A 72,089-nucleotide genomic window follows, 5' to 3' on the forward strand; every position below is an offset into this window, starting at 1 on the left:
ACACTACCTTGGTTTGGGGATTTGAGCTGTATATTTTATCACCTATTGGATATTAATATTATATTACTATATTAAATGGATAATATTGAGGTTTTAGGCCATGTCATTGAGGACTGCTCTCATGACATAATGGCATATATTTCAGTTTCAGACTTGTACCCTTTTGAACATTAATGCTAATGGATAACCTATTTTCTATCAACTTTCTGTCTGTCCGCTGTGCAGATGGGATGACATCTGTGCTCAGGCTGTGGCTGACTACACTGCAGAATGGGCCTGAGAGCCCATGTCTGTGTTCATGTTGGATGCAGCCAAGAATGGTATCAGGCCTATGGAGGCCTCTATGTGTTGCCTTTGAGAGGGCATTACAGACCTGCTTTCTGATCATGAGGGGAGGGGGCAGGTGCTGTACATGCACATGTGTACCTATTTAGGGACATGGGGGTGATGTTTACACTTCACTTGTCTGCAGCCAGTTGCCTTATCCATGGCATATGGGTATGTGGTGTTATTGACCACCACTACAGAGCAGATATGTGTGTTGCCTCTGGAATTGCAGACACACGTCTGGGAGGCCTAGTGATTGGCCTTGGTGGATGTCTCCAGTTTGCAATCAAAGACAACCTTATGGTATATCACCTGTGACCTTATTTGCTTGTGTAGAACAGGGTGACATGGCTTCCAATGAGGCACCTTTTCCTTCTTGGCCTGTCCTGCAATTATTTCCACCTATGATGGTAGTTGTGTATTGCTGCTGTCTACCACAGGCATTCAGCCTACCTTGATAGGGTTGATGTTATCCTGTTGGGTATTGCTGAGGCCATAAAGCTATGTAGGTGCCCACATAGTATTGTGGTGTGGGCCTGGATACTGCTGCTAGTTCCAACATATGAGACGCCCTTCATGTGGCATTTGCCCATTTTCCTTGCCTGTGTAGGGGACATTACGGAGGTGTGGGAGCTACAGATTCACAGACAGTAGGTGGAAATACCTCACGGAACAAAAGTTGAGACAGCCCAACAACATGGGGGACAAAGCTCCAGACTTGGGTACAGATTGTATGTCATTAGTGCATGGAGGGTTGCTAGATTGACAGTATTCATCTGGACATTCATTTACTGGGTGACTTGACATCTGACAGTGGTATGCCTCTGACATACCTCTCAACTGGCATGTTGTCCACAGACTGGCCAGATGTTTGCTTGTTATGTTTGGTCTGTTCCTAGAACAACATCTGTTTTTGTGGGGTTGGTAGGATAATGTGAGGATTGTAGTCAGTAACTGTTGACATCCATGGTGTTCCAGACATCATATCCTTCAGGGATGTTGTTACAACAACACATGTAACACCAGCTATTGTTTCAGTTTGTAACACCATTATGTGTGATATGTCCCTCTTTCCAGCTCCCTGTCCAACAGGTACATCATGCACTGTCCAGATGTCCTGCACTACAAAGTGCAGAGGTATGGTATATCATTAATTATCAACTGCACTCCAGTTATCATGCCAATGACCTGGCAGATTCCTGGCTATTGTATGCAGCAGTGGCCAGAACTATGGTTCCACACCCTGGTAATTCTGTGGAAATCTGTACATATGACAGTTATGTATGCCTGGCCATTGTGAACAGACTGCCAAGATTGTGTAGCAGTGTTGTGTGTAGATGTTTGTTGGGCTGGGTAGGGAGAGTAGCAGATGTGAGTGCCATACATCCTTTACCTATCTGACTCTGCATGCTGCTACAGCTGCTGGCAGTCTATCAGGTCTGCATGCTTGTATTGGCTGACTGTGAAATGTCCTGTAACACCTCAGGATTCCCAGTGCACAGTGAATTGGGCCAGTATATGTCGGTGTAGTGTGTGTGACTGGCAATCAGGATATGTTTGTTCAGACAGTCATTCTACTCTAGAGTTCATTTGGGGTACTGGTATGTTGCTGTGACTGTGGTGCAAATGTTTTTGGGTGGACATTTTTTTCACCACTCTCTGCTTTTCACTACAGTTCCATCCCTGTAGTGCATGGTGTATTTGATTATGCATGGGTAATTGCCCAGAGATGATGTGGGGGAGTGTCATGTTGGTCTTACTGCACTTCATAAGGTGATGGGTGACGTGTTTGGATGCTATCAGGGGATTTTCATTCTGTTACATTACTGCGGTTATACCTCTACACTGTCCAGAGGCTTAGACACTGTCCAGATGTGTGCCTCATATGTTTGGTCTGTTCCCCAGACAGTTGCTGTCCTTGGCTAATCAGTAGGATACTCTGGGGAATGCAGTCAGTAAATGCTAACATCCATTGGTGTTATTGACTTCATATCCCTCAGAAAAGATATGTTATAACAAAGCCAGTAACACCAGCAACTGTTTACATTTATAACAGCAATATGTCCACTATACCCCTGTGCTTTGGCCTCTGTCCCCAATTATGTCAGACTTCGCCCAGATGTCATACACTAAGAGGTTCAGAGGTATGTAGTATTATTATTTATTGCATTCATTCCTGCTACCATCCCAATGATGTCATAGAGCCCCAGACATGTAACAGGGAAGTGCCCATAGATATGATTTCTGTGCCTGTACATTCTGTGGGAAACTGTACATTTGGGAGGTCTGTGTATAAATGCCCATTGTTAAAAGACTGTCAGGATTGTGTAGCAGTGCAGTGTGTACATGTTATTTGGGCTGTGTAGGAAGGGGGTATATGTGAGTGTCATGGGCCCTTTCTATCTCACTGTGCATGCTGATCCGGTTTCTGGTTCCCTATTGCCTGTATATGGTTGTACATGCAGACTGTGACATGTCCTGTAACACCTCAAGATTCCCACTACACTGGGACTTGGGGCAGTATATGTAGAAGTAATATGTGAGCGGCAAACAGGATAGTGTTGCTCACACAGTCATTATACTTTAGTGTTTGGTTTGCTTGCTAGTATGTCGCTGTGACTGTGGTGCAATTGGTTGGGGGTATGCACTTTCACACCAGTGTCTTTTTTCCACTAGTGTTACATCCCTGTAGTGCCTGTTATATTTGCTAATGCATGTGTACAGTCTCAGAGCTAGACTTGGGTAGTGTTATGTCAGTCTGATTGTAGTTTGGGCATTGCTTGGTAGCTCAGTGTAGTTTTCCTAATGTTGTGTTATGTCCACATATTCGTAGGATGTCCAGTTGTCTGGCTGATATCTTTGAGCTGGTCCCCATAACTGTTGTGTATTCCTGACACATCATTGGGATGATGTGGGGATTGAGGTCACTAACTAATGAGAAGCAATTGAGTCCTGGAATTGTGATATTTCAGTTGATATATGTTAGGACATACAGTGTTACTACATCAACTTTCTCAGCTTATCTACTCACATATTTTGGATATGTCCCTATTTTCATGCCTTTGTCCCCCCACTTTATCAGATTCATTGCACTAAAGGGTTCTGAGCATACCTCTCCACTGCTAGGATTTTCACAGAATGTCCGGATGTTTGGCCCATACTTTTGTTCAGTTCCACAATTTATTTGTATTTGTCTGGTAAATCACAGTGATGATCCAAGGATTTATGTCAGTAAATAATGACATAACATTTCAGTTTCCATCCTCATATCCTTCAGTAATTGTCTGCTGAAATGCACCCTGTTGCTGTAGCAAATGTCTTCATTTGTAACAGCAATATTTGAAATATGTCCATATATGTGGCCCATCCTCCCCTTTTACAGCCCTTGTACAGATTTCTTACACTAACAGGTTAACAGATATGGTTCTGAGGTATAATTGCACTGCATGTTATATACATACACACACACACACATATATATTTTTTCCCTTCATTTATATTTTTATATATGTATATATTATGACTCTACTTTTTCATATAATTGTTTCATCAGATACAGACACAGACACATATATATATATATATATATATATATATATATATATATATATATATATATATATATATATTCACTACTGAATCCCGAAATTACACAATCCCGAAGCCCAAAATACCGAAACTATAAGCCCGAAACCCCACATTACTGAAATATTAAAACCGCAAAATTCAAAATCGCGAAAGTACTACATACATACAGCACACACACAAACATACACACAGCCTCCCCCCATAACCAAACAAACCACCCTACACTAAAGATAAGCAGGGGGGCTTCACCACCCTGCACCCCCCATGTGGGTGGCTGTGTCCCCCACACCCCCCCTACTTTAATATTCTAACTCCGAGATCGCACAAACATACACACAAGGCAAACTCACACCCACACATTACAGCCACACACACACACACACACACACACACACACACACACACACACACACACCACAGTCACAACACACACTTACACACACTAAAACCCCTCACAAACACACTTACACACACATACTTACCTGAACCGCAACACCAGAAGCGCTAACTCAAAATCCCTTAACATCGGGATTTTGAATTTCTCGCTTCCGGTCTTTCGGTAATGTGGGGTTTCGGCTACATGGTCTCAAGCTTTTGAAATTTGAGATTTCAAAAGTTGGAGATTTAGTAGTATTCCCATATATATATATATATATATATATATATATATATATATATATATATATATATATATATATATAGATATGTGTGTGTGTGTATGTCTATATACAACCCATGAATAATTCCACAAAGCTTTCTCCCTAATGTTGTATGCCTCTATTGCATGATATGTTTGAAAAAGCAACATTAATTTCTACAGCTCAAATGGTGTAGTGATACATCCCTTTGACAATAGTATTCAGAGTCATGGGTTCAACACTTGGGACTGCTGTTTTTTTTTTTCATTAATGTTAAATGACCACAATACATGATATGTTTCTTAAAGCATTATAAACTCTCACAGCTCAGATGGTGTTGTGGCCTTTTGCTGTGATTGTAGAGGACAGCATCCCGGGTTCGAGACTTTGGAGAGTTGACTATTTTATTGCTAGGCAGAACAAGGTCTGATGGATACAGTGTGATTATGGCATGTTTAAGCATATTATACTTATAATTTTATGTTATAAAATAATATTTATCTACACGTTATAATTTTACATTTACCTTCCATGACATCCCCATATGTGCTTTCATTAAATTATATTCTTGTGTGACTATACTGTATGGGGGTTTCACATCTTTTCTACACTGACAACTCCGAAAAAGAAACAAAGCCAAAATCAAACTAGTAAAAAAAAACAAAAAAGGCAGACACTGGATTTTCAAGTATAAAAGGTTAGCACTTTCATCAAGTTTTATTCCACTCAACTTCTTCAGACAAAAGTGAAGCAAGACAAATTAGTTTAAATACCACACCTAAAAATGTCACATGGCATACTCATCCATTAATTCTTAAAAACATACACATATATTTAGCATTAAACAAAATACCACTTATATCTTTAAAAACTTATTAACACTTAAAGCATACATCCTAAATACACATTCACTAAACTACCTAAGTAGAAATTCATAAATCATTTATACATTGAAGCATGAAAAATGTTAATGGAAAGAAAGCACCACAAGATAAGAAATAAGGGGGAGATGAAGGAAGCGGGGGGTGGAGAATGGTGTAAGTGCAAAGTAACAAATAGTCATCTTTGTAAACTTTTCATCTTTAACACACTGGCTATAGAGCACACATCATTCAAACCTGGTTTTATGTATGCCCTAGTTTTTATTTGCCAATATAATTTCCGCACCTCCAATTCTACACTTAAGGGACCTCCCAATGTCATATTCAATTTGATCAATAGGTCTAAATAAAAAGGAATGCCCTGTCTTATCCCTCACATGATTAGCCAGGGCATTTTCAATCTTCCCCTTTTGGATGTTGTAAAGGTGTTCATATACCCTCTCTCTCAATTTACGCTTGGTTTTACCTATATAATAACCACTGCAAGACTGGCACTGGGCTACATAAACTACCCTAGTAGAGTTACAATTCAGTCTTGCCCTGTTGGAATAGTCACCACCCATTATTTTATATTTGTTGCCCGTGCACATATACTTGCAATATGCACAAGCTTAACACTTATACATTCCGGGCATCCTAGCTGAAATAACTGGCTTAATTTCAAGTAGGCCCTTGAAGTTTTTAGCTCTCCTAAAAACTATCTGTGGGCCATACCCTAACTTTGCCAACCTCTCATCTGTGTTTATTATTTCCCATTTCTTCCTTACCACATGTATGATAAGCCAGGAATTTGGGCAAAAGGTGGTAATAAATGACTGAGGGTAATTACCTACTTTGTTAGCCTTTTCATCAACATTTTGACCTTGTCCACTATTCTGGTTATTATCCCCATCCAAAAAATTAAGAATTGCTTTGAAATGTCCTGTGGCCCTCTTACTGATAACCTCATTGGCCAATTCGCAAAGCAAGCCATTAGGGTACCCACTCTTTTGAAACATCTCCACTAATAAATCACACTCAGCAAAAAAATTAGTTTCAAAAGTGCACATACCTGCAGCCCTGACCATTTGGCCCTTTATCACAGCTCTTTTTTGGTATTTCAGATGTGCACTAGTATACTGTTGTAGTGAGTTGGAGTATGTATCCTTACGATGGATTTTTGCTTTATAACATGCTTTAACCTTATCCTTACTCAGTTACACATCCAAAAATGGTACCACCTCATTATTAAATGCATACGTGAAAGAAAGAAAATAGGTAGAATCAATACAATATTTCACAAATTCATCAAGCACAACCTGATTTCCTTCAAATATTATAAATATGTTGCCCAGGTATCTAGTATAGTAAAATATCTGCCCCCTACATGGGTTAATATCACTATGGATAAATGTGTCCTCCCAATACACCATTACGTGATTAGCTAAACTGGCTCCAACTGGTGAACCCATAGCGATGCCACTAGTTTGTAAGTAATGGACCCCATTGAATAAAAAGTAATTATTAGATAAAATAATGCCCAATAGTTCCTGTATTAAGGCTATGTCAGACCGCAGTGCTCCTCTCTTAGACAACAACAGGCTGACCCATTCGATTCCCACTTCATGAGGAATAACCATGTATAGATCCTTCACATCCACAGTAGCAAAGTAGAAATCTGCTTGGTAGTCGAGCCTGTTGATGCTTTCAAGAAAAGTCCAGGAATCCTTACAAACATATGGTTTCTTTTCGACATATTTCTTCAGTATCCCATCTGTAAATTTGGCTAAAGGGTATGTTACAGAATTCTGCCCATCCACAATAGGACGCAATGGGGAGTTATCCAGATCTTTATGGATTTTGGGTGTCCCGAATATTACCGGGATTTTTGGGGCTGACATAGTAAAATAGTTACAAGTCGCTAGGTCAATACAATTTTCGATGAATAAATCATTGACGTATATTTTAATATGTCTATAGGCCTGATTAACTTTGTTCAAAGACACCTGTTTATAGGTGTCTGTAGCCAACATTGTATTCATCCTGTCGTTATAATCAAATACAACAAAAAAGACCAAAGCTCCCCCCTTATCTGCTTTCATCACTCGAACACCCCCATTTCTTACCATCTTCTAACAAGTCCCACTCATCCTGGGTTATGTTAGATTTCACAGCGGTCCTACCAAATAGCCCTAAATTCCTCAAATCCAGTTTGCATATTTTTTTCAAATATTTCTATAACTGGATGCAGGGGGGGATTAAATGTGCTTGGTACCTTAAATTCACCTGGAATATTAAAAGGACCATTAAAAAGTAAGCTAAGATTTAGCTGATGAGTGTATATTTTTAAATCAATAATGGTCCAACATACATCCATTTTCTGTGTTGGCACAAATGTGAGGCCTCTAGCTAGTAAGTCGGCTAATTTAGGTTTCACAGAGATGCCAGAATAATTAAATATTTTAAAGTCACCTTCTGTGTTCGTGACTAAGGTATAAACAGTTTGGTCATCTCCAAAGTCCACATTACTTTCATCAACAGTACCTTGTTTCTCGGTTGATAGATCCAAACACGGTTCGTTTGGGCTCAATCTCATCTCTTGCTTCCCTGACATTTGTTGTTGTTCGGTCTCCTCGTGTTCCTGCCGTTGTTCCGTTGGGGTAACGGGTTGCTGTGGTATGGATCCTCTTGAAAATTTTCTTACCATCGGCTCCCTTCATCACTGTTCCTTTTAGGGCCCTCCTTAGATTTATTCCTAAGCCGTTCACTCCTTCTTGGTCCCGATTTGCCCTTGGTTGAAGCCATTACCCTCATAATCCACTCGTTGGTACTCTCCCTCTTGTCGAATCCCTTCTGAAGCTGCTCGGTTCGTGGCCTCATTATGTAATAAGAAACCGCACTCATCTATGCCATGCAAGTTCCACTGTTGTGGAGGGGGAGGTTCCGGATATGCTGTCTCCTTCTGGAATTCTTCAAAATCATGATCGAGTTTTTCAATTTTGAAAGTCTCAAACTTTTCCACCTGTTTATCTATACTGGTAAACATCTTATTATAATCGTACTGATATCGATGAAAGTCAATGTGCTGTTTGATCAATTCATCTAAATCATTGATCTCTCCCATAAGGGTGTCTACTGTAAGTGACCTTTTTAGGTGTGGTATTGAAACTTATTTGTCTTCCTTCACTTTTGTCTGAAGAAGTTGAGTGGAATAAAACTTGATGAAAGCGCTAACCTTTTATACTTGAAAATACAGTGTCTGCCTTTTTTGTATGTTTTTTACTAGTTTGTTTTTGGCTTTGTTTGTTTTTTGGAGTTGGTTTTTGAAGCATGGCAGCTAGTATAAGTTCAAGTAATCCCTTATTTTCACAAGTGGCTTTAGAAGAAGAAAATGGTGTAGAAATTGAAGGACTGGAGAATAGCCGAATGGCTTTAGCCATGTCTAACCTAAGTAGAAAAGTTGAAGCACTTACAGTGGAAAGCAGCAAAATACATAAGGGAAACTGATTTCTCTTGATAATCCCGGGACTTGTGGCCAGGAGAATGTTATTTCTCAGCCAGTGATGCATTTCAGCTTCCAGGAATGACCCAGGACTGATTCAAGCAATAGCGGTCTGACTGATGTTTCTTCTGGTACTTTAACAGCTCATATTGAACAAGCACCAGTGGGAGGAATTTTAAATGTGGTTCTGAATACAGTTCCTTTAAATGAATGGCTACAGATGAACCAATAACTATGCAATGAACATAGGTTCATAGGTTGGTACTAGGCTATTGGCCCTAGTGCCTATACAAGCCTAGCCATAACAATTCCCTGGCTATTTCTTCCCACACTATTTACTTCCCTGGACCCCTGTCTAGCAGGGTGACTGACGTGATCCCCGGGGTGAATTTCCTTTCTCCCATCCAATCATCAAGGTTCCTTTTGAAGACGGCCAAAGAGGCTCTCTGCTTGACATGTATGGGCAGTCTATTCCAGAGTCTGAGGAGTCTCTGGGTCAGGAACCTATTCCTCCAGCATGTTTTGTTTATTGTGATGACAAGATTTAGATCCCTGGAGCATGTGGCTCTGAGAGATTGGGATTTCTTTAAGTGTAGCATGTCCAACAGCTCTGGGTTTGACATGGCCTTATATGTTAAGCAGAGATGATATGCGACTGAGTATAGCTGGAGTTTTTTAAGGCGGTCAGCATAGGGCATCTGCTTTAGGCCTGTGATTCTTTTAGTGAGGTATTTCTGCGGCCTTTCCAGTTGTTGCAGATGTCTTGAGAGGTACATACCAAATGGGGTGTTGTATTCTATAATGGGTCTAATGAGGGATGAGTACAGTGGGACAATGACCTCCTTTTTTCTGGATGAAAAGCCCTTAGTGATGAGGTGTGTCACATAGAAGGATTTCCTGACTGTTGTGGTGATGTGGTTATTTAAGGTGAGACCACTGTCCACCTGTGTCCCTAAGTCTCTTATTACACTTTCAGTGTTTAGTGTACTGCCACATATGTGATAATTCATGGGTACATGTTTTTTCCCAAAGGGGATAACTATACATTTCTTGGCATTGAGCTTGAGCCTATGGCTCTGGCACCAAGCATATGTTTCCGTAAGGCCCCTTTGTAGAGTATCCACATCATTTGGTGATTCAATAATGGCTCCCAGTTTGCAGTCATCTGTGAACTTTGTTAGCCAGAGTCCATTAGTGTTGGCCTGTACTTCAGAGAAGTAGATGCCAAACAAGAGAGGTCCCAGGACTGAACCCTGAGGTACTCCACTTGTCACTTGTCTGGAGTTGGATTTGGAATCAGCTACTTTTACAGTGTGGGTTCTGTCAGTAAGCCACTTGGCAACCCATCGAGTGAAGTAGGGATTAATGCCCAGCTTAGTAAGTTTATCTATGATTCCAGAGTGGGGAATGGTGTCAAAGGCCTTGGCGAGGTCCAGATAGGCTGTGTGGACTGCCTTACCCTTGTCCACAGCTCTGGAGACTGATTAAAAGAAGTCAATAAGGTTCAGGAGACAAGATCGGCCCTTCATGAACCCAAACTGGGTGGGGTCCAGTGTTTTAAGGTTGCCAATGTCTTTGTTTATAAGTTCCATGATAATACGTTCCATGATCTTGCAGATCAGGCTCGTCAGACTGATGAGGCAGTAGTTCCCGGGATCCAAGGCAGATCCCCCCTTGTGGAGTGGGATAACTGTAGCTGTGCGCCACTCAGTGGGCATGAAGCCTGAGGTGAGGGTATGATTAAACATGACACGTAGGTGAGGTGCCAGTTAATTTTGTAGCTCATGTAGTACACAGCCCGGGATATCATCTGGTCCCATGGATGCTGCATTCTTAGCTTTGGAGAGTGCGTTATTTGCCTGTGTGGCCGTTATTACCGGAATTTGGCAATCTTCCAGTATTGAGATGGGCCATTTAGGGGGTGAGAGGAGGGTGAAGTTGGCACTGAATCGATCTGCCAGGATATTGGCAATATCCTTAGGATCAGTATATTTAATGCCATTCTGTAGTAGCTCAGAGCAGATCTGAGCATTGCCATTTAGATTCTTGACATAGTTATAGAATGCCTTGTGGTTGTCTTTGGAATCTTTGGCAATTTTATTTTCGTAACTAGCTTTGGAGGATTTTATGAGGGATCTCAGCTTTTTACTGAGGCTGGTAAGGGAGTTTTTTGCATCCTGGGATTTTTCTCTTTTCTGCAAGTTTTTTCCTTTTGTTGTAAAGTTTGTTTATGACAGGGGACCACCAGATTGGCTTCCTTTTTTTGGATGAGAGCATCTTGGTTCTATTTGGGATGGCACGATTCATGCATGAGTGGATGTGCCTTAGTGTAGGACTCAGCAGTCAAACTTTCAGTTCCCGTCTGCATGGGTGTCATGAAGTTTGTAACTTCTGACTTGAGTAGCATGAAGTTGACCTTGGAGAATTTTTTTATGGAGGTTTCCTTACTGGGGGGAGGGGGTGGGATGTTGATGTTAAGGGTGATTAGTTTATGGTCTGACCTGACCAACGAGGGGGTGACCATAGGTGTGGAGCATCGATTTCCCATGTAGGTAATGACCAGGTCTAGGATATTGGAGCACCTGGTGGGACTATGGATTAGTTGATCCAGGGCATTGGAATTTATGAATTCCAAGAACCTTTGGGTAAAGGTGTTGGTGCATGAGTAGTTTTCCCAGTTAATGGCAGGGTAGTTGAAATCACGCAGTAATAAGGTGTTTGGTTGTATATTAATATTTTCCAGTATGTTTAGAAAGGTGTAGTGAGAATCTTGGGGCATGGTGGGGGATCTGTAACAAGCTACAATTTGGATTGCAGTCTTAACTAGTGTTAGTTGCACCTGGAGAATTTCAGACACATTGTGTTGGACAACTAACCTGGTGGTGTGAATATCCTTGGTGAATATGGACATTCCTCCATCTTTAGTGTTTCGATCCTGGTTTGGTAGCAGAAAAGTGTGGTAAGAGTTCTAGCCTGGTATTGCAGGGGTGCTCTCTGGAGCCTTTACCAGGTTTCAGTTACTGCACAGATATCGATGTTCTCCATTTTTAGGAGTGCCTCGAGAGAGAGTGCATTTTGAGGTTTAGACTTCTAGCATTGAATAGCATTACCTTCAGATTTTGCATGCTTGTACCTGTTACGGTGGTGGTTTTGTCCTTTGAACTTTGCCTAAAAAAGGCACTATAGGGGTGGCAAGAGCCTTAGCCAGTAACCTGAATCCCAGGGGTGACAGGTGCAGACCATCTCTCTGGCAAAGCATCGTGGTCTGTCAATCATGTCGTCCCAGGCAGACAGATACTTTATCCCCTTTGAATGACACCAGAAGCTTAGCCAATTGTTGAAGTCAATCATTTTGTCCTTATATTGTGGTATCATTCTGGGCGAAGGCAGAATGCTACTCAGGGCTAGGGTCATACCTGCCTATGCCACATGATCCGAGAGCTCTTCCATGTATCTTTTCATGTAGTCCAGGGAGGTACATCTCAAGTCATTCACTCCAACACGGACAATGACAGAGTCATATTTGTACTCGTTGTGGAGAGACTTGAGTGCATGAGTTATGTGGTGGATCCTGACACCCGATAGACAGCTCACTGTAATTTTCTCCTTGTTCAGCCTGGTGAGTGGGACATCAGTGTGCCTGATTATAGAGTCACCTATGACTAAAGTGTTCGGTACATTGTCTTGCCTTAGGGGCTGTTGCTGGGTGGCACACTGGTGTTATCATCATGGAATGAACTCTAGTATGCAACCAAACTGTAATACCACACTGGTGGAAAGTCTAAAGACTTTGGACTTTAAATCTCTTAAATTGAAGAAACTCCAACTGGAGATTCTGTATCTACGAGAATGCCTGAAGAGGTGGCAGGTCCCAAAGGGACTGAGGTCTTGGCATTATCCTATGGGGTTGATTCCAAATTCAGCGTTCCACATAGATTTAATTAAACTTTTTGATAAACAGGGGCTGGAGCAGCTTGCGGTACTAATCAAACATTACCAATTTACGGTAGACACCCTTATGGGAGAGATCGATGAATTGATCAAACAGCACATTGACTTTCATCAATATCAGTATGATTATAATAGGGTGTTTACCAGTATTGATAAACAGATGGAAAAGCTTAGGACTTTCAAAATTAAAAAACTCGATCGTGATTTTGAAGAATACCAGAAGGGGACAGCATATCCAGAACCTCCCCCTTCACAACAGTGGAACTTGCATGGCGTAGATGAGTGCGGTTTCTTATTACATAATGAGGCCATGAACCGAGCAGCTTCAGAAGGGATTCGACAAGAGGGAGAGTACCAACGAGTGGATTATGAGGGTAATGGCTTCAACCAAGGACAAGAGGGACCAAGAAGGAGCGAACAGCTCTGGAATAAATCTAAGGAAGGCCCTAAAAGGAACAGTGATGAAGGGAGCCGACGGCAAGAAAATTTTCAAGAGGATGGAACAACAGCAGGAATGCAAGGAGACTGAACAACAACAAATGCCAGGGACGCAAGAGATGAGGTTGAGCCCAAACAAGCTGTGTTTGGATCTATCAACTGAGAAACAAGGTACTGTTGATGAAAGTAATGTGGACTTTGGGGTCGACTAAACTGTTTATACCTTAGTCACGAACACAGAAGGTGACTTTAAAATATTTAATTATTCTAGTTTTTCTGTGAAACCTGAATTAGCCGACTTGCTAGCTAGAGGCCTCACATTTGTGCCAATACAGAAAATGAATGTATGTAGGACCATTATTGATTTAAAAATGTACACTCATAAGCTAAATCTTAGCTTACTTTTTGATGGTCCTTTTAATATACCAGGTGAATTTAGGGTACCAAGCACATTTAATCCCACCCTGCATCCAGTTATAGAAGTATTTGAAAAAATATGCAAACTGGATTTGAGGAATTTAGGGCTATTTGGTAGGACCTCTGTGAAATCTAACATAACCCAGGATGAGTGGGACTTGTTAGAAGAGATAAGAAATGGAGAAATGGGGGTGTTTGAGTGATGAAAGCGGATAAGGGGGGAGCTTTGGTCTTTTTCGATGTATTTGATTATAACGACAGGATGAATACGATGTTGGCTACAGACACCTATAAGCAGGTGTCTTTAAACGAAGTTAATCAGGCCTATAGACATATTAAAATATACGTCAATGATTTATTTGAGAATCGTATTGACCTAGCGACTTGTATCTATTTTACTATGTCAGCCCCAAAACTCCCGGTAATATTCGGGACACCCAAAATCCATAAAGATCTGGATAACCCCCCATTGCGTCCTACTGTGGATGGGTGGAATTCTGTAACATACCCTTTAGCCAAATTTACAAATGGGATACTGAAGAAATATGTCGAAAAGGATCCATATGTTTGTAAGGATTTCTGGACTTTCCTTGAAAGCATCAACAGGCTTGACTACCAAGCAGACTTCCACTTCGCTACCGTGGATGTGAAGGATCTATACACAGTTATTCCTCAGAAAGTGGGAATCGAATGGGTCAGCCTGTTGTTGTCTAAGAGAGGAGCATTGTGGTCTGAAATAGCCTTAATACAGGAACTATTGGACATTATTTTATCTAATAATTACTTTTTATTCAGTGGGGTCCATTGCTTACAAACTAGTGGCGTCATTATGGGTTCACCAGTCAGAGCCAGTTTAGCTAATCTGGTAATGGCGTATTGGGAGGACATATTTATCCATAGTGATGTTAACCCGTGTAGGGGGTAGATATTTTACTATACCATATTATTATAATATTTGAAGGAAATCAGGTTGCATTTGTTGAATTTGTGAAATATTGCAATGATTCTACCTCTTTTCTTTCTTTCACGTATGCATTTGGTGGTACCATTTTTGGATGTGGAACTGAGTAAGGATAAGGTTAAAGCATGTTATAAAGCAAAAATCCATCATAAGGATACATACTCCAACTCACTACTACACTATACTAGTGCACATCTGAAACACCAAAAAAAGAGCTGTGATAAAGGGCCAAATGGTCAGGGCTGCATGTATGTGCACTTTTGAAACTGATTTTTTAGCTGAGTGTGATTTATTAGTGCAGATGTTTCAAAATAGGGGGTACTCTAATGGCTTGCTTTGTGAATTGGCCGATGAGATTATCAATAAGAGGGCCACTGGGCATTTCAAAGCAATTCTTAGTTTTTTGGATGGTGGTGGTAACCAGAATAGTGGAAAAGGTCAAAATGTTGAAGAAAAGAGTAACGAAGTAGGTAATTACCCTCACTCATTTATTACCATCTTTTGCCCAAATTCCTGGCTTATCAAACATGTGCTAAGGAAGAATTGGGAAATAATAAAGACAATGAGAGGTTGGAAAAGTTAGGCTCTCGCCCACAGATAGTTTTTAGGAAAGCTAAAAACTTCAAGGGCCTACTTCAAATTAAGCCAGTTATTTCAGCTAGGATGCCCAGAATGTACAAGTGTGAAGCTTGTGCATATTGCAAGTATATGTGCACAGGCAACAAGTATAAAATAATGGGTGTTGACTATTCCAACAGGGCAAGACTGAATTGTAAGTCTACTAGGGTAGTTTATGTAGCCCAGTGCCAGTCTTGCAGTGGTTATTATATAGGTAAAACCGAGCGTAAATTGAGAGAGAGGGTATATGAACACCTTTACAACATCCAAAAGGGGAAGATTGAAAATGCCCTGGCTAATCATGTGAGGGATAACCCAGGGCATTCCTTTTTGTTTAGAGCTATTGATCAAATTGAAAATTACATTAGGGGGGTCCCTTAAGTGTAGAATTGGAGGTGCGGGAATTATATTGGTAAATAAGAACTAGGGCATACATAAAACCAGGTTTGAATGGTGTGTGCTCTATAGCCAGTGTGTTAAAGATGAAAAGTTTACAAAGATGACTATTTATTATTTTGCACTTACACCATTCTCCAACCCCCCCCCCTTCATCTCCCTCATTTCTTATCTTGTGGTGCTTTGTTTCCATTGACATTTTTCATGCTTCAACGTATAAATGTTTTATGAATTTCTACTTAGGTAGCTTAGTGAGTGTGTATTTAGGATGTATGGTTTAAGTGTTAGTAAGTTTTTAAAGATATAAGTGGCATTTTATTTAATGCTAAATAAATGTGTATGTTTTTAAGAATTAATGGATGAGTATGGCATGTGACCTTTTTAGGTGTGGTATTTAATCTAATTTGTCTTGCTTCACTTTTGTCTGAAGAAGTTGAATAGAATAAAACTTGACGAAAGCGGTAATCTTTTATACTTGAAAATCCATTGTCTGCCTTTTTTGTTTGTTTTTCACACTGACATCTCACTTTTGGAACTGCAAAACTACCCTGGTTGTCAAAAAAAGTTGCAACATAATTTAAGTTTATGAAAATAATTTTAACACTACTTTCACATAGGAAAGTAAGTTGCCTGTTCTGGTATTCAAATCATGAATGTCTGCATGTAAGCCACAACTTTAACCACTACACTATCTCAACTTGGAAATTTTTCCTGTATATTTGCATTTAGCTCCTACGGGATGTTTAAGCTATGCTAAGTGAACAGCCATAACATACACGCCCACTTAGCTACACTTAAACATTCCTTAGGCTAGTAAAAAAAAGCATATATTATTATTATATTACTATGTCATATTGGTGTGTATTGTGGTGTTCTGGCAACTACTTGGGACTGCAATTGTGAAATACTGGCATTCGTTTGGCTTTCAGACTTCTATCCTTCAGTGACTGCTGCTAATACAATATCAACTTTCTAAGTGTATGAGGGCAATTTTTCATGCGTGTCCCTAATGTAGTATTTATTTCCCCCCATCATTTGTGCCTTTGTTGACATGCACTGCTGTGAGCGACTACCGGCATACATTTGCTTTCAGACTTCTACCCTTATGTAATTCATGCTAATGCATGACCTGTTCTCTATCAACTTTCTATGTTTGTGGGGCTATATTTCTGCTTTTTCACTTTTGGGGGATTTATCCCCCATTATGTGTGCATTTGCACACAATTCCTGCTTTAGCAGGTTGCAAAAGTGTCATACAGCACTTTAGCAATGCAGGGGTGTGTCACAGAACCTGTCACACACCCCCTGCATTGCTTTCTTCTTGCTGATTTTTATTTCAGTGGCCGCGGACACTGAAATGATCATTTTTTTCATTTCATTTCAGCTCTAATATTATGACAGTTTGGCTTAGAAAGTGCCATACGACACTTTCTGAGTGCAGAGGGCATGTTTAGTGTCCGTGCACTACTTGGACACGGCCCCTGCACTCGTTCACAGTTCATGTCCGTATAGGAAGTACAACAGCGCACCTTCATGAATATTCAAGGAGTGCTGCTGTTCTAAACAGATACAAACCATTCTATGCAAGAATAGTTTTATTCTTGCACAGAGTTTGTTGAATCTGGGGGACGGTATTTGTTCAGATTAATATGATTTTTGCTTTTGAATGAAAAAATTAATTTCCAGTTCTTTGGTGCTAAACCAGGTCATGATTGCTTAGAGCTTTATGCAGATTTTATTCAGTGGCATTAGGAAGTGACATAGTGCCACAGATAACTAGTCTTCATTCAGTATAGCATTCAGATTATGTTGGTGAGTAGTAAGCATACAGATATAAAGGGAAAAATAATGCTGACCTTAAGGGAACTCATGGCAAAGCAATGGAGTGGAGGACAAAGCCAATGTAATTAGTGTTTTGCAAAATTTTTCAAAAGATAATGGCCCACAACAAAGTAAAGTGACAAAAGTTATACATAGATAGTGCAGTAACAATTAGGAGAGAGGCATTACAAAACTATCCTTACTGGGTATCACAAACCACAGAAGAACATTGCTGTTATACTTTTTGAAAACTCTATATACACTGGTTATAGTCAGATCATTGTCAAATGGGGCCCTAGGCAAGGTAATAAAATGGGGCACCTCAGACATAACAATATCCCATTAATTGTCTGTCTTTCCCCATTACCATAAAACACTAGTCAAACTTGTCAGTGTGAATACTATTGTCTTCTTTACTTTTACAATTATTACAAAGTTTTGGATTTAATTTAAAACTATTTCACATTTTATAGAAAAACACCGACAGCCATTTGTTAAACAGAACAAAACAACTCTCACATTGAAACCTGACAGCATAAGCAATAACAATTCTCTTCTATTGAAACTCACATGTATTGAGAGTACATTGGAAAACCATTAAACTGCAAGAGATGTTCTAGGATTCATAGTCAAAATAGTACAAACTGAAGCACTATGTAAGGGGTGCAGGAATTTAAAGAAAAAAGTGTACCACATTTGCTTACAAACTGGGACAGCCCACTGTCTGCAACTGTTCCTTTTCAAGGGCAAACCATGAGCATTGTCTGGTGAAGCGACTGGGTTAGAGTCACACAGTAGACAAACAACAACTGAGAGAATCAAACCCTGCACTAAAAGAAGCAGCTCATAGCCTTATTTATTATTTTATTTTACATTTGTTGACCGGGCTAGTCTAACTGGATATATGTCCATTTTCAGTAGAGGCCCGGGGAGAAAAGCTCCAAGCATGAAAAGTGACAAAGTTAACAATATATAAAAAGACATGTAAAATCACAATACAGAGGCCGCATTGGTCAAAAGAAAAAAATTATAATAATAAAATTATAAACTTTAAAAATTATACTAAACACAATAGTAGGTATGAGCAAGACCCAATAAAGAGAGAAAAGCCCTTATATTTTATCCTCTTACTATGAATAAAAGAGTAGTAACTAGATTTGGAGGAATAAGTTAGAGGAGTAGGGAAAGGGGTAAGAGCAGGAAAGGGAAGAAGATATTAGTCTGGGTTAGCACATGGACAAAGCCAATGAGTTTTAAGATGTTCTTTCAGATGTTTTTTAAATAGAGAAGTAGAAGCAAGGGTTGATATATCAGAAGGAAGATGATTCCCGTTTTTACCTGCTGTGTTCGAGAAAAGTGAGTCACCAGCTTTGCTGCTGGATTTAATCGAGGAGACTAGGAGCTTATTAGCAGAGCGTAGTGTAGCTAGATTTTTATATGGTGTAATCAGATTAGTGAGGATAGGGGTGTTGTTGGGGTGGTATAGGATCTTTTGAGTGATAAGTAATTGTTGACAGAGTATAAGGTTCTGCAGTTCTAGCCATTCAAGTTGTTTGAGGTTGAGGCAGTGGTGAGTTTAAAGGGGGAGCATGTAATGAATCTAGCTATGCTATTATAACAGGTGGAAAGTTTGGAGAGGTTGTTTTCAGATAGGTTAGTATATATAGCAGAGGCATTGAAAAGGGTAGAAATGAGGTGGGTCTGGGCAATAGTTTTCCTGGCAGTAGGGGTAAGGAAGGGTTTAATTCTATAGAGGGTACCAAATTTCTTGTTAACTGATTTTATGGTGGAGTTGATGTGGTCATCGCAGTTGAGACGATTATCAATTGTTACACCTAGTAGGCGGGTTGTAGTATCTGGGGTTATATTGGTAGCATTGTTAGAGGTTATAGAGAAGAATGGATTAGGTGATTTAAGAGTTGGAGTAAATAGCAGTAGTTTTGTTTTTTTTTGGGGGGGGGGGTTTAGGAGGAGGTAGTGTTGCATAAACCAGTTTTCAACATTATGAAAAACAGTTTGGGTGAGGGACTGGAGAGAGGCTATATTCTTAGCTGTACAGATTAAGGTGGAATCATCTGCATATTGAATGCAGGTGGCTTGAGGTATGTTCATGTGTAGATCATTGATAAATAAGGAAAAAAGAAGGGGACCTAAGATAGAGCCTTGGGGTACCCTAATATTTACTGGAAGTAATGTAGACAGATTGTTATCCCAAAGTACTGCTTGCTATTTTCCAGATATGACCTAAACCATTGTAATGCTTGTGGATCGAGAGAAAGGGCCTTTAGTTTGTCTAGAAGTAAGTTATGGTTAACCATATCAAAGGCTTTTGACAGGTCAATAAATAGTGCAGAGGAAAAAGAGTTATTGTTACGATTTTTATTTATAGAGTCGGTGAAGGATAGTAGGGCAGTTGTTGTGCTATGGAATGGTCTGAAGCCATGTTGGCAGTTTGCTAGGAGGTTATATTGTAGTAGATTGTTTAGTAATTGTTTGTGAATACATTTTTCCATTATCTTAGCTAATGGGGAGAGTAAGGCAATAGGTCAAAAGTTAGAAAGCTCAATAGAAGATCCACCTTTATGTAGAGGGATGATGTGGGATATTTTCCATATGGTAGGGATTTTGCCTTCTGAGATAGTTCTGTTAATAAGGATAGAGATGGGATAGTATATGCGTTTTGCGGCAATTTGTAGGTATTCAGATGGGAGACGATCAGCAGAAGGGGTGCAAGGTTTCAGTTTTTGAAGCAGCTTACAGATGAGAGATGTAGGTACAGGTTTTATTTGAAAGGTAGGAGATGAAATCTTAGAGGTATTTAGTGGTGAAGCAGTAAAAGGTGGTAAAGAATTGGCTAGGGTTTGAATGGCTTCTGTAAAGTAGTTATCAAAGGCTTCAGGGATCTGTTTGGAGTTATTATGATTGAAACCTGCTGGGGCCAGAGTAGTAGAGTGACCTGGCTGAAGAAGTTTGTTTATCCCTAACCAGAATTTTTGTGGTGTTTGTTGGCTAGTTTGTTGGAGATGAAGGTAGAAGTCTTTTTTGTCCCTAAAAATATCTTTCTTGGTGGCATTTCTTAACTGTTTAAAGTGGAGGTGATCTGTTGGACATTTGGTGGCTCTCCATTTAGCCCAGATTTTATTTCTGAGGAGCATCTTTTGCCTAGTTTGTTTTGTGAGCCATGGGGCAGATTTGGTTCTTATTCTAGTAGAGCAATAAGGTGCATGGTAATCTAGGATTTGAAGAAAGTTAGTGTTAAAGTAGGTCACAGCCTCATGAAGTTCAAGATTGGTCAGTGGTGACCAGTCACATGCTTGCAGTTCATTTAGGAAGCTGTCTGGATTAAAGAATTTTTTTGAGCGGGAGGTTTTGAGATTAAGGTTATTTGGGATATGGATTTATTCATCTGTTCTAAGTGGCAGAGAATGTCACTGTGATAGCACAACATAGTGCATTGCACACTTAAGCACCCACAAAAAGCAAACTATATTAAAATTTATTCAGAGTTAAAATATTAATATTAAACGTGGATTTCATGCTTTCTGGCTTATTCACAGCCAAATAATAAACACTTGTCAACAGTCATCAAAACCAGTAAACCAAGGATCATGCCCAAAGAACACAGCTCATATGATAATGCTTGTGTCTACTACTAATCTCTTTCTTCCTGTACACCATAAATACTTTTAGATGATGCAGGAAGTAAGTGCCAATACACCCCCATGATCATCAACTACAGCTCCTTATATCACTGTGTACGTAAGATCAAATACATAAATAATGACTTACAAATGTATCTCAGCTCACTGTTGCGACAACCACAAAATAATCAAAATCAGGAACAGATTTTAAACATTTCTTTCATGCACTTACAAAAGTTGCTAGTATAATGGATTTTAAATTAGCAAAGATTTTTTGAAGGATATGAAGTCTAAAATTAATGTTTGTCATTATTTAGTGACTGCAATCCACAACACTTTGCCAGACAAATACAGATTTTATGAGGAATAGATCACAAATATGAAGCAAAAATCAGAGACAGTTGTTAGATTCATACAGTACCCAATTCAACCTCCTCTGTCCCCTCAACTTCTTAGTTCAAGAATCAGATTCAAAGTAAGGAACAGAGTTTAAATATTTCACTTACTTACTTAGATAGTTGTGAGAATTAAAGGCTTTACATTAGCAAGCATTTTCTGAAGAATTTATGTCTGAAACATCGTTTCATAACTGCAATCCACAACAGTTTGCCAGAAAGCTATATCAAAATACATCTCAATTTCTTTGTTCAAGAACTCTGGATAAAGTTAAAAATAATGGTGGGGGTGTCAAAGGCCCAAAAGGGACACATTTTATTTTATTTATTTATTTATTATTATTTTTATCTATTTGTTAACTGGGTAAATCAACTGGAAAATGTCACATTTTTAGGAATGACCTGAGAGTACTTTCTGGTTAAGTGGCTTAATGAAAGTCACAACATAGGCAAATGGAGGTGAAAGAAATCAAACCCTGCATGTTTGACTAAAAGAAGCACTATAATTCATCTAAAATTGTAAAAGATAAATAGGTGTAACACAAATGTATTTTTTGAGCAGAAAGTACAGTTGTGTAAAATCTTGCCATAGAAGTAGATGTCGTTCTCCTTACTGTTGCAGTATTATTCACTTAAGGGATATCCTGCCAAGGATAGCCCAGCATCTGGCCAGTATAACAAAGCCTTCAGCTCTTATATGTGCTGTACAACACACGTACCCTCCATGCACAAGATATAGGGCAGAATGGTGATGTAGGGATGTAAACACTCAGAACTGAAAAAGGCCAAGGAGGAACAGAATACCCTCAGTGACAAGGAGGGACATGTGCATCCAGAAAGAAAAATAAGGAAGAAGGTCCTCTTGGCCAGGAGGGAAATAGAACCCAGGACAAGAGGCAGGACAGAGGGGGAAGGAGGGAGAGAGCAAATACTATAACAATGAAGAGAAGGACATCTACTGTTATGGCAAGATTTTACACAACAGTACCATGTCCTTCCATATCACTATTGCAGTACACTTCACCCAAGATAGTATATAAAAGCTCAAGAAGAAGCCTGGGAGGAGGAAGCCACAGAGGAACCCTCCATGAACCTATGCAGAATAGCTCTGACAAAGCCTGCTCTAGCTCTGGAAATAACATCTAACTTGTAATCTTTAATGAAAGTATAAACAGAGTACCGAAAAGCAGCCTCAAGGATGGAAATAGTATCCAGATTCCAGACCCTTAAAAAAGGCACCAGAGGAGGCAACTGGCCTAGTAGAAAGTACCTTTACAGATGAAGAAAGACATTTGCCATGAAAAGAATAACACAAAGAAATGGCCTTAGAAATCCAGGAGGAGATCGTTTGCTGAGAAACAGCCAAACCCAAAGTCCTAAGATGAAAAGAAACAAAAAGGTGATCAAATAACTTTAGTTTTGTAACAAACAAATGCACCAAGAACCCAGCGTCAGTGCCAATATTAGGGCTAAAATCCACGAAGTACACAAGCACAAAGTCTGTAGCTTCTTCCAACCAAAATACGATTTATTATGATAAAATCCAAAAGGTAGCACAATCTGGTGGTCCCCTGCCATAAACAAACTCTACAACAGAAGGAGAAAACTGATGTGGAATAAGGTGAAGTCCCAAGACTGGAAAAAACTCCCTTATCAGCCTCAATAAAAAAGTTTAGATCCCTCATCAAATCCTCTAAAACTAGCTATGAAAACAGAATTGCAGCAGATAGTAAAGACAACCACAAGGCCTTCTATAGTTATGTAAAGTATCTCACAGAAATACCCAGATTTGCTCTGAGCTACTACACAATGGTACCTCCTTTATGGAGCCAACAGATATTGCCAATATACTGGCTGACAGATTCAGTGCCAACTTTACCCCTCCCCCCCAAAGCACCAGTCACAATACCAGTAGATTGCCAGGCACCCAGTATTACTGCTGCACAGGTTAAAACAGCACTCTCCAAGGCCAAGAATACAGCTTCTGTGGGACCCAACAATATCCCTGGCTATGTTCTACATGAACTACAGAGTGAAGTGGCACTTCACCTGTGTGGCTTGTTCAATCACAGCCTCACCTCAGGCTTTGTCCCTACCAAATGGCGCACTGCTACAGACATCCCTCTCCACAAAGGAGGAGTGACTACAGATCCCAGGAACTATCACCTCATTAGCCTAATGAGTCTGATATGCAAAGCTATGGAACGCATCACCATGGACCTAATAAACAAGGATATAGGGAATCTCCAAACTCTGGATCCCACACAGTTTGGTTTTGTAAAGGTAGATCATGCCTGCTCAACTTGATCAACTCCATTGAGTCAGTCACCAGGGCTGTGGATAAAGGCAAGGTGGTTCATACAGCCTACCTTGATCTGACCAAGGCATTTGATACCATTCCCCACTCAGGAATCATAGAAAAACTCACTAAGCTAGGCATCAACCCCTATATCACTAGGTGGGTTGCAAACTGGCTCACAGGTAGAACCCACAGTGTGTAAGTACCTGACTCTAAGTCAGACTGCTGACCAGTCATGAGTGGAGTCCCACAGTGTTCAGTCATGGGTCCTCTCCTGTTTGGTATCTACTTCTCTGAAGTCTAGGCCAACACAAAGGGACTCTGGCTGACAAAGTTCACAGACAATTGCAAGTTGGGAGCTATTATTAACTCCACAAGTGATGTTGAAATCCTACAGAAAGGCCTCACTGAGATCAACGACTGGTGTCAGAACCATGGCCTTAAGCTCAATGCCAAAAAATGTGTCAGCATCCCCTTTGAGAAAAACCTGGTTCCCATGAATTATCACATCGATGGTAGTCCACTGACTATAGAAGGTGTTATAAGAGATCTGGGAACACATATTGACACCAGCCTCTCTTTTGACCACCACATTGCCACTGTGGTCAGAAAGTCCTTCTATGTGGCACATCTCATTACTAAGGATTTTGCATCCAGGAAGAAAGAGGTCATTGTCTCCCTCTGCTCTTCCTTCATTAGGCCAATCATTGAGTACAATGCCCCATTTGGGATGTACCTCACTAAACACCTGCAACAACTGGAGAGGCAACAAAAGTACCTCACAAAGAAGATCCTAGGGCTTAAACATTGTCCTGTATGGACAGACTCAAAAATCCAACAATTCTCTGTCTCATTTTGCCTGCTTAGAGGTGATCTCTGCTTGACTTACAAATCCATGTCTGATCCAGCTCTGTTAGAAATACTACATCTAAAGAAATCCCAATTCCTCAGCACCACATGCTCCAGAGACCTCAACCTCATTACCACCATCAACAGAACATGCTGGAGGAACAAGTTCATAACCCAGAGACTGCCCATTCTATGGAATAGACTTCCCATACATGTCAAGCAGAGCACCTCACTGGCCCTCTTCAAGAGAAATCTTGATAAGTGGATGGTAAATAGAAAATTCACCCCAGGGATCACTCCAGTCGCTTTACTCAACAGAGGCACTGGAAACTAAGGTCGGGTGGCATGATGCCAGGGTACTCCTATGGGCTAGGTTTGTAAAGGCTCCATGGCCATTAGCATAGTACACACCTATGAACCTATAATATCTGAGCTGCTGTCTTATGGAAATCCAAGGCATGAAGAACTTTCTCACTGGCAGACTACAGAGAAGGAAAAAAGGAAGAAATATGAACAGACTGATTAAGGGACAACTCACTGACCACCCTGGGAATAAAAGTAGGATTAGTATGAAGAGACACCCTGTCTCTGTGAAAAACTAAAAGAAGAGAAATAGCCATGAGAGCCTAAAGGGCAGTCACTCTCTTGGCTGAAGTAACAGGCAAAAGTCTTCCAAGTAAAATGTTGCAAAGAAGACAGAAAATCCTTTCCATTTGGATATATAAGATTTTCTGGTAGTGGGTTTCCTGGCCTCCTGCAGAACCTGGAGCACATTCTCAGAAGAGGTGCCTAATCATCCACAGTGTCAGCTGAAGAGCGGACAGGTAAGGATGAACAAGACATCACTTGTCTTGTGTGAGAAGATTGATCTGGTGAGGTAAATGTGCTGATTGCCTCTGGCCAAGTGAGAAAGAAGGGGGATCCAATGCTATTTTTGCCAAAGGGAATGACCAGCAAGACTTTTGGAGAGTCCTGCCTGATTGTGCGCAGAACTTGTGGCAACAGAGGAAGGGGGAAGTGTACAGAAGCAACGCTCTCCAAGGAAAAGACAAGGTATCCACTTTCCAAGTCAGAGGACTTGGGACTCAGGAACAGAATAGAGAAAGTTGTCTGTTCAGAGGGGTGGCAAAAAGATCTACCTAAGGAATACCCCACAGATGGATGATGCCAAGGAACACATCTCTGTGAAGCATCCATTTGTGAGCTTATGTTCTGGATCTGTTCAAGCATCTACTACGAGGGAATGTGCTGTGAGGGAATGCAAACTGCCTGAAGAGTCACTTGAAACTGGACGGCTACATCCCAGACCTGAAGAGCTAGTCTGCAAATAAGATAGGACCTTATGCCCTCTTGCTTGTTGACATACTATATCACTGTGGTTATTGTCTGTGAAAATCTTGAGGGGCCTAGGATGAAAGACTGAATGAAAAACTTGCATTGCCAGGAACACAGCCCTCATCTCTTTTATGTTGATATGGTCTAACCTCTAATGAGAAGGCCAGAAACTCTGGACCTTTAGAGGGGATACATAAGTGTCTAAGGCATCCATGAAAAGCTCCTGAGTGGGAACTGCATCTTGAAAATGAAGCCCTGGATTGACAGAAAGTTGATGAATCCACCACTGAAGTTTGAGCCTGAGGCAGGGAAGAAAAGGAACAGAGAACTCCAAGGGGTGGCAATGCTGAAGCCACATTGATTTGAGGTACCACTAAAATTTCCTCATATGGAGCCTGGAGAGAAGAAGCATGGGAATAGTGGAAGTCATAAATCCAAGGACCCTAAGAAATTTCCTAGCAGTGACAGAGGAAAAAGAGATTGAAAAAAGCCTACCAGAGACAGAGCCTTGGGGGTAGAAGGAGCTGCCAGCATGGGAATGATCTGAAGGCTGCATCCGAGGAAAATATGATCCTAGGAAGGTCTCACAACTGATTACCTGAGGTGCATGGTGAACCCCAGACTGTGTAAAGGACAAGTGGTAAAACTGAACTGGAGAGCTCATAGCAGACTGCAGGAAGAAGGAGCTTGACTAGATAGATTGCCCAGATAGGGAAAAATCTACATACCTTGAATCCTGCAAAAAGCAATGACATAATTGAGGCATTTGGTGAATATCCTTGGAGCAGTAGAGAGGCCAAAGGGCAAATCAGAGAACTGAAAATGCAAGGAAGAGACAGAGTATGTAAATAATTCCTGAAGCAAGGATGAATGGGGATGTGAAGGTATGTGACATCTAGAGACACCAGAAAGGCCTGAGGAAGCAGAAGAGGAAATAATGTCTGAAAGAATAACATCCAAAAAGATGGGATCTTGAGAAAGGTGTTGAGCAGAGAAAGATCCAGAATTGGTCTCCACAAACCTTCCTTTTGGGGAACCAAAAACATTCTGGAGTAAAACCCCTTCCCCTGAGCGGGAAGAATGGGCTGAATGATGTCCAGATCCAAAAAGAAATTGTAGAACCTCAGGGAAATGAGGAAGCTGTTCCCAAATGGGCTGAATGATGCCCAGATCCAAAAAGAGATTGTAGAACATCAGGGAAATGATGAAGTTGTTCCCAAGGACATTAAGAAATGTCTAGAAAGTGGGAAGGGAGTTCCAAACCATGAAATATCCCTGACAGATAATGGATAGAACCAAATAATCTGAGGTGATCCAATGCTAATTCGGAAGAGACGCAGAGAGGTCGAGAGACAAGGGGACCTGGCCAGGGATAGGGGAAGGCTAAATGTCAAAGAGAACCAGGCATGTCCTGAAAAGAAGTTTTCTGAGAAGGAGGGGTCTAAGCAGACTTTGTAGAAGGAACACGCCTAGAACCCTTCTTACCCATAAGGGTTTTAATTTTACCTATGAACAAAGGCAGACTGGGAAGGATAATTCCTCTGAAACTTAGGAATATGGGAAACAAAAATATGTTTCAGCTCCTGTAAGACCTTGCCCTTATCCTAGAGGGACTTGAATAAGTCAGCAGCAACAGGAGTCCCAAAAAGACTTCTGTTATCCAGAGCAGCATCCAAAAGTTTGGCATTGATGTGATCAGGTAAAGCCTGATGATGCAGCCAAGAATAACACCTCATGACTGAACCAAAACAGCAGCCCTGGAAAAGGCATCAGCAGCATCATAGCTACATTTAATTAAATGGTAGGCAACTTGAGAAGTAGAGCTTAACTGAGAAAGAGCAGAAGCCTTCCCCTCAGGGCCGAGGTGGTCAGAAATCACCTTATAAATCTGGGAGAAGAGGTCCAAAACATAGCTGGTCATATGGATCTGGTAGTTAATGGCCCTAAAGGACAATGAGTGAGCAGTGTAAACTTTCTTTCTCAACCTTTCCATGACTCTACTATCCTTATCAGAAGGTAGCAGCTTGGTAGAGGGCAACCACTTGGAGGGCATGTCAGAAGAAACTGACACCACTGAAGGGTTAACAGAAGGACATTTATAAAGGAATTTGCAATCCTTAGGCATCTTTTAGAACCTTGTTGATAGGAATTTCCTCCCTCACTAAGATCTGAAGAATTTCTCTCAGTTCCTCGAATATTATCAGCTGAGGTTCCCTCTCAATGTCATGTACAGATGTTTGAAAAGCCTCTGAAGACATGTAAGAATTCATATCCATGCTGGCCTGTAATGGGGTCACAGAAGAGGAATCCAAAGCAAGCACCAGACAGTCTTTAGGGCTTTCTCTAGCCTCTAGAAAGACATCTAGGGGAGGCTGTACAGCAGCCAGATCAGGCCTGACTTTTTTGGCCTTTTTCTTGGCAGACAGCTGACCCTCAGGATGGAAGAATTCTGCCATTGCACCCTGAGTGTTGCTGGTTCTCAAGATAAATAGATAAAGAGGAGAGGCGACTATGGATGGGATAAGGCACAAATGCCTGGCAGATAAAACACTGTGTATGATCGTGGAAAGCGCCCAAGCAGAAAAGACACTGGTCACAACTGTATTTATTGAGAATCTGCCTCCCACACTATCATTTTCCCTTTATGGATGACATGAACACAATACCAAACAAGAATAAAAAGGAAGAGAAGAAACTCCATTGGGGACCTTATCTGAAACCATGGCTTAGCAAGTAGCATAGCAAAGGGTGTTCAGACCGAGGGACAATAATGGCATTCAGTTTGGCTGCAAAGCAGTTCTGAGTGTTTGTGTCTGTACATCATCTTCATGTCCTACATCTTACACGGAAGCATATGTGTGACATACGGTGCCTATAACAGCCGAAGACTTTGTTATACTGGATGGATGTTGGGCTATCCTTGGCAGGAGTTCCCTTAGGTGAAGAATATTGCAACAATGATATGGAAGAACATCTATGAATTTCTAATAACTAGCATTACTAACTGTAATCCTCAGCAATTTGCCAGTAAATAAAAAAGTTTTACATGGGACAACAAAAAAATCAGAGTCAGAGGATTGGCAGACAACTCTAATTACCTAAACATTCACAGAAAAAGAGATTTTCCATTAACATGGATTTCCTGAACAATAAGGGAATGCTGATAGTTGGCATTATTAACTGAATGTAAAGTACTCAACTATTTAGCAGAAAAATAAAACAGTCAATAAATAAACAGAAAAAATGAATGAGGGATGGCAAAAATATGAGGAAAAATCAGAAACTTTGCAAAACCAGATTCAGAGGAGAGGCAGACAAGTCTAATTCAGTTAAAAGTTGACAGAACAGCAGGTTTTGCATTCATATGCATTTTCTAAACAAGTACTGCAAGCTGTTAATGAATGACATTGTCTATGTTAAAATGGTTCACCAGATAAAGCTTTGTAATGGGGATGATCACATGCAAAAACACACACACGCGCACACACACACACACACACACACACACACACACACACACACACACACACACACACACACACACACACACACACACACAAAAACAGTACACTGCAGAGTAGTTACTTACCAGATCCATGTCCATGTGCACTGGATATGGCAATATCTACAGTACAGTGCAGTATCTGCAATTCCAAAACACCGCACTTGTACAAGAATGAGCAGCTAGCCTAGTAATTAAATATGAACCTAATGGTGGTTTGTCTGTTTTGACCATGACAGCTTCAGGGTGTCTCTCTCTTTCATTGGCTCTACATTTGAGCTGACATTTATGGGTCCTATGCAGCTGTGTATGTTGTCTTGTGCGGAATTTGGCCCTGCACAGCTGTTTTCTTTCCTGTAGATGGAAGTCAATATTTAGATCAGGGTTAGGTAACATGTCATCTATCTTTGCATGTTGTTGAATGTGACACTTACCACAATCCATGAAGTGTGATTTGAACACTATCTCAGAGAATTCTCCTTACTCTAAGATACAGTGAACATACTAGGGATGTGGGGGAGGAGTACAAAGATGAAAAGCTTGCCCAAAAAACACTTAGAATTCCTAAAGTATGTTTTGATTTTTGCTGTTTAATTGAGAAAAGCACAATTTTGTGGTCCTACTTTTTGAGTATCAATCTGCAGTGTTTCACATTTCTGTCTTGTAGTCAGTAAATGATTTAGTTTCTAAGCAGTAGTGCAGCTAGGACGGAAAGAAAGGGGCAACTTCCCCAGGTTCAAAGTATTGGGGAGGCACAAACGGTCAAACCTGATCTCTCTCTAATGCAATACCAGTTTTAAAACCGGTGATGCATTTGTGGTGAAACCTGAGCTCTGTAGAGCTCCATGTGTGGTCTAAACTGTAGCAACTGCTTCCTACAATGCAGCTAGCAGTTTGCTACAGTTTAAAAGTAAACAAAAAATATTTTTTAAATTAAAATCTGAGTCTTATAATGCTCTGTACATGCAGGATATAAACTGTAGCAACTGTTTACTACATTTCTAGCATACAGTTTGCTACAGTTTAAAAGAAAAAAAATATTATTTTTAAATAAATATGTTGGAGGAGGATTAGGAGCAGGGCACAGAAATGAGCTGAAGGTCTGGAGTGCTGCTTCATAATACTGGCCCAGGACACTGAACCAGCTATACTTCTGGTTCTAATAAGTGTATAAAAGTTGTCGTGTACTGTGTTGCTTTAATATATTTTGTCTGCCTGAAATTTTGTAAAACACTTGTGTTTTTCCCCTGGGCTGAGTCTGAAATGGGTCTATCTGGATCACTACTCTCCCCCAATTAACAAATCTAAATAAATAAATATATAAATAAAGCATCCGACAAAGATCTTAAATCTGCATTGGCATTATTCAGACTGCAAGGAAGTTAGAAATGGTGCAAAATTCTTTAGGCAATATCACTGTCATCCCATGACTAGTAGCTAAAAGGCATTATCTTGTTAATTGATAGTTCAAGGTTAGTCTGTTCATGAAGATATGTCATCTTGTATGTTTTTGCATATTAAATGTTGAAAAATACAATAAAATTAAAACTCTTAAAAAAAAAAAGAAATGATGCAAAGTTTTCTATAAATAGTCTGACTATTCTAATCCAGGCTGTTCAGCTGGGCAGTAGACGTCAGAGGAAAAAAAGTTCTACAGTCAATACAAGAAGATTACATACTGACAACAGATGTGAACATTATTAAGACAGTATGCATTTGACATGCAAATTCATCTATGTATGGTACACCTAATTAGCAAATAGATAGCTGTTGATGGGAATACATAGCATAAAACATCTGTATATACATAATCTACTGCAAACATAAATACACAGGCTGAAAATATATGAACACAGGTAAAACTCATTTACACTAAAAGTGACTTACATACACAGTGTGAAAAAGTCACGAGGGATAAAATCTAATATATGCTGTTTGTGGTGTGGAAACAAGGAATTTGGGTTGAAAGTTAGGAAATGACATTGTTACAGCCTCACAGATGACCTTGGATAGAATATGTAATGTGGCACCACTTATTAAATTCAGGCTAGTAGAGGAAGGATAAATGAAGTCCAGCACTGAATACTTAGGAGCACCACTTGTTGTAAGGATGCTTTGTAACTGAAACATGATACAAATGCAACTTTTTTTTCTTGAATTCAAATAGGTGCTTAATAATCCTTATTTCACCTGAAAGTTTGTTACTGATGCCACCTGTGGTTAAGATGATGTCTACAAACTGGTTATGACTTCTAGTTTGTGCTACAAACAGGGTTTTGAAGAGGGACGATTTATTATCAGTGTTGAAAACTAGAAAACGGTGAGGATATTCAGTTACAAGGCTAGAGGCAGTCGTGTAAAATGGTGTGAGAAACAGACAAGTCTGTGGGTGAAGGAAACCCAGTTTTAACTCCTCCTACAGATCACATTGGTCTGGTCAAGGGGGACCAAGGACAGTAAATTTACTATGTATCTTCTACATTTGCTCTAGCTTAGTTGTGCTGGAGGAGAAGTTAGTAAAGATAAACATTTCCATAGTATACGTAGCCCAACAGCAGGGTGGTATTACGTTTATTAAGGTCTGTTTCATTTGTTTTGTTCAGTGCTTGATTCCCTAATGCTAAGATTATCGAACACAGTGTTCCCCCTTACCTGACCACCACAAAATTAAAGCAAATGCATCCTATTTTAAAGTTATTTAGCATCCCTTAATGTACAGGCTCTGCCACCACATCAGCATTCTTTAAGTATATTACCTCTGAAGTCATGTAAATACAGACAAAAAAAAAAAAAAATATATATATATATATATATATATATATATATATATATATATATATGTGTTTCACTTTTCTCCAAGCCTGTGTGACCTTAGGCCTAGTATACTCCAATCTTAGTGATGTGGGGGTAGAGCTTCCATATTAGATTGTAGAGGTCACAACCTGCCTTCAAAATATTCTTTCTTTCCAACTGAAATATAAAATATACTATGGCAGTTTGTTGGCAAATGGTAACCTTGTCCATGGTGAGATGGACAAAGTATACAGCACTTCACTTCTTTAAAGCAGTGCCATCTGCTTTTCTGCTAGGTCTATGTATTTTCTAACTCTTTAGAGGCAACCTAATAAATAATTACACCTTTTAAGTGCGTTTTCAATGTGCAGATCAAAGGTTAGAGAGTTCCTGGAAAGGCCATTGCAATGATTATTAGTGCAGAGCAGAACTGAGTTTGTCTTCAGAACTGAGTTTGTCTTTTTAGCATTTATAATTAGTCATATCACTATACTTGAATTACCCTGTAATCTAAAGCCAACATTCTTTCTGAAAGCCAAACAGTAAATAGCCAAGAAAAGAAAAACTAGGCAAGTAAACATGTAAGAAAATTTCAAGCATTAAAATGTCAAAAATAAAATAACTGCAGTGAAGGACTAATTTACTTAACTAGTCCAGTTGTCAGTGATTATGATTTGACTTATTTAACAGTACTCAACTAGTTAATCAGCATAGTCACTAGTGGCAAAGGTTTTTACTCACAGCAGAGTTGACAGCTCACTTTTGATCTCCAATCACCAACTCTGTGTAATTTGTATGCTCTTCCCATGTTTGTGTGGGTTTTCTCTAGGCACTCTGGATTCTTCCAACAACATGCTGGATCATAGGCTTCTACTTCTGTTCAACTTCTCTTATGTATTGCACTTACATTCACTTACTTTCGTGGCCCAGACTGAGGCTAGAAAAGGTTTGGAAAAGACTAGTTTGCTTATCAGGTTAACAAATAAGTATAGAAATCATATAGAGCCAAAGTGGTTTCCAGCTATAACTTGAGAATCTAAGGGAAGGAAAAAAATAGAAGTCTGAGAGGAATTATAGCAAAGTTGTATATGCAAATCAAACTGGCAAGTAACAGCAAACTGTGTTAAATAAAGTTCATGGTGCACAACAAACAAGGTGACAATTTTGTCTATATGAATTCAGTCATGGGCATAATTTTAGACTTACAAAATAGAAGACAGCATGCAAGAAAGGGGTGTATGTTGTGTGTCAGCACAACCATCATTTTAGAAAACCTGCAATTTCATGTCATGTAGCCTTATTTAGTTCTCATTATTGCATCTTCTGTGCATTACAGAACAGCAAATGATTTAGAGTTTCTGCAATTTCGTCTGCTCTAAGGCTGCTACATTAAAAAAAAAATGTTAACTGTATGGTATATTTAATGCAAGCGCTATTCTGCCTAGTTACTAAAAATGTATTTGTCCTTTCATACTTCATTAGGCTGAACAAACAAACTATTAATTAAAGTCAGAAACCCTACAATTTCATGATCCCAAAAATGGAACATGTAAAGAACATACTTGTCATAACATGTTTATACACCATGCCTGTGGATCAGGGATGAAGCAATTTTAGAACTAGAAAATGTTTGTTTATTTTTAACTAGGAAAGAACCATTTGATATATGCTCTTCTTTTTATGTCTTACCTAGATGTTTTGGTGTTGTTTCATGGCTTTAAAGTCACACAGCTTATAGGCAGCATTTATGCATAAAGTAGCAACATAATTGTCCCTTACTGTGTATTATGGTCAAATCAGAATTTTACAAATCACAGAATAAGGGATCCACCATTGTTTAGTAACAGAAGTTAACTAAGATTTAAATGTGCGCATGTCATTTCTGATCTGAAGGTTAAAACCAAAGAAAACAAATACATAAGTGGTAAAAGTGGTATATGACCTTATATCCATTTATTATTTTTTCATTAACGTGGTATGAGCCTCTAGCCATAACAGTCTGATTTTAAGTTTCACATAAGGCTTTGGTCAGGTTTAATGACTTATTAAAGCAAGTAGCGCATGGAGTACTGTGATCCTATTCATAAATCAGTGAAAAGTCAGGCTCGTTAAACATTTGATATCAGAATGGTGCTTAACAATTAAGCACACTGTATGTATAAATATATATATATATATATATATATATATATATATATATATATATATATATATATATATATGTGTGTGTGTGTGTGTGTGTGTATAATATATATACACACACACACACACACACACACACATATATATATATATATATATATATATATATACACACACACACACACACACACACACATATATATATATATATATATATATATATATATATATATATATATATATATATATATATATATATATTGTTGTGTCTTTCGGCTTTTCCTGGTTAGGGGTCGCCACAGCGGAACTCCAGTCCGCTAATGATTGGCAGTTGATTTTTACGTGCTGAGTTGCCAGCCCTGACTCACAACCTTCAACGAAGGTACGCCCATTCATGCATGTCTCCATGCAGATGACGCTCTAGCTGAGAGTCGAACCGGTCAGCGTCTTACTGTGAGGCAACAACACTACCGCAGCGCCACCACTGCGGATATATATATATATATATATATATATATATATATATATATATATATATATATATATATATATATTGTTAAGTACTTCTGTCACACTTAACAGTACTCAGCAGTCACAGCAAAAAAGAGGTGGGACGCTATTAGACCCAGTTAGACCAGCTTAAGCACTTCATTTAGACTTTTTTTTTAAATCCAAACGAAGTGTCAAACAGCTTCCTGATGCTCTTTTTGGGTAGCCAATGTCTGTGTGATACAGTTTAGTGTGTTACGGCTTTCAAAGCTGCAAAACACTTAACAACTAGTACACAATGTTTTCTTTCATAGTTTTGTAATATATTTTTAATATAATGATGAAGTAAAAAACTACATGCACTACATAGAATTATGATTTGGTCTTTCTGTTCATAAGCTGGGAAGTTAGATGTTTTTCCCATGGATCTAATGATTCATCTCTTGAGGATTATTCTCAAGGTGAATTTTTGACATCTTTATTTGAACATATAACATGTGAGACCCAATCACAATCCTCTCAATGGTATGCAGTTAAATAACAGTCCCCAGGATTCATGAAGCTTGCACCATGCGCCAGAGTAGCATCGACGATCTAGCGCCAAATATGGCCGCTAAGCGATTCAGGTAAGAGCTGTTTCCACGTGCACCACCAGCATATGCCAGAGCTGTGCAGCTCCCGGTGCATGTATGCTAATTACCCCATGTGCAGCAGTATAGCATGCAAATGAAGGTATATAGTGATTCATGAAGTGGTGCAGGCATAGCGTAAGCATGTAAAAATGTAAATAAAAAAAAAAAAAAAACGGTTTACATTTTGTCAAACATAAAATTGGAGCCATGTAAGCGGACCAAACTTATGTATTATAATGTTAATATATGCCAATGGCTAAATATATAGCCAATGGCATAAAACAACATGCACAAAATATAAAAAATAACATTTAATGTCATGGCCACACCAACGCAAAGTAAAACCGCAGTGCATCGGTGCGCAAATGGGATCACAAGGAAAATATATTTAGATGTCATAAAACTGTACTGTAATGCAATTCATGATATCCCCATAATAGTCAGTGGCATGCATGCTACACCACAACCATGGTGCAAGGGTTGCTAAGGGTCTGTGACAGTGTTCTGTGTGATAACTAGGAATTAGCAGTCAATGCCATGCAAATGAGTCAAGTAACACTGAATCGCAAATGCCCCGCCGGCATAAAGATGTACCACACGGCATAGTGTTACAACACCGAGGAGTGGCCTGGAGGTAAACATGACATCAAGAGAGGGGCGCGCCACCATAGCTGTAAGCACATTGGATCATTGCTAATCCGTGTTGCATGTTGCTAAGCAAAGCCACAGGACAGGGGTGTGGAAGTAGCCATAGCTTTGCTTAGCTGAGAGCACACAAGGTAACTGAAAGTTCATGTGAACGTGGATGAAAACGCACACGAAACCCGGTAAACAGTTGTGTGCGGCACGCACCACAGCTGAAAAAGGATGGATTCAGGAAGACAATAAGGAAATGCTGCAGCATGGTAATTGGAGTACAAATGAGTAATTAACACCTAGAAACTCACAGTGGGCCATAGACAACAGCTAACAAGGCTGCTAGCAGCTACCTGCAGAACAGGAAAGGGGTGGTGCCGTACAGCAAAGAAAAGAGAACTGTCACAGCAGAACAAAGCAAACTTGCAGTAGATCAGCTACATAACACATTTCCCAACACAATCTTGGGTTGTGGAAGCACAAAACAAGAAAGGCGGCAGCTGGATGCATGCCTGACAATGGGAGGGGAATCGGGTTGAAAATAGAAGTAAAGGGCAATAGATGAATCACGGCAGACAAGCGAAAGTCAACACCAAAGGCCCGACAATAGCAGTACCTGCTGTAAAACCAATAATTAAGATACCCTGCAGCTGGAATAGCACAAACACACCCAATTACACCAGCATCATCCATTGCCCAATAGTATAAGGTGTGAAAGCCCCACACACACACTTGTGTATTCCCAGACACTCTGCACCATTGGTGTATATAGATGAGGAACTTTTAATATGTATATGTTAGGGGCCGCCATAGCTTTGATTCACCAGCATGTGTTGGAGACCGATGGTGGTGTGGAGGATGATGCTGACAACCATCTCAGGCACCGGAGGAGGAGAAGAGTGTTCAGACCCAGGGTAACCTACCAGGGGCTACATGATCTGGAGATAGTAGAGCTGTGCCAGCCATGCCTCAGAGCCAGAAGTAACAGAGGGGAACCCATCTCAGTGGACACGAAGGTATGTGTAAGCTTGAGAATACTAGCCACAGGTACCTTCCAAAGGCCAACTGGGGATATCATGGGGATCCCACAGGCATCAGCACCCAAGGTACTCCACCAGTTCCTGGATGCCATGTTACCACATGCCAATGAGCGCATATACTTTCCTCGAATGCAGGAGGAGTTGGCCAGCAATATGCCTCTCTTCTACCATGTGGCAGACTACCCGGAGGTACTGGGTGCAATAGACTGCACGCACATACACATCAAGTCACCACCCGGTGAGCAGGTTAGGCAGTACATAAACCACAAGGTATTCCCCTCCATCAACTGCCAGGTCATGTGCAATGCCCAGGGCATTATCATGGATGTGTGTGCTGGCAGCCCTGGAAGCTATCACAACTCCCACATCTGGCATGCCTCACAGCTGTATCAGGTATTTGCCAGGGGGGACGTCCCACATGGTCACCTGGTGGGGGATGCTGGCTATGCACTGGAACTGTGGATGATGACTCCCATCAGAAATGCACACACAGCCATGCAAGAACACCATAATGAGGCACACGCAGAAACCAGAATCATCACAGAGCACGTGTTTGGGATGCTGAAATCACAGTTCCGTTGCTTGGACATATCTGGCGGAGCCTTGCAGTACTCTCCAGGAATGTGTGCCCACATCTTCATAGTATGTGCCATGCTACACAATATGATCCTGTGGAAACAGCTGCAGCAGGACAGAATGGTGAAGGCCCTCACAGCCCACTACCATTGCCAAGGGACCCACAGGCACAGGGGGACTCAGACCACAAACACCCTGTGCTAGCCCCAGTAGGCAGACGGAGACGTGCCCAGTATGCCCATGCCTTGGCAAAGAGGGAACATATAGCACACACACACTGACAATGTAGGCACTCATGGACTGAGACCCTTCTCCACCTGCACACACAGCAAACATGGATGACACACACACACACACGACCACCTGTAAATTGTCATGTATAGGTGGTCTACTGTGTCCATCCTACATAGGTAGCCCTCAACTATTGTACACACAACCGCCATTGGCACAAGGTAAGTCAATACCTGAACAGTATATTAAGCTATCAGCATGTGTCCATACTGTATGTACAGGTTCATAGATACAAAGGTAAGCACATGGCCAGCCGCTGAGGCCACTCATAAGCATAGGCAAAACGTGTCTGCTTTCACCACTCCATCAATTAACTAACTGTCCCTCTGTGGAGCAGAGCCACTTGCGGGATCCCTGGGGTGTAGTTACTGTTCACCACCCACTCTGCAAGGATTTCCTGGAGTGCCAGTGAGGGGTTTTGTATAATGTAATCAGGGATGTAGTTCCAAATAATGGGGAGTATCCCTGATGGGAATCTTCACAGATGTGTACATGTTACATAGTATACCTTAAACACAGCTTACATATATAGGTAGTTCTCTACAGAATAATAAACATGTGGAACACAAAACCGCTGAAATGTGCATTAATCACCCTTGTACTATCACTGCCAGGATTAGAACATGCAACCATGTACACATTCATCACAATAACATCCCACTAAGCTACTGAGATGTACCAATGGCAGTCGTGTATACTGACAGGATAAAACAAAAAAGGTAGGAATGTGATGAAATAGGACAAACCGGCATGTACCCAATGAAAGGTGTATGTTTTATATATATATATATATATATATATATATATATATATATATATATATATATATAGATATATATATATATATATATATATATATATATATATATATATATATATATATATATATATATATATATATATATATATATATATATATATATATATATATATATATAGATATAGATATAGATATATATATATATATATATATATATATATAGATATATATATATATATATATATATATATATATACACATCATCATATATAGAGAGAGAGGGAGAGAGAGAGAGAGAGAGAGAGAGATGTGTCGATAAATGGGGATATACGTATATATGTAGATATATAGATAGGTTAACAACATCTACATAACCATGGAGGTAAATATAAATGGGATACCTGCCACATACCGACTGCTTTACATACTGACGTGCGTAATCCCGAGGCTTAAGGTCCGAAAGAACACAGTACCGAAACATCAGATGCGCGAGGTGTGATCTCACGATGTTAATGGACAGTTAGTCAGTGCTTCTGGTGTTGCGGTTCGGGTAGGTTCATAGGTTCATAGGTTCATACTAGGCTATCTGCCCTAGGGCATTTATAAGCCTAGCCAGAATGTGTTTGGCTTTCGCCACCCATTTTAAATTTATTTTGCTATGCCCTTTTTCGAGGTTAGTATACTGTGCCTCTGACTAACAGTGACACAGAAGTGATACCCGGGGTAAACCTACGATCTCCCATCCACTCATCAAGATTCCTCTTGAAGTGAGTCAATGAGGGACTCTGCCTAACCTGGACTGGGATTTTATTCCAGAGTGAAGGGAGCCTCTGGGTTATGAATCTGTCCCTCCAGCATGTCCTATTTATTTCAGCTGAGGTTCAAGTCTCGGTAGCGTAGCTCGATGGGATTTGGATTTTCTGAGGTGCAGCATGTCCATTAATTCGGGTTGGACATGGCTTTATACATCAGGCACAGATCACCTCTGAACAGGCGGTATGCCACTGAGTAGAGCTGGAGTTTCTTTAACCGGCAGCATATGGCATCTGTTTGAGCCCTTTGATCCTCTTGGTGAGGTACTTTTGGGGTCTTTCCAGTTGCTGCAGGTGTCTGGTAAGGTACATCCCAAAGGCATTGTACTCAATTATGGGCCTGATGAGGGATGAGTAAAGAGGCACGATGACCTCCCTGATCTAGATGTGAATCCCTTCATGATTAGGTGGGCTATATAAAATGTTTTTCTAACCACTTTGGCCATGTGGTTGTCAAATGAGAGATTGCTATCAACTTGGGTCCCCAGGTCCCTAATTACTTCTTCTGTACTTAATGGATTACCACCTATGTGGTAATTTGTGGGCACTGTTTTTGCCAAAGGGATGACTATACACTTTTGGCATTTAGCTTGAGGCCATGGCTCTGGCACCAGTTGTCTGTTTCTATGAGGCCCTTTTGGAGGATGCTTGTGTCGGCTGGAGAGTCGATTATGGCGCCCAGTTTGCAGTCATCTGCGAACTTGGTCAGCCACAGTCCTTCCGTGTTGGCCTGTACCTCCGAGAAATATATACCGAACAAGAGAGGTCTCAGGACTGAGCCTTGTGGGACACCACTTGTAACTGGTTTGGAGTCTGACATGGCTCCAGCAATTCTAACCATGTGGGTTCTGTCCTTGAGCCAGTTTGCAATCCAGTACCTCCTCATCTTCCAACTGTATCCATAGTGATATTACCCATCTGCCTAATAAAACATACCACCCCACTCATCATAACCCCCTCAAACTTAACCCAAGATTCACCAAATCCAAACATGAACTTAAATTATTATTTAAACTCATTAGACTATTAGACTATATAAGAAAAAATACTACCATAGATGGGGATATCCATCCAAATCCAGGCCCAACACCCCCCACAACTATAAACAACCAACCACTTTCCTCACCTAATTCCCTTCAGATATACCACTTAAACATAAGAAGCTTAAATAAGAAGGTCCATGATATGCATGCCCTCATAGCAATGTATCTCCCTGATATAATGTGTCTAACAGAAACATGGCTAAAACAAGGGACCAAAGATAATGAGGTAATACCACCAGGCTATAATATATTTAGAAATGATCGACAGTCTAAAAAAGGAGGTGGCGTTGCGGTGCTCTATAAGAACACACTGAATGTCACTATAAACTCCCCTCAACCACCTCAAATTTCAAATGCTGAAATAATAGCACTAAAACTAAAAATAAACAATGACAAAAATATAAATCTAATTGTGACCTATATTCCCCCCGGAGACAACTCTGACACACTAGAACACATCCTTAGCTGGCTGTCAAATAACTATCCCCAAGAAACCATTATCCTAGGAGATGTTAACATAGACTGGACTAAATGCTCCTCAGAAACCAATACTACTCATATTAACTTACATGGATTTCACCAACTAGTATCTTCCCCTACCCGAATAGGTAATAGTAAGCAAAAAGAGAGTATCCTGGACTGGATCCTCATCAATAGTCAACCACACACATATTCAGTAGGGACCCTTCCAAACAACCTTAGTGATCACCTCATCACCTATATCAGGAAATCAAAGGCTATTGACTCTAATCCACCAATGTATAGGCTAGTCAGAAACAAGAAATATTTTGACCTCAATAAATTTCTGGTAGAACTTCAATCAATCAACTGGGCACCCCTTAAACACCTCCTCTTAGAGGAAGCAGTACTTCTTTTTAACACAACATTCCTAGCCATACTTAAGTCACATGCCCCCATTAGAACAATAAGAGTAAAAACCAGAATTGCACCCTGGTTAACAAAAAATACCACTTCTCTAATTAAACTTAGAAACAAAGCATGGAGCATATGGCGATCAACCAAATTAGCCTCGGACCGCATTAAATTCCAACAACTAAGAAATGAAACCAAAAAAGCAACATTATCTGACAAGAAAAATTTTTATTGCCAACTACAAAATAAACACCAAAACAATCCTAAAAATTCTGGTCTGGAATGAACAATCTTCTCCACCCAGGTAAATCCTCTACACCCACCCCAGGACAACTAAGCGACAAAACCCCAGAAGAAGTAGCCAACTCCTTTAACAACTTCTTCACTGATATTATTCAATCCCTAGCTAATCAACTACCGGATACCACTACTATAAACACAGACAACTCCCAACAGTCTCCATCTACATTCAAATTTCAGCCTGTCCCTACCTCCTTTATAAGATCCTTACTAAAGAAACTAAAACCAACTACACTCTCTGCAGATTTACTCCCGGCTGAATGTCTACAGATAGCAGCAGATGCCATTGCTCTCCCTATCTCGACAATTATTAACAGAACCATAACAGAATCTAAAATACCATCTTTATGGAAAATATCCCATGTCATACCCCTCCACAAAGGTGGCCTATCTACCGAACTATCAAACTATAGGCCCATAGCTATACTGTCACCACTAGCCAAAATCATGGAGAAGTGCATACACAAACAACTTCTTCACTATCTTATCCACAACAATTTACTAACCAACTCACAACATGGCTTTAGACCCCACCACAGCACGACCACTGCTCTTCTCTCTTTTACAGATACTATCAATCACAACAGAAATGACAGAAAAATATCTTCAGCACTGTTCCTTGACCTATCAAAGGCCTTTGATATGGTGAACCACCAGATCCTCTATCGCACACTAGATAATCTACAACTTGATAAACAAGCTCTAGACTGGTTTATAGGCTACCTCACTGATAGGAAACAAGCCGTCCTTTGGCAATCAAAACTCTCTAAACTCTTACCAAATACCATAGGGGTACCCCAAGGATCAATACTGGGGCCTCTCCTTTTTTACTATCTTCACAAATGACCTGTATAAAGCCATCCCTGAAGCCACCTGCATTCAATATGCAGACGACTCCACATTAATTTGTTCTGACACATCCTCTGTTAACCTACTAGCAAAAACCCAGTCCTGCTTTATATCAGTAGAAAATTGGCTGTTAGAACGTAAACTGATCCTGAATCCAAACAAAACAAAATTACTACTATTTCATCCCACGCAAAAGATCACACCGCTATCCTTTTCTATTTACTCCAAAATGGGACTATCATCTCCCCTGACCCCTATACCAAACTACTAGGAGTCTCCATAGACAACAAACTCAAATTTGATATACATATTAACCAGACCATTAAAACCGTTAACAAAAAACTAGGATCTTTTATCGGATCAAATCATTTCTAACTCCTATAGCAAAGTGACACTGGCCCGCTCACATCTTCTCTCCACCCTCCTATATGCATCTCCCATACTTACTAACCTCAACACATCTGAACTAAATAAACTAGAACGCTGCTATAATCATATTGCCAGATTTGCCACAGGTATGCCCTACAGAACACATCACTGTATTAATCTAAATAACCTAGATTGGATTGAATACCCTAACCTTCTAAAACAGACCCAACTGATAGAAGCATTTAAAATCCTGAACCAACCTGAAAACGCCAGCTCTGAATAACCTAATCATACCCTACAATAACCTCAGTAGTTTATTCCTCAAATAAACTTCTAGTTCAAACAATCAAAGCCAATAATGTAGGAGGCGACTCACTCTTCACCAATACCATTGGAAAAATATGGAATTCCCTCCCTCCTAGTCTCACCTGTAACACCTCTCTTAATTCTTTCAAAAAAAAACTACATCTCCATTTAAGGACTAACTGGCTCTGTCAGTGCTCCAATCCTGACTAATCCTTCTCTCCTTTCTACATAGATCTTCCCCCGTGGGCCCCTACCTTTTTTTTGCTTTACCTTTTCTCATCTCTTCTTAACTAAAGAAGTTTAGTCCTCAATAGCAGAATATCTACTCCGGAATCTGTGTTGATTTTTTGCATATTCATTATTATATAAATATTTTTACTCTTTTAATGTTTATTATTTGAATATAATTACTTTTGTATGAGTGTAATCATTTGTATTATCTTTATGTATTAATTACTGTCACTGTGGAGCTTTTCTCCCCGGGCCTCCGCTGAAAATGGACATGTAATCCAGACGGACTATCCTGGTCAACAAATGTAAAATAAAATAAATAAATAAAAATAAAATCTAGTGACATAGGGGTTTATATTTAAGCTGGTGAGCTTATCTATAATGCCCGAGTGGGGTATTGTATCGAAGGCTTTTGCAAGGTCCAGGTAGGCTGTGTGGACCACATTCTCCTCGTCAATGGCCTTGGTGACTGTTTCAAAGAAATCAACCAGGTTTAAGAAGCAGGATCTGCCCTTAACAAAGCCGAACTGGGTAGGATCCAGAGTTTGTAGGTCCCCAATATCTTTATTTATGAGGTCCATGATGATCCTTTCCATAGCTTTGCAGACCAAGCTAGTCAGGCTTATGGGGCGATAGTTTCCAGGATCCGTTGAGGCACCACCTTTATGGAGAGGGACCACTGTTGCTGTACGCCACTCTTTGGGCACATATCCTGTAGTAAGGCTGAGATTGAACAGTAGTTTTATGTTTGGGTTTAGCTCTTCTTGGAGTTCATGTAGGGCGCAGCCTGGGACACCATCTGGTCCCATTGTTGCTGTGCTTTTTGCTTTGCTGTAGGCGGCTCTTACCTGAGCATCTGAGATGTCAGGGGCAGCACTCTGCTGGGATAGATATTTGCCCTTTGGTGGGGAGGGAGAAGTTTGCGCTGAACCTGTCAGCTAGGATGTTGGCAATGTCTGTGGGTTTGGTGTATTTTTGTCATTTTGGACTAATTCTGAGCATATCTGGGAATTACTACCCAGGTTCCTAACATAACTAAAGAAAGCCTTGTGATTATCCTTAGTGTCCTGTGCAATTTTTCTCTCAAGCTGGCCTTAGACAATTTTATGTGTGCCCGTAGTTTTTGCTAATACTGATCAGTGATGCCTTCCCTTTTGGGATTTTGCTCTATCATTTAGTAGCTTCCTCCTTCTATTGTATAGTTTGTTTATGGCTGGGGTCCACCAGACAGGACGTCTGCCTTTGGAGGATTGGGTCTTGGTTTTATTTGGGATCGCATGATCCATGCATTTCTGAAGGTGTTCATAGAATGCGTTTATAAAGGATTCTGCGGTCTGGGCCATATTTTCCACAGGCCCGGGGGCTTTGAAGGATTCCACCTCAGTTTTGAGGAGTGTGAAATTTGCTTTAGAGAAGTTTTTCACTGTGGTTTTCTGGGCAGGGGGTGGGGTCTGGATGTGAATATCCAGTGAGATTAGTTTATGGTCTGATCTTACCAGTGAGGGATACACTTCTGGTCTGGAGCATAGAGTCCCCATGTTGGTGATGATCAGGTACAGTATGTTTTCCCCTCTTGTGGGAGTGGTAACAAGTTGTTCCATAGCATTTGAGTTTATAAATTCTAGGAACCTTTGGGCTAGGGTGTTGGAGCTAGAGTAATGCTCCCAGTCTATGTTTGGGTAGTTGAAGTCGCCCAATATAATGGTGTTTGGAGAGACCTTCATATTTTCCAGTGTTCTCAGGAAGGCCGAGTGGGGTTCCTGGGTTTGGGAGGGTGGTCTGTAGCAGGCTATAAACTGGAAGGCAGTTTTACCCACTGTTAGTTGCACATGGATAGTCTCTGATGCTTCGTGCTTTGCCACCAACCTGGAGGTGTGGGTATCTTTGATGAATATCGATACTCCCCTCCTTTTGTGGTTCGGTCCAAGTTTTGGGGCCGAAAAGCATGGTATGAGGTATAACCTGGTAGTGCTGGGGTGCTCTCGGGAGCCCTGAACCAGGTTTCTGTTACTGCACAGATATCGATGTTCTCCATGCTAAGGAGAGTTTCGAAAAGTGCATCTTGAGGTTTAGACTTCTGGTGTTGAGTAGCATTACTCTTAGTTTCTTATCCCTTGTGATACCTATGGAGGTGGGTTTGTCTTTTGAGCCTTGCCTAAAAAGGCACTATGGGGTAGCAAGAGCCTTTGCCAATATCCGAAAGCCCAGGGGTGACAGGTGCAAGCCGTCCCTAGCGAAGCATCGTGGCTTGTCGAGCATATCATCCCAAGCTGACAGGCATTGGATCCCCTTTGAATGACACCAGTACTTAAGCCAATTGTTGAAATTGATCATCTTGTCTTCATATTGTGGCATCATTCTTGGTGAGGGTAAGATGCTACTCAAGGTCAGGGTCATACCGGCCTGGGCTACATGCTCAGAGAGCTCCTTTATGTCTCTTTTCATGTAGTCCAGGGAGGTATGTCTCAGGTCATTCACACCAGCATGGACAATGACTGAGTCATATTTGTACTTGCCTTGGAGTGACCTGAGTGCTTGTGTTATGTGGTGGATCCTAGCATCCGACAGGCTGCTCACCGTGGCCCTCTCCTTGTCCAGCCTGGTGAGCGGGATGTCAGTGTGCCTGACGATAGAGTCACCTATTACAAGTGTATCAGGTGTGTTGTTTAGTCTTAAGGGCTGTGACTGTTTGGCACACTGGCTTTGTGAGATATGTGTTGCACGTGTTTTGTTTTGGGGTAGCGGCTGCTTGGGTGTCTGCTTTGGAGGTCTCTGCTGCTTCGGCAGATCTTTATTTAGAGCCTCCGAGTATGTTTTTGTGTGATTATGTGTTTGGTTTGCTGTCGTGGTAGGTCTATGTGAGACTGGAATTGTAGTGAGTGTGGTTTCCTTCTCCTCCTGACTGGTTATGCCAGTACTGAGTTGAGAGAGCTTTGCCTCCAGTTTGGCTATATGGTTGCATCTCTCACATGTGTTGGAATTTGTTGGGAGGAGGAGAGGGTTGTCTGTGTACATGAGGCAGTTGTAACATTGCCTCAAGATTCCCAGATTCACCAGCTGGACCAGAGAGGAGATTGACAACTGACCTTTGGTCATGCTAGAATAATATTGGGAATTCCTTAATAATTGAAAACCAGGGCCAGTGGGGAGTGAGGGTGTAGTGCTTTTAATTTTTAGTGCTGACTTATATAATTGCTTTAGTGAGCAAGTGCTAGGTAACTTAAGTGCAATGTGTTACAGGTAACTTAAATGCAAAAACGACAAACAGTAACTTTCTTTCAAGTGAAACAAGGAAATAAGTACAGTAAGCAATGCAGATATCACTAGTGATCCACAGAAGCGCTGAGAAGCCGCTTATTAGGTGGAATTAGCGTTCCAGGGAAATAACAAGCAAACAAACAACAAGCATATAAACAAAGCTAGATTCAGCAGGCCTGGATCTAGTCTATGCTACAGCAAACAAGGTGTACCAATTTCAGTAAGATACAGTTCAAATATTCAGGCACTATAAACCTTTAACCAGAAATTCCCAGCTCAGAAGGGCAGAGTCCAGCCTCTTCTCCCACAAGAGTGCAGACCACAAACCTTCTTTTTTTTTTTTTCAAAACACTTTTTATTGAATTTTCAGACATGAAATAAAAAAATACAACAACAACAGAGTAAAAATACATATTGAAAGGAAAAAAAAATGAAAAATTTTGAGATGTATATGTAACACAGCTTTGTATAATAAATTGTTTATATCTCAATGCAGTTTGATAACATACAATAACTATCTACAGCTTATGCTAATATTGACCTAAGAATACTTCAAAATGGATATAGATCTAGAATGAAACAAGTATATAGATATAGATATAAGGGAGACTGAGGTCTATGAATACCACAAGGAGAGTAACCAACTATACACTATAAATAATATGTAACACCTTTTCTATAGCTTTGTTAATTTGTGCCGATTTCTTGGGACTTTTCACTATCATTTTCTGCGCACTAATATATGTACCAGCTAGAGTTTTGAAGTTATCCCAATTCAATTTGGTGCATCTAACCAATTTTGAGTGATATAAAGTTTTATGAGTGAGCATATGTATATTAGTACTTGTAAATCTAATTTGGAAAGATAAATATTTGGTATATGTAGTAGTGCAGTCTCCCATGATAGAGTGGATTTGTGATAACCCATTTTCTGCAAACGGACTTTTAGAGAAGTCCAAAGTTTATGTGAGTGATAGCAAGACCAAAAAATATGTAGAAGATCTGCATTAGGATGAGAACAACAAGAGCATGAGGCCGATTTATTTGTATCGAACTTATTAAGTTTGGAAGGAGTGACATATGCATTATTATTGATCATTAGTTGTGTGTAAAAGAGTTTTTTAAAGGGCGAGTATTCTAGTGTATTTTTAATAGCTGAGAGTTTCTGATCTATAGATATATGAGGGTTGTGTTTGTCCCAATAATTGGAAAAGAGACAGAGTGTATTATGAGTTATCTGATTTATAAGATTATAAGATTTAGATAACATTTTCTCTGGAAGTGTAAGAACTTGTATAACCGTTTTGTAGTTAATGATATCTGTGTTGTTGACTGTGATGTATGGAAATTTAGCATTGACATCTCTCATTTGACGTAGAATGGTTGAATAGTTAGTATTGACCCTAAATATTTTACGATATTCGTGAGAGTTTCATTTTGTATTGTATCAGATCCCAAGCTGTGAAATCTTTGATCAGGGGAAAGCTTGAAAGGTCAAAGGAAATGTTATCTAGATTAATATTAGGATTTAAATGGAGAGGTTGCATTAATTGGAATATATTTCCTAAATTGACAAGTTTTAACAGTTCTTGAAAAGCAAAAATTTTTTGTTTTAACGAGTTTAATATTTTAGCTTATTCATGAGATCTAAAGAGAGAAAAGGGAGAGCATATGGATTAATTTTTTTTGTTAAAATGTGTTGATACCACAATTTTGTCCAGATAGGATATTGATTATACTTCTCGGTATCTATATTCAAAATAGATAATAGTTTATTGGCCGAGATGATCAAATAATACAGATGAAAATTAGGAAGATTGAGTCCTCCTTATTTTTAGGAGAGGTTAATTTACTGTAAGAAATTCTCACTGATTTGGGAAACCATAGGAAATTAGCCAGAACTTTATTAATAGTTAGAAAAAAAGATTTTGAAATCAACTGATCTACAGCATTGAATTGAAATAGTAATCTGGGGAGAATATTCATTTTTATTATTGCTGCTTTTGATAGAAATGATAGATTAAGCAATTTCCATCTATTTAAATCAAGTATAATAGACGACCAAGTTTTAGCTAGATTATTTTGAAATGTGGAAAGACCATTATGATTTATAAGAATTCCCAAATATTTAAGATTCTGAACTATCTGAAAGATGGAGTTTGGAAACAAAAATGATTTGTGAGCAAGTGGATTTATGGGGAGAATTTGTGTTTTTTGAATGTTAATTTGATATCCCGAGACCTCAGAGAATCTCTCAATAGAACCAATTAGTTTTGGAAGATCAGAGCAGGGTGTTTGAAAATATATTACAAGATCATCTGCAAAAGCCGACAAACAAACTTCTAGGAATCTTGTGAAAAGTATTTTGGGTTATATATAATAACAAAGGCTCTAAATATAGATTGAATAAGAAAGGAGATAGCGGGCATCCTTGTTTCGTGCCATTAATAATCTTTATGTTTTTGGATACTTTCTTATTAATATAAAGAAAGGTATAAGAATTTTTATATAGAACTTTAATAAAGTCTATATAAGAAGATGGTATATTAAAGCAAGACATAATGTGAAAAAGAAAATCCCAATTGACTCTATCAAAAGCCTTAGCAGCATCAAGGCTCAATGCATACAGTGGGTTTGAATCTTTTTTAGTAAAGTATATAAGAGAGTCTATTGTCAAAGTATTATCCCATGAATGCCTGTGTGACATAAAGCCCGCTTGCTCCGAAGAAATCAAGAATGGTAAGACATTTTTTAGTCTAAAAGCAAGTAAAGAAGCTAGGATTTTGATATCAATGTTGATCAGGGAAATAGGTCTGTAATTATTTGGATCAGTTTTTTCTTTATCCCTTTTCAAAATTAAAATGGTTTTTGAAGTGTTCCAATATAAGTCAGTTATACCATAAACCATTATATAATTAAAAATTTCAAAAAGAAGGGGTGAAAGCTCAGATGAGTAGGTTTTGAAGAATTCAGATGTAAAGCCATCTGGTCCCGGTGATTTACTAGTCTTAAGTCTATTAATGGCTTCCGATATTTCTTTAATAGTCAACGGGGCAGAAAGTATATTCTTTTGTTGATCATTTAACCTAGGAAATTTAATAGAGGATGCAAAGTTCACAATATGTTGATTGCTCGTAGATTTGTTGTTTTTAGAATATATCTCTGAAAACAATGATGTAAAAAGCTGCATAATTTCCAAATCAGTATTATAGAGCTTATTATTATGTTTTAGTGACGAAATTCTAGGAAGGGATTGATTACCCTTGATTATTCTGGTTAACATTTTAGAAGGAACCTGTGCCCATTCAGAGTATGTAGCTAAGAACCTTTGTTCTGATATGGTAAGGTTATGTTGATGTAGAAGCAATAATTCTTTTGGGAGTTTAACAATAGATCATATACAGAGGAATTAGGACACGTTCTGTATTGATTTTCCAGAGTCTGAATATTTGTTTTAACTGTAATTCTTTATTTCTATATTGATTTTTAAGATATGATGCCTTGTTAATTAATATACCTCTAAGGGTTGCCTTACATGCAGCCCATTGTATATCTAAAGGAATATCTGATTTACCTAGATTAATATATGTTTCTTTCAGTATTTCAATTATTGAATTATGTGTGTCTTCATTTTGAGTAAGTTATTATTGAGTGTCCAACTATTGTATACAGATGCAGCTAATGTGTTTAAAGCCAGACTAATTCCAAGAGATATTCTAGAATGGTTCGAAAAAAATCTGGGTTCAAGAGAATAGCTAATTTTCCTATTAGTAAGGAAGTTGGAAATAAGAAAAAAATCTAGTCTTGACCATGACTTGTAACACTTTGAGTAATATGTGAAAATGTCTTTTCTATCATATTGTGTTATAAGAGAGAAAGGATCTATGAGGTTGAGATCTAGTATTATTTCTTCCAAGGCAATAGAAGCTTGAAAGTTATACGAGGAGGATTTACTAGTACGATCAGTATCTGGATTAATAATAGCATTCCAATCCCCCCCTAGAATAAAATAATGGTCTTTGAAAGAGGAGAGAATATTGTAAATTTGTATAAAGAAGACATGTTGATGATCACAAGGGCCATAAAGATTAAGAAATATAATTGGTTTATCAATATTATGGAAACAAGAGACAATGTAACACCATCTTCCCTCCACATCACATTTCGTATCAGAAATAGTTCCCTGAAAATTATTTTTAATTATAATAGCCACTCCATTTGAATTTGTACTGTTACCAGCTGCTACTATCATCTTGATCCATTTCTTGTTTAATTCTTTATCGAAATCTTCTCTATTTAAGTGGGTCTCTTGCAAGAAACATATATTTGCCTGTGACTTAAATAGAAGATGAAATAGTAGGGATCTCTTATTTTTATTTTGTAGCCCTCTCACATTCCATGAGTCAATATTTAAGGTCATATAATTAAATAAAAATCAGAATATAGCATATATTTAAGGTTTGGTAGAATGCATTTATAACTATAGACCTCATTTCTTTGTTTTTATTATAGTGTATCTTGATGTCTCCCAAAGAAATTATTTTAAAGAACCTATTATATTTCTTCCCAAATACCCCGGTGCCTAACCACCCACCCCTACTAGAGAAGAAAAATATAAATGAATCAAATGATTGATTTTGGTTAACGTTAACAATTTCAATTGCATCAAATTAGCATAAAATACTTCATATAAAAACTTAACTAAACAAAAACACATTTTTGTAATATCAAACATATCTACATAACTAACTAATTTCAAGATGTCCAACATATTTAATCCCCACTCACGTATATAATATCTGAGCTCTAATTTTAGGTAAAATATAAAACAGTTGAAAGAAATTCCTCAGTATCACATTCTAAATGTTAATATGAATTAAATTTATATAGATTACCATGTATGAGCAATATATGAAAGATACATTTAACATTTATCCCATATATATGATACCCTCTGCAAAAACTAATATTGATTGTTTTAAGTATAAATAATATTTTGGTTGAGTAAGAAACATTTTATACATAGCCACTAGGTGAGTAAATTAAGCAAGTAATCATATATTAAGATACGTCATGTTACATTGTAATGATATTGTGGATAATTATGTCAGTAAAATCTAGCACATAGCATAAACATATGAAATGTGATTCTAGAACCAGATGTGCATGTATTTTAATAATAACATTTCAACTATCAATCCTCAAGTAAATAAATAAATCAAACACAAAAAAAATATATAAATAATTATAGTACTATGAATTATATGTTGGAGATATACTTTCTAAGCTAACAGATCCAGCATACATTTCCATGACTTTTTGTTTATATGGAATTGTAACAAATTAATCATTTGGGGAAATGTGCCGTATACAATATATCTTACTTGCTGAAATAGGTATAAGAGCTTAATTTTAGATTAGCAAGAAATGTACACTGTAGTTCTCCTTTTCATGCACAGATAGAGTTATACAACCAAAATATGTGGATCTGAATAGGAAGACAATATTATTGTATTATACCTGTATATGCATCTAAATCATTTTTCTGTTATGTCACAAAACCCATAATATAAACATTAATCAAGTTGTCTATATATTTATATGTGAAAAATTCGTTTACCTAAACTAACCTTATGTTACTTCCTTGTTTATGCACTTTATATATGAAGAAACTAATTATTTTATCTCTTATGGAAAAACAAAAAAAACAGTTCATACAACTTAAAAATAAACTATTTATACACATTAAATGGAAGTTGTACCTTGAAAGTGACTGTAGCAAAGCTATTTCCGAATCTGTGTAGGTTAATTCCTTCAGTTCTGCCTTAAAAGCGTGTCCATGCTATAACAGTAGAGTATGCAGTTAGCTACAGATGATCGAAACGAAGCACACCTTCTTTGTTGAAGTATAAGACCATATGTAAGCCCAAATACCAAATAAAACAAAAAAAAACTAAAAAAACATGTAGTTAAATGTATTTGAGCCTGAAAACAGTTTCATACAATATCCTGCAATGAAACGGCATTTGCGAGTGTCCTCTGCGAGTGATGACGTCACTGTTGGGCTCCGTAGCTTCCTAGAGGGTTCGTGGCAGAGTGAAACAACAGCTGATAAGGAAAACAGAAGATTTTCACTCTGTATAGTCTCGAGAGTCACAGAAAATCCCTCCAAAAAACATACAGCCCAGATAAGACATTATAGTTGTTTAAATCAAAAAAAAGAAACAAGAACATGTATACCAATTCGCAAAGCCTGTGAGAATCTTCAAGGCTTGCTTAACTACCGAACTGGCATCATATTTCTGCATGAAGATTTTGTATGCCTTGAAATCAGCATCAATTTTTCCTTTTTTATTTTACACTTGTTTACTAAAGGAAAAAAGAATATATTATACATATATAAATACTGTGCACACTCTTGTTGAATTCACAATAAAGAAAGCAGAAACTCTTCCTGTTTTCTAAAGAGAAAAAAGAAGGAAGAGAGAAAAAAAAAATATATATATATTTGTTTATATATAAACATTGTGTATACCCTTAATAAGAATAGATTTCACAGTAAATTACACATATTGTCTATAGAAACATATCATTTATAGGACAAAAAAAATATATAGTCATCACATTTATATCCAACAAATAAATGAAGTATTAGGAAACTGAATCCGGAAGCTTTTTAAATGCTTTAAAAACATCTTTGCTCCCTTAGGATCAGAACACATAAACCTTTTTTCATTAAATGTAAAGGACAAGGTATTTGGATAAGACATACGAAATCTTATCCCTCTTTTGATAAGGTCTGCACAATAGGGAGAAAGTTTTTGTCTGTTTAGTTTTATTTGAGGAGGAAAATCCTGTGAGAATGACAATTTGTGAGATTTCCATACAAACTGTTTTTTACTTTTAGCTGCTTGCAAGATTTGAAAAGCATCTTGGAAGTTTAATAATTTTGTATATATTATCCTTGGTGAAGAAGCATCTTGACTTGCACGTAGTGCTCTGTGTGCTCTCTCAACAGTTATATTTTTTGAGGATGCTTCACAGTTTAATAATGCCTCAAAGATACTCTTAGACACAGACAGCAGATTATTATTATCAAAAGATTCTGGCAGACCACGAATAATAATGTTGTTTCTGCGACTCCTGGCTTCTAAGTCTATCAATTTAGTTTGTATTTCAGAAATAGCTTTATCTTTAGACTTTAAATCACTTTCCAATGACTCAGTTTTATCTCCAAAGCTGAATTACTGTTTTCAATAGTACTCATTCTGTCATTAATTTGCTTTAAAGTATTACCAAAGTCAGTAAATTTTTCTGAGAAGTTTTGAATGGCACTTTGTATAGGTTTTAATGCTAGCTTTAGTTCATCTAAATAAAAGTTTGAGTCATTCAATTCTTTGTTACTTACTTTGGCAGGTTCAGGAGAATTTTTAGATGTCCTCAATCTTTTGAAGTGGTATCTTTTTCGGGTGAGTGCACTGAAGAAAATTTGGCCTTCGTGGACTGAACCTCCATAGAATCAGATTTAGTAGCCATGCCCAGAGATTAGATGTTGATACCAGAGTGACAAGTTCCAGGAAAATTCTGAAGCAGCAGGTGCCCAAATCAGATAACACCACAAACTGTTCTGAGGTAAAATATGTCCAAAAATAAAATTTCCGAAGGAAAAATTATTCCAAATGTATGTAGAAAGCTTTGTAGAATCATTTTATGAAAAAAACTGAGGAAAAATATTATTACTAAGTTGTAAAAAAATAGAGATGTTACAAATCTGTGAGGAGCTCAAAGAATAGGGACTAGTCTAGTCGGCAGCCATCTTGGAATCCACAAACCTTCTTAATGTAAAATAACTGGCCTGAAGCCCAAGTGCTTAAACCAGAACTAATACACTTTAAGAGTAACAGACACTGGGCTCTCAATCAGCAGTTCCCAACTTAGAAGGATGAAAGCTACCTGTCCTGCCACCACAGTGCATGCCACAAACCTTCCTAATGTAAAACAACTGGTCTGAAGCCCAGGTTACTGTGTGTAAGTGTGTTTCTTAGGGCTGTAGTGAGTGTAAGTGTGTGCTCTGTGTGTGGTGTGTGTTCTTGGAGGACTGTAATGTGTGGTTGTGGGTTAGCTTTGTGCGTCTGTTTGCACAACCTAGGAGGTAGAATATTAAAGTAGGGGGTGATGTGGGGGGGCGCAGACACCTACAGGGGGGTATAGGGGAGCTTGGCCACCTGCTCATACATAGTGTAGGATGGTTTGTTTGGATGTGTTGGGTAGCAGTGTCTGTGTGTGCATGTGTGTGTTCCATGTTCATGTTACCTTTGCGAGTTACTGTCAATGTCGGTAATGTGGGGTATGGGAGTCTGGTCCCAGTACTCTGTGTGTTGGAACACTGTGGTTTCGGGATTCCGTAGGTCTCCCGTATACAGCGGTTGAAGTGTTCATATATATGTGTATAACATGGACCATAGCAATCACACATTCCGCCACTACCAACCTTTATGAACAAAGGATATGGACAGTATATGCCTATACACTATTACAAATATGTGCTATGGACATGAGCCAATGATAGTGTTACCACCTGTCCCACTTTGCGAGGGACACTCCCTCTTTGGGCAGTTGTGTCCTGACTCCTGACCAAATATATTAAACGTGGCAAATGTCCTGGGATTGTAGTACATAATTATGTCCCATATGTACTGTAATAGTTGCATACAATAGTTATTTCTGTATCTAAAATACCTACATGTTACAGGAAACAGGATAAGCAACTAAACTGCTACAAGAATACGCTTATATTTAGGCAATAAAGGAAATTTCTATCCCTTGTACTGACCGTGGGTTTGTGTCGGCCTGTAAAATCAGATGTGTGTCCCAAAAAGGTCCCACTATGGCCATATGAAAAGGTGGCAACCCTAGCCAAAGAGGGTCAGTCACCAACACAACTACGATGACTGCAAATACCTACGACAGAAATACACAGCTATCATGTAGCAACACGTTATTACATTCAGATGTTTTACCGAAGGGATTCAAGGACTAACATCACCTGCATACTATACAGAAACCACATAACAGTGCCTTAATGAATCAGCCTGCAATTACCATTGTATTAGTCCACAAAAGGATAGGTGTTCAAATAGGGAAGGAACCCTCACGCACATAGCAATTATGTATAAAAGCAGTTCCTACACACCTGCATCTGCTAAGCACACCCACCAACATCACCCCCACACCCAAACATGTTACAATACAAACTGTAATAACATCACAAATCATTCACACACTGTACGACATCTGCAGAAGCCTTAACATACCTTGTCAGAGACACACTAACATGGCCCTATGTGAAATAGCTGCTGTTATACAATGGAACAGCCGCTGATGTAATGGGGTTTGTTTGCACTAATCCCATTTCAGAGGGTTGTGCATACACCGGGATATGTTAGCAATTAGTGAGTAACAGCACAGTATGCTACACTTGTACACCAAATCAAGGATGTCTGGTGAGCACACTGTACACCACATAACAGTTCATGCATAGCCATACGGCCTTGGGCTGGCCAAACATCCTTGCCAGACTTAAACATTTGCAGAAGTATCAGGTACAAACAAACCCTGCATAAGTAGCACTGTTCCGAAATATAACAGCTGTACTCACATGTAGAACTAAATCATCTAGCCATTACACACAGTCCACGGGAGTCATGAAGCTAATATATCTCTGTGTGTCTCCATATAGCTGTTGAAATATATCGCAATAACACATCTAGGCCATCTCCCTTGAAAGTAAGGCAAACGGACAACGCCTAAAAAGAGTACTCAGTTATACACCACTGTTGCCATGGTATCGGCTAATGGAGTAGCTGCACAGCTGATGTCCATCTAATTAACTACTTTGGAACAGCAATTGGTGGACAGTATACCACATGTTACTGATATGTAACTAGAAAAGGATGTGTTACCACACATTCAAATCATCAGTATATACCAGCAGAACGTTACAAAGAACATTGAAACACAAACCGAAAAGGATTGAATCAACAGTTAATGACAGCTTGGGTTACTAATAAGGTATGTAGGTCAGTATGTCTGTGTATGTAGTACATTTTTGTAGTATTTAAACTGCATGCAATCCATATAGTGGAAACAGTTATCTTGTAGTGATGTATTGTTGAGCATAGTAATGCTTGTAGTATTTGTGTGTACTGCTGTAGGTCACAAGGCAAACACCGCATACACTACAAGGGATGCTATATAAGGGCTTTGAACAGAAATACTCCTCACCAGCCGATGTCAGTGGCAGGGCTGGTCCAACAAGTATGTGCTATAACAGGGGATAGTATATGCTGATATATTGTAACTGTACCCATATGTATGGGTGTATTACAGAGAATAACATGTGGAAGGTTGGTCCACTGTGCAAGTATGATTTGCATTGTGGGATATTGTGCCAATAACCATGTAATGTACAGTATTGTAGGCAGATATGTATTACAAGCTACATAGCATTACTGTAATGTTAGGTAAACATTAATTATGTCAATTGGCATTTACAATACACAATAACAGGATACATATGTCTTTTAGTGAGCCGACAGTTTATCAGCATGATAGCAAAGTAAAATGGAAGAGCTATTTAACTATCCATGCACATAAGACATGTAATATGTGCAAAGGTAGGTACTAGGCTGTCTTACCAAGGGTATCTGTAAGCCTAGCTAGTGTGTGTTGGCTTTCGCCACCCCCATAGGTTGGTTCCCTGTGCCTCTGAACTGCAGAGTCAATAGTTCCCTGTGCCTCTGTCCGGCAGAGCCACTGCAGTGATCCTCGGGGTACATGTCTGTCTCCCATCCACACGTCAAGGTTTTCCTTGAAGAGTGCTCATGAGGGGCCCTGTCTGATGTACATTGGAATCATGTTCCAAAGCATGGGGAGTGCCCGGGTCAGGAATCTATCCGTCCAGCACATCCTACTCATCGTTGTGGTTAGGTGTATATCCCTAGAGCATGTGGCTCTCAGGGGCTTCTGTTTAGGTGGAGCATATCCAGCAATACAGGGTTGGACATGGGCCTTGTATGTCAAGCAGAGATCACCTGTGAGTATGCAGTATGCAACTGAGTACAGCTGGAGTTTCGTAGGTTGGGCTGCATAGGTCATCTGTTTGAAGTCAGTAATCCTCTTGGTGTGGTACTGGTGTGGTCTTCCAAGCTGGTGCAGTTGTCTTGTAAGGTATATCCCAAATGGGGTGCTGTATCCTTTAATGGGTCTAATATGACATGTGTAGAGTCACAATGGCCCCTCTGATCTGGATGCGAACCCATTAGAGATTAGGGGGGGGCCATGTAGAAGGATATTCTAACCACCTTGTCATTATGGGTTTCGAAGGATTGATTGCTATCTACTGGGGTTCCCAGATCCTGTATTACCTTTTCTGTATGTAGGGGACTAGCACCTATGAGGTAGTCCATGGGTAATTAGTTATATCCAAAGGGGATGACTATGCACTTTTAGGCATTCAGCTTGATGCCATGATATTAACACCAGGTATCCGTTTCAGTGCAACCCTTCCAGAGGGTGTCTGTAACAGCTGGGGAAACAATTATGTCCCCTAGTTTGCAGCCTACAAACCTTTTCAGCCAAAGCCCTCCTGTGCTTGTCTGTACATCAGAGAAGTATATACCGAACATGAGGGGTCCTAGGACTGAGCCCTGGGGGACGCCAGTTGTAACTGGTATACAGTCGGACCTAGGGTATGCAACTCCCACTGTGTGGGTTCTGTCCATGAGCCACTTTGCAAACCATCACATGATGTAGGGGTTAATGTTCAGGCGGATGGGTATGTTGATAATACCAGAAGGAGGAATGGTGTGGAAAGCCTATGAGAGATCTAGGTAGGCTGTGTGGACCTCCCTACTCTCATCTAATGCCTTGGTAACTGTCTCTAAGAAGTCCACCAGGTTTAGGAGGCATGGTCTGCCCTTAATGCCAAACAGGGAAGGGTCAAAGGTTTGGAGGTACCCAATATCGCTGTGACAGTGATCCATGATGTGCACCATAGCCTTGCAGACCAGGCTAGTCAGGCCTATAGGGAAATAGGTCCCGTGGTCCGTTGTGGCGCCACCTTTGTGGAGTGGGATAACTGTTGCTGTGCGTCATTCAGGGGCACTATGCCCGATGTGAGGCTATTATTGAACATGGTGTGTAGGTGGGGAGACAGTACAATCTGAAGTTCGTGTAAAATGCAGCCTGGGATGTTGTCCGGTCCCATGGATGCTGTGATATTGCCTTTAGAGTGTGCAGCTTTGAGAGGGATCTGCCAGGATGTTGCCAATATCAATTGTTTCTGTAATGTCCATGCCTTTGTGCTGTAACTCAGAGCAGATCTGGTTGATGACATCAAGATATGTGACATAGCTATAGAATGTTTTGTGGTTGTTGTTGGTATTAGTTGCGTTATAGTTTTCATAGTAAGCTTTGCAGGATCTTATAAGGGATCTCACCTTCTTACTGAGGCTGGCCAGAGAGCTCCTCCACACATGATATTATACTCTCGTTTGCAACAGTGTCTTCCTCCTGTAGTACAATATGTTTATGGCAGGGGACCACCAGATTGGTTTAGTTAATTAGGAGTATAGAATCCTGGTTCTGTTTGGGATAGCACAAGCCATGCACTCCTGTAAGTGCTTACAGAGTGCATTTGTGTAGGATTCAGCAGTTGTAACAGTACTGTCCATCTGCATGGGTGTCATGATGTCCACCACGTCTGTCTTAAGAAGCATGTAGTTGGCCTTGTAGACATATTATACTGTGGTTCCCTTAATGGGGGGTAAATGCGGGATGTGGATATCAATGGTGTTCAGCACATGGTCTGATCGGACCAATGAATAGTTGGCTCTACGTGTGGAGCACCAGTTACTCATGTTGGTAATGACTAGGTCTAGGATATTGTTGCCCCTGGTGGGTGTGTGGATATGTTGAGTCAGGGCATTGGTGTTTATGAATTCCAGAAACCATTGAGCTAATGTGTTGGTACACGAGTAGTTTTCCCAGTTAATGGTGGGGTAGATTCAGTGAGACTTATGTGATGAGTGTGGTGTTGTGCGAATGTGTACCTTCTCTACATGACAGTCAGGGTCAGGCTTGGTTGGAGAGACCTTTACCTCCAGTTTGGCTAGATGAGTGCATCTCTCGCAGGTTGTAGTGTTGGGTGGTAGGTGGAGAGGCTTGTCTGTGTACATGAGGCAATGTGTACATTGCCTCAAGATGTCCAGATTCATCAGATAGACAGGTGAGAACACTGGTAGTTGACTCTTGGACATGCCTAAATATAGAACTACATTCACCTAGATGAGTGAGGAAAGTGAGTACAAGAGCTACATTACTCTACGCAAGTGAGAAAACTATGTACAAAACCTGTTCACCCTTACCTGTAGGTAATGAGGAAGATTGAGTGCTATAGTAATTATTAGCTTATGTAGCGCTTACAAGTCCTGAACAAGTGCTTAGCATGAATAAGCAATCCAGATAGGGTCTTGGATAACATAAACACATGCCCCCCTCCCCCAACAAGTACAGAAGCATATATCCATGTACACCACAGGGCCCCTGTACCCACAACTATGCAGGTACAAGCTGCACTCGGTCTGCATGGGACCTGCCCACATCACAGGTTGTATCATACACATATGGCAAAACAAGATGCTCTCCATGTACACATCATGTAAAACATAGCTCCATATCAGGTTGTGTACACACTGAATGGTGCACACCAAGAGGTATTACAAGCCACAAAGAGGAAGACACCACTGATAATGGGAAGTACTTTACTACTACCCTGCTGAGTCTGATCGGGAAGGCCATGAACCTTGATCAATTAAGTGATGTCAGCAGTACAGATGTAGATGACAGTATGGTTGATGTCACACTGCATATCATAACCTTGCCAGGTCATAGGACATCATCACCCATACTGCGTACCACCTACACTCGGTATTCTAGATGTACATTCATATGTCACAGGAGTGTTTTGCAACAGGACTGCTGGCAGAACCAGCACTACAGAAAGTGTCTGAATAATACCTGACCATTACACCAGTGGTAGCTACAGTATGTCAGGGTTAATGAATTTTATTCCCCCTCATTGTAGTCCATACCTCACAGACAAACAGAAGGCATCTGCCTATTGAAGTATGCGAATGACTATGACCTAGGAGCAATAGCTGACTCGCATTGTCACCCCTATGTTAATAACCCTGTACCTATGACCTATCACCTAGGCAGCAGTCAACATAATGGACACTTGTGTGTGAGGGATGCAGCTGGGCAGTTGTCTTTCTTGTGATAGCTACATCACCACACCTGTCAGGTAGTCATATGTGGCAACCCTAATAATGATAGGGTGCCATTCATGAATATAGAGATCATTGTCCAGCCATACAGAGCACTCAAGTGACCCATATCAGATCACATATTTCCTTTAAGGGGTATTGGCCATGTGCAGATGGCCTACACCAGCCTTCCCATTCCCCATATCCACTATGTAGCATGATGCATACCCTGAATAAATCCATGTCCAACCCAGTGATGTTGGACATGCTACACGTACACATCCTGATCTTGAACACATACTTCATGGACATCCACCTACCACATGCTGGACAGATCCTTGTCCGATACACTTGACATAGTCCTGCCATACTATGCATTCCTGTCCATCAAAGCTGCACATTGCTCCCCTCTTAGACATTGTGTGATGAATAAATGGTAACGCATGGTATATGTATCATTAACCCTGTGGATCAATAATGTGGCAGTGTTCAACCTGGCTCCACACACCTGCCTGTCGGCTACTGCCAGGTAACCTTTCATCCTAGCTTCATACATGGCTCATGACATATAGCCCATTAGTTGACTTTGACTGTACATGCTATAGTTGATATCCATTCCTGCAAATACCATCTGGCAAGCCAGTGTCCCATTTGTATCACATGTACAACACAGGTGATACATGGCAGGATGCTGAATCGCTATACAGTGCTGTGTAGATGTATATTGCAGAACACATAAAGTAAAACCTTATGTGAGCATGTCTGCAGGGTCACAGGTCATGTCTGTTAAGGCAGTGTATGTCCTTATATGTGACATATACACTGCATCAAGGTCGACTGCATTAATGTGGACACATCCAGCCATGTGCTGATAGGTAGGAACACCAGTACAGGCAAACAGACATGCCCACATCAAGACAGCAACCACATGGAGTATGAGCAATGTAATCAGGTGACACACACACACACACATATATGGTGATAATATCCACTCAAAATTGAGTGTCACATGTGTGTGACACAAACATGTCAGTGTCATGTAGGTTTGCAAATACAACTATTTAAACTTAATTAATGTGATACACATGTATGTTCAGCTGTAGCTCTGTATGTCTCTGTGAGTTACTGTGACCTGTCTCCATCATTATGTCTTCCAGGTATGCCGCGTGCAAAGCTTCCCCCTTTTACATGCTTGGAGGATGAGGTCCTCATCCCATACCTACTCGACAATCATGATATCCTGTTCAGCCATGTGCCACAGGATGCACATTAGTGGGATGCCCTGTGGATGGAACTTCGCAGGAGGGTTAATGATGTAGGTGGCCACAACCGCACATACCAGCAGGTGTGCAGACACTGTACAGACCTCATTAGATGGGCGAAACAGCATGTGAATGCAATCGCCAGGGAACAAGGTGCAACAGGTGGTGGACCACCAACCCAGCCCTCACTCACACGTACCGAGGAGCTACTGGCCAACCTGGGGACACCTGCAGAACCACATCCACAAGCCTTAGCCAATATTGTGGAGGTGGGTGTGTCTCAACCACTGAGCCTGGAGTTGCCTGGTAAGTCAGTACTGCACCTATAACAACTATATTCCATATAGTTGCATGTGTCACTGTACAATATGTAATGTAACATCATATGCAAGGCACGTATACACACATGCCGCATACTATAGTATGCTACTCTGTGTATGCACACATGTGCATACACCATAGTATAGTCTAATGTACTGTTGTATGTGTTATGCACATTGCACCCTGTAGCCTTTATACAGGGGTGGATTATGCTCATACTGCTGTGTTACTCCTATTTAGGTACCTCTGGTGTTCTGCTGTGACAGCATCCCATTGCAGGTGAGAGTGTTATTATTTATCAGGAAATGTAATGCACAAATCTATCTGCCATGTGGCCATTTACAACATGTACACATAATGTATGGTCCTGTCACAACATACAGGTTGGACCTGCAATGCATCACAATGACTACCCATGTGCAACACTTGTAAACTATGTGAATCATCTCACCGACATGAATCTTCACAAACTTTATTGCCAGATGTGTTGACAGCTGTGCATACAATGGTGGAGGTGCTGTTCACTTTAGGGACGTACTACAGATCTGATCTACACATGTGGTGAATACAAACAGTACTACACAGTGGGCTGGAGTATGGCCAGCACACAGGTTTCACCGGTGTGGATCATAGCCCTGCTATGAATGTCACACAATGTGATGTTGTATCTTGACATGTCCATGACATCTATTGGCTTAGCTGCTACACTGCCTACCTAACCTGAAAACATATCCCACATACCACCCTTTATCTGCATAAACCTGATGTCAGTGGAGCATATATGTCATATGGGACAACACAGACATGTGAAATAGATGCCCATCACAATAATTTGGACAACACATGTACACACATGGCCATGGAGGATGGCCAGAGACATGGAGCAACATACACAGTAGACGTGTTGTGCTTGTGTGTACACCCTGTCGTACAATGGCAACACATGGTTCAACCATGGCCTTTGTATAATGGCCATATTGTAGAAGTGGAACACTAGACATACTACAGGCCTGTGCACTTCTTGTGTAGACGTAACATCAATCCACCACATAAGATGTGTTGAACATCTTGAGGGTATTGCGACAAGACAGCAGTCACCTGTACAGTATCCACATCAGGCCACAGATACAGTACATTCCCGTTGCTGGTGTTGGACATAAATGTCATACTAAATCCTCGTGTGTTTGTGTGTGTGTGTGTGTGTGGTACACAGATGTCATGTGGGGCATGGTGTACCAACGTGTTCGCCATGTCTGGCCATAGTTGCCAGGCTGCAGCAATATGGTTGCAGATGTGCAGGGGTGTAATCCGTATACCCATTAGTGACCTGTGTCACAACTTCCACATCATGGTTTAGTGTGTATACACCTCAGTGACATGGGTCACATTCCACAGTATATATGTATTGTATCTGAACACAGTCATGGCTATGAACCCTGTCTGTAACTCACACTGTATAGAACTAGAGATGCCTCATGATTCCCTGCAATGGCCATGCACATCAGCTAAATGTGCAGTATATCTGTAGGGCAGACAGACAACACTGAATTGGTACACCATTGCCCCACTGTATATTTGACAGGACACCATTGTGTTAAACATGTATGCATGTCATTGCACATGTCAGCAGATCACATGTCATACTACATGTGATTATCAAGGTCATATGCCACACATCAGGCAGGTGTACTGTTAACCTGTGCTGGTCCACATGGTGTAACACAGGGATGTATGCTAACTACTACTATGATTGTGTAATTTGCATGCCGTCTGCTATGACACATGCATGCTGTTGTATGCAACCCAGGGATGTATGATAACTACCACTATTATTGTCTGTGCTGTATGCCGTCTGCCGTATCACATGCATGTTGCATGCCTTCTGTCATATCACATGCGTGTGTGTCTGTGTGTGTGTCTATTGTATAGATTGTAATGTACAGTTCTTGTCTGCCCTCACAGGTGATGTAGGTGCATTGCCCTCCTGCGGTACATCTGATGTTAGTGTCCTCACAGACTCTAGCAGTGAAGATGAATGTATGATTGGGACACAGGCAGAGTTGTCAGGGGCTGAAACTGTGCCATTGGTTGCCATTCCATCTATATCCACCTCATCCCCGCACACAGATCCCATGCCTTCACATACCCTATCACCAGTGGCCATAGAGGAAGGACAGTTGGCACGTGGTAGTTTGGAACAGGAAAGTATGGGGGATATGGAAGGTGTGCCCGCACACCATGGTGTCAGCCAAACTACTGGTGGTGCCCCACACAGGCATGTGGCCAGTGCTGCTCATAGGAGGACCTCTGGCCAACATGCTCCTGCATGACAGAGCACAGCAGCTGGTGTCACCAGACGCATGTTTCAGGCTGTAATGGAGGCACAGGCACATGCTGAATGGTGCAACAGAGAAGATCAGAGGCTACAGAGGGCTGCTGTCTGTTCTTTAAACAACATCCAGGCAATGGTAAATGCTCAACAGCAGATTGCTGATGCTTTGGATAGATGGTTGGGTGACATGGTTGGAATCCTTGACCATGGCATGACAATCCGCAAGCATGAGCTGTCTGTGTTGGAATATCTGGTAGGAGTGAGGCATCGGGCATGTGGACGTAGGCCTGCTACATCACCTGTGTCAGGTCTACGTGTACGAGCTACCTCTCATCCCGCTCCCATAGTGGCGGTAGCAGCAGCAGTGCATCTGGTGCTGTGCTGTCCACACCACGACACAGCAGGCCATGTGCATGTGGCCTGGGATGGTCCCAACAGGGACACGGTTCCAGTGGACAAGTGACATCAGACAGTACCCAATCTGCACCTCTGTCTGGTAGTGCTCGTGCAACTCCTGGCAGGCACAGGTCACATGTCCGTGGTCGGACACCGTGAACTGTAAAACCTCACCTGTACAGTCTGCAGTTGTTAATAATACCCCTGTGTAGGCCAGACACATGGGAGAACTGTGTGTATACATACACGCACACACTGGACACATATGTAGGGCACCGCAACACACACATGCATAACATCCACACACGCCCAATTAGATCAAAGGCCCAAACCCACATACATGATGTCATCCAATGGTGCAGCCTAGGCCTCTGGCAAACATTAACACCCTGTGCATATGATGATGCCTGTGCCGCATCCCTGACATCCACACCATCGGTGCAGGGACATACTCATATGGTCTGCTGTCCACACCACGACACAGCAGGCCATGTGCATGTGGCCTGGGATGGTCCCAACAGGGACACAGTTCCAGTGGACAAGTGACATCAGACAGTACCCAATCTGCACCTCTGTCTGGTAGTGCTCGTGCAACTCCTGGCAGGCACAGGTCACATGTCCGTGGCCGGACACCGTGAACTGTAAAACCTCACCTGTACAGTCTGCAGCTGTTAATAATACCCCTGTGTAGGCCAGACACATGGGAGAACTGTGTGTATACATACACGCACACACTGGACACATATGTAGGGCACCGCAACACACACATGCATAACATCCACACGCCCAATTAGATCAAAGGCCCAAACCCACATACATGATGTCATCCAATGGTGCAGCCTAGGCCTCTGGCAAACATTAACACCCTGTGCATATGATGATGCCTGTGCCGCATCCCTGACATCCACACCATCGGTGCAGGGACATACTCATATGGTCTGCTGCACAGGGTGAACAGACTAGGATGATACGTGTAGTTTACAAATGTTGAGGACTGTTGACAGGCAGCAGATATTCCATGTAGTACAGGTGTACAATACTGTTAACAGTATGTGCCTTGTGTAACAACAGTAACTGCATGTTGGTCATGATGTTCTGCTGTCCTTCTTCAGGTCTAATTGCACGTGCCGGTGGATGTCAGTGTTTGCAGTTAGTGTCCCATATGTCAATGTGGACTTCTCACAAGTATGAATATACCAGCATGCACCGTGTAGCTGCCACATACCAGTGAGAATGTCCCACGTTACAAACATGTCTACCATTCCAAGAGCATGATAGCTGTGTATTAAGCTACTGTGGCCACAGATGTGACATCCATAAAGGGTGACATCACAGGTACAGTTACATGGAGTCATGAGGTAAAAGAGTGGTTTAGCTGATTACAAGGGTAGAGGCCAGTGGGAAGAGTGATGCCTCATTGGGAATCAGTATTATACGTTCCCATGACAGGATGCCAACACACAATTGCACCCACACACTCAGGTATTGACAAACACATATTCAGTGACACAGTAACACACACACACACTCATGTTTTCACCGACACAGTAACACACACTTGCACACAATTGCTACTGGTTGAGGACCCCTGCCTATGTGCAAATCATCATTACAGTACTGTGCACCTACATGACGCGCCACAGAGAATACACATGTACAGGTATTCAGTACGGCCTAAGATCGGGGACATCAACACGGATAGTAGAATTCATTGCATGGATGGTGGGAAGGGTCTTATCAGTTCAGTATGGTAACATACATCCTCACCCCAGAGACCAGTCAGCCCTACATACACACACTGTGGCATTCAGTAATTAATACGCCTATATCATGCACATACATATACCTCACATGTGTGAGATACATGCTCCTGCCTATGTCCTGCTTTCTACATTGCAGTCTGTACAGATATGTACACTAGTGTACAGGAGAGTGAGTAACAATTGAGATGTATTCCCCACAATACGTGACATATATGGACACACACACAACCACACATGCCAGTACTGTGAATCTCAGACCTTCCTAGCTCATGTTATGTATGTCAGATGTACAGCAGTACTGCCCACGTTAAAACTGTACTGGCGCTTCCTGTGGCAACAGTGCTGATATATGCACTAGGGATGTCATAACTATTAACAGGTGTCAAGTGATTTACCTTCACAGTCACCCTGACCACTGTGTAAGTTGTGTGCTATGTCCTTCAATTAACTAAACCATTGCTTACCAGTTACACAGGATATTATAGGACTGCTTGTGACACACCTGTGAGCTGTCCACAGCACAAATCCATCTGCAAAGATGCCCCACCACTTAGTTATTTCAACACATCTGTCCATACATGTGGTACATCTTTCTGTACATTCAGCATATCACCATATACAGTTGGCAATGTTGAGGCTGCATTGCAGCTGCATGATGTACTAGGATACATGCCACCTGCATACATCAGCAACTGCACACGCATGTTATCTGAATGCACAACACTAAGTGTACAGGTGTGTAGGTCCCAAAATCCTGACATTTGGTCATGTTTGTAAGCATTGCAATTGGTGGATATGTGTAATGACATACATGACACATGGACTGTTGTATGATATGATGGGTGACCAGTACACAGGGGATGTTACCTCTGTCAGCACTGATATCACACCTTATGTACTGTTAGCATTCAGCAGCCATGGACCTATATTCCATGTGCATGTGTGTAATGGCTGTAAACACCTGTTTGCACAAAGGACTACAACAGCTATGCTATTTACAGGTATGTTGTGTGTGTGGCATGTACATACCCAGGGCAGGTACATGTATGTCATATCTATACAAGAGGGTGTGTACTGGTGTACAGTAACAGTCATCTGCTAATGTTGGAAAGTACCGAGGGCCCCTGGTATGTGTACAGCTGACCTGGTCACAGACAGTGGTATCATTGCATTGCATAACACATGATGCAACTGTGTCTGTACATGTGTACTCTCTACAGTTGATGTAGAGCTTAGTACAGTACACAGGTCAAGGGTCACATGGTGGTGTACTCTTCTATGTCATACAACATGTATGGTTGCATGTTGGTGGTCCGAGGGCATGGTGGTGTTTGCAGTTTACATCCTAGAATGCAGCATGTGACACTGTGTCCTGCACATGGCTCATCTGTGATGCCTTTCGTGGGGGGACCGGTCAGTACATGTGAGTGGCCTTTATGTATGTGGGTACACCACCTGGAATGGTCTGTACCTGTGTTATGGCCCACATGTCTGGTTCTCAGGTATATGGTGGTAGTGCTAGGTTCTGAGGTATATGGTGGTAGTGCTATTGTGCACTACAGAGACATCAGCCAGGTGTTTCTCACTGCACAGATGTCAGTACTCCCCATTGTTGGATCTACAGTGACCAGCTGTGAATATGGACGCTACACATCTAGCACTGGTTAGCATAAGAAAACAATGCAGTTGTCCTGTAGGTGTATGGGAGTTAACCTGTGTTTAGGACATTTGCCTTGGAATGGCACTGTGTGGGCGGATGCGACTTGGGTAATATCCACACTCCCTTGTATCATGGATGCATGTGATATGTGACAAAGGCCTGCCTACTGTCAGCCATGTCATCCCAGAATGACAGCTGATGTTGTGTAAAATACCGGTGTCAAATATATGTAGAGCAGCGTTCCCACTAACAATGACAACTACTAACACCAAAGCTCATTAATGTGTTCTTTACATCTACCTGTAATAGCATGGCCACTGTGGCCCTCCGTGCTTAGCATCAGAGTGCATCCCAGTCAGCCCTGTGCTACTAGGAGTATGAGCATGCCCAGTATATTCTTGTGTAGATGGACACATAGCAGTGCATTCAGACCAGCCCTATGCTACTAAGCGTGTGAGCATGCCCCCTGTGCTACTAAGTGTATGAGCATGCCCAGTATATCCTTGTGTAGATGGACACATAGTGCATTCCGAACAGCCCTGTCCTACTGTGTGAGCATGCCCAGTGACACCTTGTGTTGGTTATGTACCTCTGTGTATGGGCATGGCCATTGTGACCCTGTAGAGTGGTAGTAGTCGTCCATTCCACTGATAGGCATACTCCAAATCAGGATGGATTCCTACTTTAAACACACAGGTTCACAGGTATGTACATCTTAACTGCCAGCATCCCTGTCGATGTCCGCATTCCCAGATGGTCATAATGACAGCCTTGACATGTGTAATCTGTGTGGCGCGATTCATAAGTATGTAGTATTGTAATAGTAATCTGTAAATAGGCAGGTGTTCCGTACCCGCCACTGGCATCTGTGTGTGTGTGTGTGTGTGTGTGTGTGTGTGTGTGTGTGTGTGTGTATATGTCTGTCCCCATTTGCCAGTGGACTCTAAATTGCTTTTAGACTGCCCACACTCCATACATTTCTTATACCCACCGTTAACAAGGCCGATAACGTCACCCATCTACAAATACACCTCTGGGAGTGCTGTGTCCCAGTAATCTCGATAATGCATTCTGTAACTGCATAATGCTGTAGTGTAATAAAGTAGTTAGGTCAGTGTTCTAGTCCCACATTTGCCGTGTGTGTGTGTGTGTGTGTGTGTGTGTGTGTGTCTCTGTTTGCCTGAGGACTGAGTAATGATTTTAAACTGCTTACACTCCATACATTTCTTATACACACCGTTAGCAAGGTCGATGATGTCACCCATCTACAAATACACCTCTGGGACTACTGTGCCCCAGTAATCTTGGTAGCATATTTTGTAACTGTGTAATGCTGTAGTATAATAAAGTAGTTAGGTTAGTGTTCTAGTCCCACACTTGCTGTGTGTGTGTGTGTGTGTGTGTGTGTGTGTGTGTGTGTGTGTGTGTGTGTGTGTGTGTGTGTGTGTGTGTCCATTTGCCTGAGGACTGAGTAATGCTTTTATACTGCTCACACTCCATACATTTCTTACGCCCACCGTTAGCAAGGCCAATGATGTCACCCACCTACACCTCTGGGAGTGCTGTGTCCTAGTAATCCCGGTAACGCATTCTGTAACTGCATAATGCTGTAGTGTAATAAAGTAGTTAGGTCAGTGTTCTAGTCCCACACTTGCCGTGTGTGTGTGTGTGTGTGTGTGTGTGTGTGTGTGTGTGTGTGTGTGTGTGTCCCTGTTTGCCTGAGGACTGATTAATGCTTTTATACTGCTCACACTCCATACATTTTTTATACCTACCGTTAGCAAGGTCGATGATGTCACCCATCTACAAATACACCTCTGGGAGTGCTGTGCCCCAGTAATCTTGGTAGCGCATTCTGTAACTGCATAATGCTGTAGTGTAATAAAATAGTTAGGTCGGTGTTCTAGTCCCACGCTTGCTGTGTGTGTGTGTGTGTGTGTGTGTGTGTGTGTGTGTGTGTGTGTGTGTGTGTGTGTGTGTTTGTCCATTTGCCTGAGGACTGAGTAATGCTTTTATACTGTTCACACTCCATACATTTCTTATGCCCACCGTTAGCAAGGCCGATGATGTCACCCATCTACAAATGCATCTCTGGGAGTGCTGTGTCCCAGTAATCTCGGTAGCGTGTTCTGTAACTGCGTAATGCTATAGTGTAATAAAGTAGTTAGGTCAGTGTTCTAGTCCCACATGTGCCGTGTGTGTGTGTTTGTGTGTGTCCCTGTTTGCCTGAGGACTGAGTAATGCTTTTATACTGCTCACACTCCATACACTTCTTATACCCACCGTTATCAAGGCCGATGATGTCACCCATCTACAAATACACCTCTGGGAGTGCTGTGTCCCAGTAATCTCTGTTGCATGTTTTGTAACTGCGTAATGCTGTAGTGTAGTAAAGTAGTTAGGTCGGTGCTCTAATCCCAGACATGCCAACTGTTTGTGTGTGTGTGTGTGTGTGTGTGTGTGTCTGTCTGCCTGCATGAGACAAGTACAGTGCTTTGTAGTATTCGCCGTAGCTCGTGCCCTAAATGCGTGTTGCTGCAGTGTGATATGGTAGGGGTTTGTATACAGGACATGGCAAGTGTGTGTTTGTCAGAGCCTGTGTAGAGGTGGCCATGATTGTCTTACCATTAGACATTTTTGGGAGCGGGTTTTGTAGTTTTCCTATACAGTATCCATCTTATGACACATTGGCCACCTCACGAGGAGTACAGCTGTCAGTCAGCCACGGCACTGTGTTGGCAAGCCATACCCATACATCTGGCAAAAGGGCTAGTGAACTAAGTATGCAGCCCTACTAGTACCCAGTATATGTCCCGTACCCATGTGCCATGCACATACAACCTTGCCTAGAATATCCCACTATGTTGCTAGTATCATGCACATTGAGGACAGATAGTAGGCATGGTGTGACTGCAGTGGCCTGCAGAGGACATGGCACCCTGTACAGTGGTACAACAGGCACATATATGCGGACATTGCGTCTTCACTATGTTCCACACTGAATGGCTGCAACATATGTAGTGCCATCATATGTGATCCACTAAGGCCAGGCAATGCTGTACACATGTGCCCTGTACAGACCCATGCCAC

The sequence above is a fragment of the Protopterus annectens genome, chromosome 6.part0 (genome assembly GCF_019279795.1).
Source record: "Protopterus annectens isolate FY-2018-M chromosome 6.part0, PAN1.0, whole genome shotgun sequence".
NCBI classification, from domain to species: domain Eukaryota; kingdom Metazoa; phylum Chordata; order Ceratodontiformes; family Protopteridae; genus Protopterus; species Protopterus annectens.